This window comes from Oreochromis aureus, linkage group 2, assembly GCF_013358895.1.
Source record: "Oreochromis aureus strain Israel breed Guangdong linkage group 2, ZZ_aureus, whole genome shotgun sequence".
NCBI lineage: Eukaryota > Metazoa > Chordata > Actinopteri > Cichliformes > Cichlidae > Oreochromis > Oreochromis aureus.
Genome location: NC_052943.1, coordinates 2043600 through 2104547, shown reverse-complemented (window position 1 = coordinate 2104547; position 60948 = coordinate 2043600). Strand labels below are relative to the sequence as shown.

The window sequence follows — 60948 nt, the reverse complement described above, 5'->3', positions numbered from 1 at the left end:
AACCAAACTGAGCGTTTGAGCCGCTTAGGCGCCCTGCCAGGTAAATGACGCTCCGCAACGTGGTGACGTCATTCGGGGCGACTGGAATCGATGAGGGAATCGTTTGCAAAAATGGCAAACAATTCCAAGGAATTGAAACAGTGGGAACCGGTTCTCAACAAGGACCGGGTTTCGATACCCATCCCTACCTGCAATACTAGAAACACTTTCCTTAAACTTTTCATTGATAGAGTAATCTGGGTTTTTATCCAATAACACAATAATATAAGATTTGTTTTGGATCTGTTGGATTACTCATACCTAATTCCAGAGAATGGCTATATTTTGTTTTTACTTTTTTAAGGCCTTTGACACAGTTGAACATCAGTTTTTACACCATTAACTTAAAAGCTTGGCTTTGGAGACTTTGCAACACTATCAGAACGCTGTAACGTTAAACATGGGTCATCAGCCAGATTTAATATCCACACCCACCCACACAAGTAGGGCCTTGGGGTGCGGGTGTGTCACCAGGGTGCAGGTGTGTCACCAGGGTGCAGGGGAGGCATTCCCCCCCTTCTGGCCACCTGTGCCTCAATTTTATTCCACAACTTAGACATCCACATTACTCACACTCTCATAACACATACATAGAGGGCCTTGAGGGTGGGCACATTAACGGCGTCCAGAGGACAGTCTGTGTATTCAACCCTACCTCTGGCGCCGGTGCCCACCTCTCAATTTTAAATCCATGTAGACATTGAGGGTTCTCGGGAGGGGCCGTGCTAACACCTGCTGCTCTCTGGCAGCAGCACCATGCTCTCCCGTGTTTTAAATGCACTTTAGAACAACACACAGCAACACTACACATGAGTGAGAGGAGGGAGGTTTGGGGTCTTCACACCCCCCCGTTCTCTGCTGGCCATCGGGGCGGGGGGGCTGGGAGGTGGTGTTGGCCGTCCGATTGGGATCTGGGATGCGGGGCCTCCCTGCTGCTGCGGGGCCTGGGGCGGTCTGCTTGCCTCCACCCCGGGGGAAAGGGTCACATCTCTTGGGTCTGGGTGCCGTTTCCCCCTCTGGGGGCGAGGGTACCTGGACCCGGGGTATAGAATATGTTTGGGGAGTGTGATTGTGTGTACATGTCCATTTATGTCTATCCCTACGTTGGGTGAGTGCTGAGTATTTGTATATGTGTGCATGAGGGTGGGAATGCATGTTTGTGTCTGTGTGCGCCTGTTTGTCTGTGTCTATATGTCAGGTCGGGTCTTACACTCCACCTCTCTGGGAACTCCCAGGCCCTCCAAAGTGTGGAGGCCTATCTCCCCTCACCACACTTCCTGCCGGTGACTGATGCCCTCAGGGGTCGGTGCGTTGATGGTTCCTGGTGTCCAGGGCTGGGTGCTCAGGTATGTACCAGCTCACTCCCGGTGGCTACTTGGCGGGGCCTGGCGCCTGTTGCTCGGTCAGGCCTCTTCCGGAGCAAAGGAGGCCCTCGGGGCCTGCAGCTCGGTTCACACTGGCACAGCTGGCTGCTGGCAGAGCCGGCGGGCACGCCAGTGCAGCCCCCTCTGGCTTCTGCTCCGTGGCTACTGGGTGACCCTTCGTCTGGGGATCTCCTCAGCTCTTCCCAGGAGGGTGGCACGGATGCCCCTCCGGTGGTCCTCCTTGGGCTCTCGCACTCTGGGGCCTCTGGATGTCTGGAGCCTGGATCTCCTCCATGCCTGCTTCATGCCCTGGGGGACGGGGCTATGACTCTCTACACCCTCTAGCAGACCGTTACATGGGGAAACCTTTTGAATACAAGCGTGCTGATCCACACAGGTGTGCACACGGGTGTTCACTGTCCATAGACATAAACTACACCTTTATTGGCTGCTACTTCAAATCACATTGTGCGCTGTCTGTCCTGCGTGCTGCACAACAACATTCAATATTTAGTATTTACTGCTGTTCACACTTAGCTAGATTAATGCGATGGTGTTGTGTTTAGTATGTTGCTTTGTTTTTTTGCTTGTTTTCTCTTCTTTTTCTCTCAACAGGTGATCCAGGAGATTTTTTTTTCTTTCTCTTTTTAAGTGTCCTTTCTCACTGTCCCTTTTCTCTTCTGTTTTTCTTTTCCTTCATCTTTCTTTCTCCCTGTCCTATCCCCCAGCCATGTCTGTCCCGTCTGTAACAACTGAAAATAAAATAAAATAAATAACAACAACAAAGGTCGATCAAATGGACCAATACGGCAAGGCTGTGATGATCCATTTGTAGGGATGCAACGATACCAATTTTTTCAAACCGATCCGATACCGATACTTGGATCTGAGTACTTGCCGATACCGAGTACAAAAACCGATACTTCTACCACACACAAGTTAAACTTAACCAGTAGTAAAGAAACGACCCCAGACAACTCTTTAACCCAAACGAAACGTTTACTGAACGTAAGGGCAGAGACAAATACTGTACAACACATCCCTTTTTTAAACTCAAATGATATTCCAATTCCTTAACCAAATGAAATACACTGTATAAATGAAATAATTCCCTTTCAAATTATATTAAACAACCCAACTTATGTTATCATCTTTTGGTAAGTGACTCACTAATATACACTCCAAAACACGTTATATAAATCCACTAAACACACAATATTCACACATGGGGCCCACACACACTCACACTTGTTGCAGGCCTGTTTGCTGCTCACGCCCGGACGATGGAGAAAAATCCTCTTCTCCCAGTAAGAGCACAAAGTCTGACTTACAGTTCCGTTGCCGGTAGATCGCCGTTCACCAGTCCCACACTAAATCCACTCCCTGCGGACCCGATGCTGTCTCTGCTACAGCGCGTTAGCGAGTCACTGTCCAGCTCTCCGACAGTTCATAGCGGCTGCCTCCTTGGCGAAGCCAAGCAGTCCGGGCTAGCCTTTAGCCTCGGCGGTCGTAGCTGGAAACACAGCACGGTGGTGCGACCATTGAAACAAAAAGTCACTTCACCCACACTCTGTTGTGAAGCTCTCACACGGTCAGTTTTCTAGTCACACACTCTTTTGTGCTGGTTAACCTCAGTAAAACTAGCCGGGTCTCTCACTTTGGTTCAGCTAACCTCGTTCATCTCTCCATGCCGTTCTCTTCTCCTCCTCCATTGCAACAGATACACAGGTCCCGTTTTATGCTACCTTCACGGGCCTCCAGAAAATGAGAACTCTGAAAATATTTTAACTCCTTCAGAGTTACATACCATAAAATAATACTTTTATGATTAACATAACAGTTTGATTGCTCTAATTACCTGTATTTACCTTGCGACATATTACAGGGCAAATTACATTCAGGGTAGAGTTACATCACATAACATCAACTGTGAACACCTTATGTTACTGTGGCGTTTAAGTCCATGGGAATTATGAGTATCCACTCCCAAATTCCCATCCGGGCTACATTAGTATCGGTTCATGGTATCGGTTAACTTTTACGAGTACGCACACATTTTACAGTATCGGCCCCGATACCCGATACCAGTATCGGTATCGGTGCATCCCTATCCATTTGGCAAAGTAAATCCATTTGGTATCCTTGTTGGTCTTCAGACAACAATTCTGACGGCTAAAGAACCAAATGGGACAGACAAAAAAAAAAAAAAAAAAAGAACATCAGTTTTTACACCATTAACTTAAAAGCTTGGCTTTGGAGACTTTGATTGATTGATTGATTGATTGATCATACTTTATTCATCCCGAGGGAAATTGGGTTAAGGCTGCCAGCCGTGCCAGCGACATCTTACCCTCCGACCATACATACATGACACAAACATCACATGGGGAAGACAGGTCAGAGGGGTATAACATGGAAAAGCACAACATGAGGAAAGATAAGGAGAAAAAAATAACTCCCCCCAGACTGAGCTCCAACAGGGAGATCAGTTTGAGAACAGAAAAAAACACCTCTGCACATAGCACATGAAAAAAAGCGTGAGAGACAGCCGATTTAGACAGTACATCCGGGCCTGGAGCCTATGCGCTGGTCTCCTTGATCCACCGTCTGCATCGGAGGGGAATAAGCGTCGAAGGCGTTTGGAGGGGGAGGGGGGATATGTGTCTGTGTGTGTGTCCAGAGTTCAGCTGAGACAGTGTCCTTCGCCCTGCCAGGCTAAGTAAACAGTCTTCCAGCCAACCCAGGTGGACTTGCATAGAATGGGAAGAACAGTCTAAACACAGTCGTTATCAGGGTGTTGTTGTTCAGCTCCAGCCTTGAGACCGCAGCAGGCGCCAAAGGGGTCTCCGAATGAAGTCATGGTGGTTTTTACTTTAGTGCGAACAACTCATATGAATTTCAAAGCTGTTCTAACAGTAACACTATCAGAACGCTGTAACGTTAAACATGGGTCATCAGCCAGATTTAATGTGCAACGAGACGTCAGACAAGGCCGTCCAATGTGACAGTATCTTTTGCTTCTTGGTGCTCAGCTGCTTTGCTCCCATATAAAATTATGCAAACTTACAGCACATTTCTATCACTGACAGGACAATTATTAGTGAACCTGCTGATGACACAACATTGTTTTTAAAAGGTAGCTCACAGATTTCTTATGCAAGTCTTCTGTAAAGCTTCAGTCTTTGCCTTAATCTTAAAAAGTGCGAATTATTAACAGTTAAGGAGTGTAATACTGATTTGGTCTCAAATATCCCTGTGAAAAACTCAGTTATCCTGGCATTAATATTGAATGTAATGAATCACAGCAATGTTTCAACATTTTCAATCCCATAAAAAAGATTAAACTTGTGGCTCCAACGAGATTTGTCATTAAAAGGGAGAATTCTGCTTTCAAAGGCTGAAGGAATCTCAAGACTCGCATCATGGTGCAATCTCTGGATGCTGACCTGCATGTAAAACTATAGAGCTCTGTTAGATTTTACATGGAATAATGTGAGGTAGTGTAGAGCGAGTGGTGAGGAAAGTGATAAGTAGAGAGCATCAGCAGGCTGGTGTTCTTCATTTCTTGGCATCTCCATTCTACCATCTTAAAACAACCTCAGTTGTCAAAATCTCACTTGTTTTATTCTGAATTTTACACACAGGAATAAGATTATTCATCCAACTGACAAAATCATTTACACAGCTGGTTTGAAACGTTTGAAGAAAATTCAAATCACCTGATGGTTCAGTAGTATTTGCTTTAAAGGCATATGAGTGGATGTAAACTGTAACATAATGCTACCATAACAAACCCGGGATCGTAGAGCAAAGTTACACCAGCAAAGTCTAAACTAAAGCATTATGGAAAATAACATGGGATAATTTATCAATATGTTCAAGGGACAAGTAAATAAGTTCAAGCCTCAAAAAGAACTGAACTCATTTTCTGAAAAAAGCAGTCTTGATAAACGATTACTGAATTTTCTTGAATTTGTCACAATAAAAGACACTTTCACATTTGATTGAATGAAGAATTTCTTAAAGATCCCAAACTCCTTATGGAATTTTATTCCACATCCCTTTTTTTTCACTGGCCCTGATTTTCTTTTGCTCTGCAAAAAATTTAAAAATTAACAAAATTCCCCTAAAATGATCATATTTTCCAAAAGAGATGGCTCGGGCCTTTATCTATGCACAGAACTTTAGTAACGTTGTTACGTCGCGCCTCTGAACAGGAAACAGAACCCATTCTGCGTCCTCGGGTATCTGGAACTGAAATTTGCAAGTCTTGTTTTCTTCCAACCTCTAAAAAGAAGAACGGGACAAAGGAACCTGTTTCTTCCAGATTGCACATTTCTACCCTCTTTTCGACCAAACTGGTCCGGCTCTGTGGAAAATATCTGCTGGCACAAAGTCTAGTTTTTACCACAAGAATTCTTTGTGCCCAACAAAGTAAAGGAAGTTATTTTAGCCTCGTTTCTCCTTATGTTGGAAGAATAGTTTGGTAACACTGATACTGACAGTAAACTCAGTTCTCACCTTTATGTTACGAACCTGCTACTTATACTGTCCAAATTCTACCTTCATAAATCCAGGTTCTCCTGTAGTAAGCCAAATTTCATTGAATTACTTTTGTATATAAAGCATTATATTTTCTCAATAATGGGCAGCAGAATAAGAACGTGTGGCCTTTTTAAACATTTGAACTTCTATGATGTTGTGCTGGAACGAGTAGAAACCGCGGGCGCTTTGTGCCTATGGTACACTAACTTGTATCTTCTGTACTCCTTCCTGTGTTCTTGCCAGCCTGATGTGCGCCATGTTTAGTCTCGTTGTCCTCAATAAAGTTAGGTTTAAAAAAAAGTGACGTTCGGTCAGCTTTCTCCCGCCCACACTGGGACGGCGTTCCCACTGGCTGCCAAGTTTTAAGTGAGAGGTTTTCTGTTTGACGTTATTTATGTCACAGATGTCATAAAAGCGCATTCTACTGTTTTCTACTGTCTCATTACGGGGTTCGTTTATTTAGGTATGTTCTACTTTATTCGTTTTTACTCCTGTGAGCCGTTTTGTTTCACTTATATCTTTTCTGACGGAGCTGTAACTAAAATGATAATGTTTTAAAAAAAAAAACAGCGTGGGGATATTATTTTTAGGACTTTGTTGACTCGTCTTTATTACTGTGTAACATTAGCTGTAGTAGCAATTTAATGTACAGCTGTCGTATGTTAGGCTTGTAGTTTTTGTCTGCAGTTACGTTACATTTACGCACCTCATCCCAGTGTTGGGGTAATTTATCAAACTCATATCCAGATATTGTCCGGGAACAGCATGAGAGTTTAACATGTGACTTTAGATTCTGTTTGTAATTAAACAGAGAGATTCATTTTGTCCTTTGTACTGATAAAAATGGGTGTATATGGTTTTTGTTTCATCAGTGGAGTTTCGCTATGAGCTACATCTTAAGTGTGGTTTAGCTTCCGCTTTTTTTCTTCTTCTTTTTTTGGATATATCAGAATCTGCTTTATGTCAGTTGGGTGCCTCCATACACCCAACAATATAAACTGCATTGAACCAAACTATTAATATTCATATGAGCAACTTCCTAGTTTGACCTTGCACAGTTTGGCATGCTCTGTTAGACTGTTAGGAGTCACAGGGTGTTTTCCTCTTTCTGTCGTGACTTTTTTCTCTGTTCTGTGTGCAGGAACATGGCTGATGGTGACACGCAGAGAGAGGGGGATGTGGTGGATGCCAGCCTCTTCAAATTGTGGTAACCATTGTGCATTACTGCTCACTGTCTGACTCCCCGTGCAGTCATATGAAACAGAAAGTTTCTGCAGGATGCTGTACAGTCTGTGAAAAACATGTACACCCAATGATTCAGCAGCTGGCAGAACCACGTTTAGCCACACAAGCTTGAATTAATTGTTTCCTGAATGACTTTGTCAGTGTGGCACATCACTGTAGAGGAATATTGGCTCGCTCTTCTTTACTACATTGCCTCAGTTCATTGAGACTTTGCAGGTATTTAGTTATGCTCAGCTCTCTTCAGGTCTCGTTACAGGACTTCGGGTGATTGCAGCACGCTGATTCTTTGCTTTTTCAGCCTTTCTATTGTAGATTTGCTGGTGTCATCAGGATCATATGAGCCTTAGCTTTAGCTATTAGGCAGATGGCCTCACAGTTCACTTTAGAATAATTTGCTATGGAGAGGAGTTCATGATTGACTCAGTGCCTGTCTGCTTGGTGCCCAGGTCCTGTAGCTGCAGACCAAGCCCAAATCATCCCCCCTCAGTCAGCATGACGTGCTCTTTCTGGTTTTCTCCAGATATGTGAAGCCCTGCTACCATGTTCTTTTTAGAGAGAAGAGGCTTCCTCCTTTCAAACAAGCTGCACTTTTTCTAATTTTCCTGTCATTAACCTTATCATTTAACTTACTAAGTGTTGTTTTTCTAATTTCTCTGAGCATTGCCTGACTCCTGGAAACAGTTTTGGCATTGTAGTAACACCTGACCTAAACAAAGACGTTTATCTACAAAATGTATCTGCACAGTTGTTAAAATGTTCTTTTAAGTATGATGCCCGCTAAACAAGTGTTCTTCAGGTTTTCAGTGAAGGGTGATCACGTTGTGTACACTTTCAGGAAACAAGCAAATGCAGGAAAGGGTAAGACCAAGGAAACGAACAGCAGCAGACCAGAAGCCTCTGTCTCTTACCGCTACAAGATGGACTACCCATGCATCGGCACCTGTTTGGTTATCAACAACAAGAACTTCCAGCCAACAACAGGTAACAGTGGGTCCATCCTGCCCCTCAGGCCACACTGACTCTTATTGCACACACAAATAGGTTTGGCCACTGCCATAGTCACCACTGCGATTTGACTACTGCTGTTTTTCATGGAGTTACAGCACAGAGGAATCGTGCTGTGACAGTTAACAGAAACACTTGATTAAAAAGACCATAAGAAGCTGGAGTTTGTGTCATTGCTACAAAGATCAGGCTCTAGTATCATCAGTGCTAGGTGTCACAGTCAGGGTGAAGTCAGGATACACTCTTTGAAACTATACTGAAGATGCTGATGTTTACAGTGCGCTGCCTTTTCGCTGGTGTGTCTCTGCAGGGATGAACACTCGTGATGGCACAGATGTTGATGCTAAAAATGTTGAGAACACCTTCGGTAAGCTGGGCTACAAGGTCAAAGTGCACCATGACCAGACTGTGGCGCAGATGAAGAAACTAATGCTAGATGGTAAGAAGAGTTTTGGTCATTCATGTTTACGTCTGTGTGGAGAACAATCCTGCCCGTGCTGTTACACTGAAGTCAGTTTGTCAGCTGATACTGTCTGCAGCTGGATCACGCTGGTGATTCAGTTTAATGCTCTTTTACTCTTTTTGCACTGTGAAAGAGACACTCCAAATGCAACAGCAGGTATATGTGCAGTCATTATTTATATAGATAGATAGATGTGGAAAAACGTAATTTTTCCAACCTGGTCTCAGTGAGCAACTATACAAACAGCACTCTCAGCCCCCAAAGACTGCGTTTTTTTTTAAACTATGCAGTTTAGGTTATTCAGGACTTGTAGCTGTTTAATTTCTTTCCTAAATGGTTTCTTGTGATTGTTCAGTCAAAGCTTCATTATCATCATACGACCCCTAAACCTGAATGTAGGGAATAAACTATGCAGAATTTATGGGAAACTGCAGGAACTGTCCAAATCCTGACGATGAATGAATAAATAAACACTTTAAAAGTATTACGTAGATGTCTTAACAGTAGTTTTAATAATAATGTGTGGATTGCATCATTTTAAAATGCTGTAAATTGCCCGCTGCGTTAACCGCCTGTGCTCTGCACATCTCTGACAAATCGCTGCAGTAATTTTAAGGCCAGCGTTTACAGACAGGTCAGAGAGGCAGAGCATCAAATCAATCACACATTAGCTGATCGTTCAAACAGAAAGCCAACGACTTCCAAATATCCGCTCTATGCCGGCTGTGATTCGAACACATGTAAATGCTCTTCCAGGAATCAGAGACAGAAACTCTTTACAGAACTCTGTTACAAAAACAATCATTTTCTTTTTTCCCCCAAACTTTATGACAAAGTTCAAATGAGGGATTTTTGCTTTTCTCCTTTTAGCGCTCATAATTCAGCGGCCGCGCTTCGTTTGCATATCGTCGCCTCTGAATGATCGAAGAGATAAGCAGCAAACCCCATCTCTGCCTGTCTGTGAAACCTTCTTAGTGCCATCGATGTGTTTTGTCCTTTAATAAAATTAATCACAAAAGATTTTTCGATTTTTATTTTACTGTTAAAATCAATTTTTAAAAGTACGCAGTCCAGAGTACGTTACTAAAACTGTAACGTAACGTTACATCTGCAAACTTTAAGACATCATGTTGAATTTATCACAGAGTGTAACTTAAAAATAAGAAGTAGTTTATATTTGGTGCAACGATCTGACAGAACACACCTGTTTACTTTATTTCTGTCACTCAGACAGAGAAACAGCACAGAGCTGCGTTCATGAAAACTCTGACATCAGAGTATCAGTGTTTTTAATCTGTGAGAGCATGAACTCTCCTCCTTGAAATAAATAGTTGGTAAAAACTGAATTTCAAGCAGGAAAATCTTAAATGTGTGGAATTCGCATAGCAGGATAGACTGCTTCTTTTCTGTGGTCCTCTGATGTCCCGTTTTTGGGAAAACACCATGAGGTTGCTTCTGTTTGCTCAGTCCTGCCTCAAAAAGTCTGAATGGTCAAACTATACATTTCAAAACTTAACTTTAAGTTTTTATATTTTAATATTTTAATGGGCGAAGAGGTTTACAACCAAAACTTTCAAAAGAATGTGAAATTCAACTCTGTTTTATTTATATAGTGCCAAATCTAAACAGTGCTTTATATTATAAGGTAAAGACCGTACAATAATACTGAGAAAGTCATCTATAGCTAACTATCCAAGTCAAAGTTTTTTGGAAGAAAGCGCCATCTCCTGGTGACACTCTGGAATTGAGTGAAAAGTGTTGGAGTGTAAAAATAGATCCACTCCGAGGCTGACCCCTGGATGACCCCTGGATGACCTCTGGCTGAAAGTGGCAGCTTGGAGTGGCCATATCTGTAATTAAAAAACAAAACAAGAACCCCAAACACCTGGTCTTTAACATCTTTTACGATTATTTAGATACAATCCCACATATGACACTGCATCATTAGTATCACTTTGAGTCTGATTTCAGATCACTTGTCTGACTCACCTTGTCATCATTTTGTATTTAGAAACACCTAATTTTGTACTTTCGGTGAAACTACACATCTGCTTCTGCAACCTTCCATCTGTGTCACTGAGACTACAGTTTCCAACGAGTCTCAGACTAACTAGGTTTTATTTGTGCAAGAACACAAACTGAAGCTAATCCTCAGGAACAGAGAGATGTACTTTCAGCTGCTCTTTATTTCTAAGGGGATCAGTCCAGAGGATGGATCCACATGATGGCTGAGCACAGCTTTATGCTGGATGGCCTTCCTGACACGACCCTCACATATACTGGGACCAGCACAGGGAGTACACAACCCTGTGTGTGTGTCTCTTCTTGAATCAGGGATGTTTTATGTGTACAAGGAAAGTGTTAACCACAACACCATGATGCAAGATCTCAGAACCAATTATGAGTTAATCAGAGGCCGTTTGTGTGCTGCCACTGCCCAAGCAACACACCTGAGTTCATTACACTCAGCTGCCCCTCGGTTCAGTCAGCTGCTACACCACCCAGAGACATGTGGCCCGTCCTCAGGAATAAATCAATCCCAAGTCTGTGCTGCTCAACCAGCTTCCTGTTAAACGCCATAACTGACTTTAACCTGCTGTGTTTAGTTTTCCTCCCATTCCATGATTTTTTTGTTTTTGTTTGCAAGAACAGTTTTAACAGATCAGATTTCCAGCCTGGATCTTATCACCCTGTCCAAGTTTCTTATCTTATCTTAAATCATTTTAACTTGATATGTAAAATGTTAGAAATGACACATGGCTGTAAAGTGTGCACTTTTAATTAACAAATAAAGTAATCGGCATAACATGTGCTACTAAGCCACCGACAGCTCTCCCAAAGCTTCATGTTAGCTGCTAGCATTTGTTAGAGGGCTATGCTAGCTAACAAAGCAGACTGGACTGTTTGGGAGTGTGAGCTTTAATAGGCAGGAGCTCAAACAGCGTACATGTACTGCAAAATTATGAAGTACCTAAAAACCTAAACCTATTGTAGTAGCACTCTTTAAAACAACTGGACTAATAACTCATATTGTTTCCCATCTATTCTGCTGTGTTTGCAGCATCCAAGGAGGACCACAAGAACAATGCATCATTCGTGTGTGTGCTGCTTAGTCATGGAGATGAGGGCGTGATATACGGCACCGATGGCCCTGAAAGGTTCGATACCCTGGCGAAGTACTTCAGAGGAGACTGCTGTGCGGGTCTGGTGGGGAAGCCAAAGCTCTTCTTCATTCAGGTTAGTTAATAATGCCAATTTGATACACTTCTGTGAATACAGTCATGTTTTCATTTGTATTTGATCAAATTGTAAAATATTTCCTTTGATCGTAATTTGCTTTGGAACTTTGATAAGAAGTCTAAACTCACTTTCAATGAGAAAAAGCTAATTACTACATGTTCCCAGACTATGTTCCCTTTCTACAGTTAATGCCACCTTAAAACGGGTGTAGCTAATACCAAATATTAGAGAGCAGTTATCCCCATTTCCTCAGGAGGCGTTGCCTTTTCGAGGCTTCCCTTCTGAATTACAAATTCCTCTTAACAATGTTACACTGTGTCACTGCACCATCTTGTGGTACGCATTGGTATTACACCCAGCTCTACTTCAACATACCCTCCTGAGACCCAGCCGATTCATTATGTCCTCTGTAGTGGACAAAATGAGTTCAACTGAAAGATGCTAGTTTTCCTCAGTATTCAGGAGGATGACAGACACAAAAGTTTTTTCCTGAAATTCTGTTTTTGGTTTAGTCCATTCTGGAAAGTTATAACAACTTTTAAACACAAGGATGTACACACCTGCTTGACTGTGACAACATGAATGCTTTTGGTGCTAAGATTAAAAATACATGCAAAAAACTGGATGTCTAGCTGTACATTACATCCTCCATCCACCAGAAACATTAGGGTAGTCACGCTTAGCTTATTCCCAGCCACCTCACCTGGAGCAGGCGGCTGGGTGGGGGAGGTCTGGCCATCTCTACTTGGATTAGTGTACCTGCGACGCAGAGATGGATAAGTGACCAAAAATGAATGAATGGATGGAGCTTATGAAAAAGTACATACAAGCAGTTTTTAGCAGATTTGACTGGTGACTTTATACAGATGTTTATACAGATGTTTCAAGATTTCTGCCAACTGGAGCTTGAAGAAGGACTTTGATCATATCTGCTTCTCCTTCCTTTTCAGGCATGCCGTGGTACAAACCTGGATGATGGAGTCATTGAGACCGACAGTGGAGGAGACGAGCAGACGTCTGAGAAGATTCCTGTGGAGGCCGACTTCTTATACGCCTATTCCACCGCTCCAGGTACAGACAGTGTTTTCTGTTATCTTAATAGACTACATCACATTTTGGCTAAACGGTGGACTCACATGGAGGCCAGTGGGAAAAGGTGAGCTTTATTTGAACTGATGGCAAAGTCCATAAAAAAGACCAAAAAAAGTGCAAATAATACTTAATCTCCAAAAAATTAAAAGACAAGAAATGGCAGGTAAAAAATAGACACTTTGATAAAGAACACAGGAGAGACAGGGATTTACACGCTTACTGCGATAAGATCAATGCTTTAAGCTCAGTATGGCGCCCACATACAGAAATGGGACATTAAAATATATGCCTCAAACATGTCGGAGAAAAAAAAGGGGGAAACTATTAGGATAATGACGCAGGAGATGTCAAACTAAATGCAAAACACAGGAGACAATGACTACCAAAATAAAACAGGAAATGAAAGATAGCCACGGAAACAGGGAGACACTTAGATACAAGAACTTTACGGGATGAATAACAATAAAAGAACAAACTCTAACTGAGAAGGAAAGAGGAACAGGATACTAATGGAAAAAAACCCAATGAAACCAGACTTACAGAAACAATACCAAGAACCAGACGGCCTGAAGGAAGAATGGAAATAAAAACCAAAAAATTAAACACAACTCTGAAAACCGTGAGTTCAGAAACCGACCTACGTGCCAAATATAGAGACTTTTAACTTGAAAAGGCAACTGATGTAGGAAAGCAGAGTGTTGTGATCGATGGCATAAATCATCATCACTTCAAAAATTCTGGACACACTTTAATGACCACTAAACCTCTGTGATTTTTTACAATAACTAGTTTATCTTTTCATGGATTTTGACTCTGGAATATCTGTTTTTAATTTGTTGTATGAATAAAATACAACACTTCATTATATTCAGACGTCTTTCATGGTTCATTTTTGAGGTATATTTTTTTCTGCTCCAGTACAACCATTTATCTAACTGATTTTAAGTGGGCTGGATGTATAATATAATTAAATGTCTTAATACGGCCTTTAGGTGATCAGTCTGCTAAAGTAACAGCTGAGATGACTGTGGCAAGGACCACATACACACACACAGCGTTGTCAGTTTGCTCAGTTTATTGTCTATGGCAGTAGATTCTGTTGTTTTGGTGCTCTGCACGCTGGAAACAGTCACTCCATGTTTTTCTGCTCTGCTGTCACTGAAAAAGCCAAGAAGATGTCATCTAACCTGACCCAGCACACCTGTGTTTCAACCACGCCTCCCTGTGAGCTCACTGTGTCGCCCCTCCTCTGCAGCAGGCCAGAGGCCACACCTCCATCACAATGACTCTAAACAATGCATTGCTTTCTCACTCACTGCAACCTACATGGCTCTGCTTGATGCTGCTGAGTCACATGACCACAGGAGATCGGAATGCAGCAGAGCAGGGAGGAGGGGGCGGAGCAAAGCGTGCCTGCATGAGAGGAGCATTGCTTCCACACACGTCTCCTTTCTGATGAATGAGAGCAACTTACAGGGGACAGACAAACTAAAGCATTGAGCGTATCGGGCTAGTATCGATCCAATACCAGCCCCAGTATCAGTTCTATTGATATTTTACTGCATAAAATGATATTAAATTAAATAGAGTACCATCGTAGTAATAATAAACACACAACTGAACTAAACAGATGCCCTCCCATAGATCATTGTTTTGTCACAGTCACCAGTCCAGCTACTTTATTAGTGTCAGGATTGTGTATTATAGTGAACGATCACCTCCTCACTGTTGTGTTTTCTAAGAGCACTAACACTGTCACCCTCCTGCAGGATACTACTCATGGAGAAACACAACCTACGGCTCCTGGTTCATACTGACGTTGTGTGAGATGTTGGAGTGCTACAGTCGGAAGCTGGATCTGATGCAGATCATGACACGAGTCAACTACGGTGTTTCACGCTACTTCGAGTCCTCCAGCAACCTGCCTGGATTTGCTCGCAATAAGCAGATCCCCTGTATCGTCTCTATGTTGACCAAAGACTTTTACTTCCCCGTCTAGATTTACATGGTTGAACCTCAATGATCTTTGTTCTCCTTGACCAAATGCAAAGTCTGATGCTGTGCTGCAGCTGATGCAGAGCAGGATGACAGTGATTTAAATGTGACTAAACCCATTTGCACAATCTGCACTTAGATTCGTGATACTTTTATTGATTTTAGTGTTGGATCAGTTTACCTTTTATATTTTGTGTGTTTATGTATGTTTGTATTAAAGTGAAAAAAACCATTAACAGTGTTGCGACAGTTTTGGGCGCTCCACATGTTTTCGCCATCTGTCGTATTTTTATGTTTTGTTGGCCTAACAAGGGCATGTTTTTGGACCTCATATTGAGAGTTCTAGTGAACATCTACCAAACTCAGGTTCAACACTTTGAATCATCAGTTCTTTCTGAGCTTTTGAAAATGGGAGGTTATGTGTAAAACATTTAATTCAATACATGTGTTAAAATCCTTGAATTGAAGCTGAAGGTCCGCACTTCAGTCACATCTTCTTTGTTTGATTTAAAGTCCGCTCTGGTGGAGTGCAGAAGCAGGAGTCCACACACTCACGGAGCTGACCATGTGACAGGCCAGATGTTTTGTATTTTGAACCAACTGTGTGAACATGCAGCCACTAGAGGAGGCCAGAGAAACAACTAACGTGATTCTCAGAGGCCTTTAATGACTCAGCAGTTTTGCAGAGGTTCCAGGAACTGAAACTGTGGCCCGGTTTAACCCTTGATGCATCGACCATGTGGAAGTGCTAATTTGAAAACGAGAAAAGAAATAAGACTTTCTGTTTAGACAGTTGTCAGCTTCTTCTTCTTCTTTTTCTAATTCTTCCGTTTTTCTTTTTAACCATCTGTAGTCTGTGTATAAGGCAGCTTCTGTCTGGGGCCCACTGCTGTGAAATACAAACTCCTTGGATAGGTTTGTCAGACCCCTCCCTGGGCTCAGCTGTGTGTGTCAAAGAGATAACCCTGACCCTGTGGAGAGCTGGCACACACTTTCCATTTGTTGAGGATCAATTGTGGAGGTTGGAGCTTCTCAGACATCGCGTTTTCCATTCCCAGATTTTGACAAAGCTGTTTTCTCTTTGCTGTAAACAGAAACAGTGTGCTGAGTGAGTCACCGGCAGCACAAATGACACCAAATGTAACAATCATTAATGAATGGGGAATTTCAGTATGTGTGAGTGTGCCAGTGGAAGCCTTATCTTCAGAGTTTCCATTAAAAACAGACACATGTCATGCATACATGCATGCTGCTGTGTTGGGAATCTGTTGATCTGCTGCTAGCTTGCAGACATTTTCATGTGAAACTGCACAGCTCAGTTTCGATTCTCCTTTTTAAAGAATGAACGGAATCACTGCGTGCACTACTCTAAACTGCAGCTTGACTCTGGGACCCCACCGCCACAGCTACACACTTAGAGGAGAGACATTACAAACGTGTCCTTTCCACACAACGGCAGGTGTGCTGCTGCCAACCCCTTAAACACACACACGGTTGTGAGAAGTTTCTAGTTTCGTTTCCAGTTGCAGCGGCGGAGAAAGAAGAGGAGATGTGGGGGCGACGGGGGGGAGAGAGACACAGAGGAAGTGAAAATGAAATTCAGCTCAAAGATCGTCTATGTCCTAAGAATAAACGTTCCGGGGGGGCGGTCATTTCCGCCGTGTGTCAACCTGCTTATACATTTAAACACGTTTTTGCTACAGTTGGCTAGGATATTGATGTATTCAGGTACTAGTCACTGAGCTATGTATATATATCCCAGACGTACAGACGTTTGATGTTGGTGTTTTGCAATGGCGTGGCAAGGTGAACGGTAAATACTAGAATTTAGACCAATTTTATTTTTAGGTGATTCTATCCTACGCTGTTCTGTATCAGAGCACGTGACTCGTGTGCAATCTGACGGATAATTATCCCAGAAAGTAAAGCTAAGCTACGAGCATTAGGCTAATCTTAAATGTCATGGTTGCCGCCAAAAAAAACAAACAGATAACCCGCCCCCCCAAAAAAGATAATAATAATAAAAAAAAAAAAACAAAACACAACAGAGTGAGCCATCTTCGCTTCGACGTGTGCGAACGCACGCGAGACTTCACGACGCTCGAGACCGACCCAAAGCGAGAGCACGAGAGCAGGAGGGGGATTTCCAGCTCTGGCCCCCACTTCCCGAAGCGACCGTTGTTTTGCTTTCGGTCTGAATGCAGAAACAGAAATAAACGACGACCACACTTTCCCTTTTCCACTTAAAACCTCGAACACGTTAACCTGTCCGGCTTTGGCTGCTCTTCTTATTCCGACAGCGGGACTGTGGAGCCCGAGGCCGTCCAAACCTAACAGGTAACATCTTATTTCCGCATATTAACGTCGCTGCCTTGCGCTCCCCTGGCCACACTGACTTCCTACAGGGCGACATGACGGATCCCTAGCTCAAGTGAAAGTAGTTCTGCAGTTTGTCTCCGCGTTTCATGACTCGGTATGGGATTTATTTTCACTTTTGACTTCGTTGTTTTGGGTCAGCTCGGTGGCAGGCGGTAGACACACAGAGCGCGATAAACTTCTGACTTGACCCCCGCTGCTAAAGCAGACTCGACTCCAGAACAAACATGTTACTAACATTGGAAAGTCAGCGGTGATGTGGCTGTTTACCTGGAATTAGTTAATATTTGCTAGCATCCTCCCGCTATAATGTAGACTCTTTGAAGTGTGCAGTGTTTATCTGTTTGTAACTGTGTGTATTTACCGTGTTATAATCTGAGTAGCAGCGGGACTGAGCCGTGAACAGTATTCAGGTCTTCGTGCGTGTCATTTACACTGAAAACACTACAAGTGTTATATTGTCTGAACTCCGTGACGGGTAACTTACCATGTTTAGCAGTATAAAAATAAATGTGCTATAGACTGAAGAAATAATAATAGTAATACTATTAATAATTTAAAAAGTACTATTGATGTTATAATATTGAATGTTATATTCTTAAATGTACAGTTGGACTATATTTGAGTGTAGACACCGTTATGTACACAGTGTAAATACATATTTAAATTCTTCTTGATCCAATTTTTCCGCCATATCAGCAGCAAATGTTCCTCATTGTGCAATTAGTAAAAAGAACAGAAGAAAGCACACATATTGCCACGCACTGTGATGACATGTTGGTCAGAAATCAGTATAGTTTGCGTCAACGGTTTAACCGCATTCATTTAACCCTAAAGTCCCGCTGTGATGATTCCCCCTTCCACCAATTAAACATCTGCTTGTTGAAATGTATTCACACCATGTGCTGTTCTCTCAGAGGACTTAGATGTAGTCTGTCTCACTGAAAAACTGAGCGGAAACATTAAATAGTGCTGAGTTAAGTGAACTTGGCGAATGTGTTAAAATAGATCTGGGTCTTTTTTTTTCTTCAATTGTCTTTCTGTTAGAAAATGTCTTCTGTCAGTGTCAGATACTCTGACATAAAACTGTAAGTTTTTACAGGTATATTTGTAGTTAAACTGCATGTATGTGAATGACCAAAATATTAATATCCACAGATGTAATTTAAGAACAAAGAGATGCTCATATTTGTGAATGTGAGCGTGCTGCTTTTAACGTGTGAGGCAAGCTGCGGTCAGAACTTGGGTGATAAATGAGGATGAAGAGATGCCTGTGTCGTTTTTACTATTTATGAAATAATGAGCAGTCTTATCTGTGAATAAATAAATCATTTTCCTGTCTTGAGTCACTCGTGTGACTGTAAGTAACCTGTGTGAATGATTTCTAACTGATGCCGTGTGTCATGTAGTCTGTTGGGAACACCTGAGACTGTCGTCTCTCTTTGCAAGATCACCAAAAGTCTGCTTTTGAAGCACACAGCACAGTTTGTTTGCACAGTGATCAGTGCAGCGCCCCCTGTTGCAACTGAGTTAAACAGCAGTGGCACATTTCATCATATGTAAACTTAATGTGCTTCATATATGAGATAAAAAACATTAAAAAAAACTGTAGGATTACAGTGCCTTGAAGTAAACAAGTGTAAGCTTGCACGAACAAAAAGGTTTTGAGTCTGTTTTTGAATGCATGCATAGGTGTAACTGATCTCAGGTCAGCAGTACCTGAAAGCACCCGCAGCATACTTGGATCTGCTTGTAGGAGCGTTTGCCCTGCACCTGATGGCAGTCTGACTGGGTTGTAAACAGTGAGCAAGTCAAAGATGCTTCAGGTGTGCAAACCACCGAGAGCTTTGTGCTGATCGGACTTTAAAGGTGAAATATCAGTTTGTGTTTGCTGAAGTCATTTGTGTTGAGATTTGGTGACACAAAGCTGCCTCTTATTGATATTTGCGGGGGTTGTTTAGTTTTCCTTTTTGAGCACCAGGGGCTGGGTTGAAGTGGGACGTGGGCCCTGTGTTTTGGCCATGTGTGCCATTTGTACTGCACTCCTTGTGTCTTTTTCAGCTTGTGTTTTCTGTAGTGATATTGTGAGCTTTCACTGAACAGACGCAGCTGAAAGGCTCAGCCTTGTTTGATATTTTGGATTTGATGCTGCGCTGTTTCACCTTGTTTAACCTGTTGGGGAAGCACTGCGCTGGCAGGGAGTGTCAGCCTGACTGGACTTTGATCACGTTTGTGTGCAGAGATCATCACCCTGCCCTTAAATCAAATGTAGCGACATGGGTGGGCTAAAGTTTTCTGGGACGGTTATGAGCTCTGTTTGTTTTTTCCTGTTGTCCTCTTGTTCCATTGTTGTTTTATTTAAGGTGTCGTTCCCTGGAACAAACAGCGCGAGGCTGAGTGTAGAGCTACAAACATGAGCTGACATTTTTATTTATGAACTGTGTTTTATGGCTGCTGTTCTTTGCGCACACATTAAAGAGCCTGGCCAAGAGTCTTATCTTTACAAGCACACACAGACCTGATTCAACTGTGTTCCACACCTTACTCTGAAATGATGACTATGAATGGGGAAAAAACATCAGTGGGGGGCCTGCTATGCTCATTTCCAGCTCTACTTGAGTAGCTCTGGATGATTCATGGTTCAGAATCGTTCTTGTTTGTCGTTGGCTTGGTGCAGCCGCTCAGTTCATCCTGTGTGAAACAAGATGTTTTGGCTCTTGTTGGCACAGTGAGCACCACAGCAGATCATGTATTACAGCATTTCTATTTTTTTTTAAAGTTGCTACAATTTGCTATAATGTTTACAAAAAAACAAACAAACAAACAAAACCATCTTTGAATCCCAGTATCCGTACCAGTGCTCACACATTCATAATAACTGTACGTATCTGTGTGTGTGACTTCACAGACCGCAATGCCAGTAGAACGAATGAGGATGAGACCCTGGTTACAGGAACAAATCGAATCCTGTCAGATTCCAGGACTGAAATGGCTTAACAAAGTGAGTGTTGTTACACACACACACACACACACACTGTAACTTTAAGATGATGTAAACAATGTAAATTGTTTGCAGGAGAAGAGGATCTTCCAGATTCCTTGGATGCACGCTGCCCGTCATGGCTGGGACCTGGAGAAAGATGCTCCGCTCTTCATGAGATGGGCCATACACACGGGTATTGCACAGATTTAACTGCAGCCTCCGCTGCTGCTTCTCCTTTTTAGCGGTTCTCATTTTCATGCCTGCTACACACTGAAACACTTCTGTGATTAAGTTCAGAGAGTTTTGATTTATAAAATGCCTCCTTTTCATATCACTGGGAGTAGTGTTCCTCTTCGTTACTAACCTGAGTCAGTAACATTAAAAAAGGATCCAAGTTGAGCTTCACTTAAACAGAGAACAGTAGCATCAGGAAATTCTTGTTTGTTTACCGTCCCTAAAGTAATGAAATCCTTTTGCATTTGTTTGACTCCATATTTTTTACCTGATGCAAACACCATGTGTGCTGGCTCTGTGCTGAACAGGTTGAGTACCTGCTCTCAGGTAACTTTGTTAGGAAGCACATAGTGTCTGTGTAAGGGTAATTCCCACTGCTTTGCTACAGCAGTAAATGAGAAAATGTAATCTGTGCAATCTTTGCTAGAAAGATGTTCACACGTTCAGTCTGAGGGTTGAGGATTGATTCATTTTCTCCTTGAAGACTGTAAGATGATGTCTCCCAGTCCCTTTTTACATTTCAGTTTGGTTGGTTTGTGAGAACATATGATGTAAAATGTCCAGCTTTTGCCCCTCGGTGGTAAACGACCCCTTTAAAATTCCCAGATCCAGATCAAACATTAATCACTGCTAAGCTGCGTAAACCCTCACCTCGGAGTAATCCTGCTAACAAACAAAGCAAACCAGTCACATGACCTCCTTGGTGGATAATATTGGGGAAATTGTTACATTGTTTAAATATATCAGGTAAACTTTTCCATAGAGAGAAATGCTACTTTATTACAGATTGAGCTAAAAGCAGCTGCAGTCTTGTTGGTGGTGCCTGTACTTGATTGCAATACTTAATTTGACCAATAAATGGTCTAATTGTATCATATTATATAAGTTTATGTAACAATACAAAGAAATATATGTTCCTTTTTTTTAAACTTTCATTTGATTTGAAGTGAACATGTCAGATAATACAAGCTGCTGTAAAATTAAACAGCAAAAACTAACCAAGTAACTAACCAATAATGTAGAGTCAACAAGAATCTGTATGCATACTGGTAACACTGGTTAGCTCATAAATAATTGCCTCCATAGTGATGAAGCTCTTCTCTGAAATCCACCACAAAAAGACAAATTAGTGATTTTTTCCTTCTTCTTGCATCTGAATCAGGTAAATACCAGCCAGGTGTAGACCGTCCTGATCCAAAGACATGGAAGGCTAATTTTCGCTGTGCCATGAACAGCCTGCCAGATATCGAGGAGGTAAAGGATAAAAGCATCAAAAAGGGAACGAATGCCTTCAGAGTTTATAAGATGCTCTCCTCCTCAGAGAGAAATGCCAAGAAAGGTGAGCGCTGCTGCTGTCGTCATAAATTCTTTCAGTTTTATCATTCTGTCGAAACTCAAATGTTTCCTCATTTTTGTTTGAGGTTACTGGAAACTCAGTTGAATGTTTTGTTTTGTTTTGTTTTTTTTTCCAGGAAAGAAGAAGGCAGACAAGGAGAGGAAGTCCAAAGGAAATAAAGAGGTAGATAAACGTACAGGATGGCGATCACACCACTGCTAGAGTAGCATGTAGACGAATGAAAGAGCAAAGATAGAGATCCTGAAGCGGTGGTGGCGACCAGCAGCGTGTTGGAACAAACGTCATGTTTCTTTGAAATAACTAAGTGAATCCTAAACTTTAACCTGCAGCTGATAAGCAGCTTTTCCTCCTGGCTGGTTTGGTAACACATTTGGCATGACCGAAATGGTTTACTAAGAAGTGTTGTGAGCACTTTTTCCTGCCAAGGCAAAGAAAAACACTTCTGGAAATGACATGCAGCCTTTGAGCTGGCGACCTGCCATTTTATCTTACTTTGAACAATCAACTGTTGCTCAGTTCCACACATGACAGAGAAATTTACCAGGAAAAAAAGGTGTGGTTACCACACGCTCCACCGGAATTCTGTTCTGCCTGTCAGAAGTTGGACCGGTAACTGCTGCTTGTATCACACTGATGAACCGGCGGATCTTGAAGCTTTACTTGCAGAAAAACATTTTTAAAACTACGTTCAGGCATTTTTATCCTCACTTTCTGCAAGAACGAGCTTAGAAATAGGAGTCGAAAAAATCAGAAATAGCAGAACATCACAGAGTCAAGCTGTTTGCTTTGGAAAACAGGACATTTGAATAGGAATAAAAAGGAAGCTGCGTACGTGTTTAATGTGCTGGTGTTGGTTAGCTTAGTATATTTTGGCAAAATGTGTGCTTCTATGGCAGAAATGATGCAGATCAGGCTGTATCAGAGTATGCTCTCTGTCAGGAAAGCTAGTTTCTAACAAAGCTGTTTCTGAATCCCTTCATTTTTTTAAAAGTACACATCACTTTGCTGGTCCTGGCAGTTACAGTTTAATAAAGTTATCATATTTCAGGTAAAACCTTTGGGATTTCTTATGCGTATGAACAGATCGCCTGTGATGTAGATGCCTCCTTTATGAAGTCAAACTCTGCAGACTAACTGCACTCAGCGTTGTGTTGCTTGTCTTTTTTCCCACCACAAATTATGTGCGTATAGGGTGTGAACTAGCATAAACAACCCTCTCCTGCACCCCATACTGGACTATCAGCATAATGACAACAAAGCCAACTTGTGCATGACAGAGCAGCCAGTACCACATACTCAGTGTGATGCAAGTTTGTATTTTGGATCAAGTTAGCTGATCAGATAAGCTTCTCCATTCAGTGTAATTTTGCCAGTGGCAATGCTGGGAAACCAAATGCTGCAACATGATGACATGATATGATTTTCCTGACTAGTTTCAGTAGATACAACTGGCTTTCTTTGGGATAACATTAGCATAACCACTAATGTGGACAAATTGTTTGCTAACTGTTGTGTGGAGCTTGTATTGACGTCTGTGGTCCTGTGTGAGGAGCTTGTCTGTTTAACTTGACTCCATTTCTAATCTCACTGTTAATGCTGGGAGCAGAGGCAAGGCACTCTGGGACTGTAGTGGAAAACCCATCAAGCATCTTTCAAACAGCAGTCGCTGTGAGATAGCTGAAAGTCAGGGAAGGACTTATTTTTCTGTTTAGACACGAGCAAAAAAAGCATTTAATGCTTAAAAATGTGCCTAGCATTAACTTTATATATAGTTTTTTTTAATCAGTTGTATTTCTTGGCGTGTTGTTTTTTCTTCTCTCCTGTATGGTGAGGTGTTTGGCATGTTGTCTTACCACTTATTTTGATATCTTTACTTTCGTCAGCTCTTTGTTATGGAAATAAAGTGCCTTTCTTTTTTTTCTTCCTCGCCTGTCCCGTTTGGTTCTTTTGCCATCAGAATTATTGTCTAAAGGCAAAGAAAGATGCCCAACGGATTTACTTTACCAAATAGACCATCCCGGCCTTGCCGTAATGGTCTATTTGATTCACCTTTACTTTTATTGTTTATGTTTATGGTTTAGGGAAAAAAAAAAAAAAAGGAAATAAAGTGCCTTTTGACTTTGATCGTCCATCATTTAAAAATCGTTTCTTTTCCTTCTTGAAACAGAAGGTCACCTCTCCATCTCCAGACAACAGTCTTCTTGAAGCTGATGCCGGACCTATTGACTACACCAAACATGAAACAATCAAGAAGGAGTCAGTGGAGCTGACAGTGACAGACAGTGTCTCAGGTATCACACCACCATTTTTCTTTTTTCCATTACCTTTATCCCAGTTGTGTGTGTATGTGCTACCTGTTTGCTTTTGGCCTGTGCTTACAGCAGATGAGTCAGGGTGATTTTGTTTGCATGGCAGGTTTGTAACACAGTGGCAGTCCTGAGGGTGTTGCATCAGAAGAAGAAATACAAGAAGCGCGAACAGGCACATTATGCAATAACGAAACCCTCCCTTTCTCCACTCAGTATCATTTAACTTTTGAAAGTTTGACTGTCACACCAACCACAACTTTTCACTAAGACAGGTGCTTGGAGAGGAGACATAGGTGTACTTTACTCACATATAAGGTCATTACAGATACAAATGATCATGAACCCACACATCCTGACTCTTTTCTGTCCATCCTCAGTGATCCACAGTCAAGCTGAAGATCATGTGATCACCAGTGAGCAGCTGCCGTTTGTCTGTCAAACAATTGAGGTGACCACTGAGAACGAGGAGCAGACTGTTAGCTCCTCCCACCCGTACCCGCTGCAGATCTCACCTGTGTCTATGTGCGGCGGTAAGACAACACAATTGCACCTCGCCACATTTTGTTACGAGGAGAACCATAAATAGGTTAGTTAGAGAGGAGCAGGCTCGTAGGAGTGCCCGCTGTGTAGTTATTCAAAGGAGCTTTGACCACATAGTAACCTTTTTTAGAGCAGCGCTGACGAACGCAGACACAGAGCATGCTCCGTAGAGTGAAGAGTGGTGGGATTATCTTGCTGTCAAGATCAGATCAGTTGTTTGTTGTTGTTTTTTTTGCTCTCTTTAAATGACACTACAGCCATCAACTTGTGAAATATCGAAACTGTGACCTGATGAACTGCTGATACCAGTCGGAGCATTGTCTTAGGTTTAAACATCCACCAGCACCTTTTCTACGCCCTACCTGTAGAGAACTAACAACTCAGCCAGCTTTAGAGAGGAGGAAAACCTGCTCCTGTTAAACAGATCTCTAACTGTGATTATTATTTGTGAGGCTGTGAGGTTATTGGTACTTGAACCTCACTGATTTGCCATTACTCATTTCATCACCACCCTGACATCTGAATCTTTTCTGCGTATGTGTAGCTATCGGTTTTTCTTCCCCCAGTCAGTCGTTCAGTCAGAGCTGCCTCTTTCAGTTTGTAGTGCACTAGCAGAGTCTTCATCTTCCTTTTTCTGCTTCTTATTTCTTTTCTCGTGTTTCTTAAATTGCACCATTGCTTTATGAGTCAGGTTGCAAATGGACGTCATTCATGTATCCCTTGTTTTCTTTAGAACAGTACTAACGGATGTAGTCAGTTTGGTTTTCTGCTGTAAATCATGGTTTTAACTGAACGTAATTTTTCTGCATGTTTTTCCCCCCTTTGTGTGTGACCTAAGAAGGAGTAATAGTTCTGTGCATGTGTCTCTTTTTGAACAGGCAGCGACACAGAAAGCGATACAGAAAACATCAAAGAGGTTAGTATCTGATTATACGCACAGGGGAGAGAGTAATAACTGAATCATTAACCGGTCTGATTTTCAGATAAACAGGTTTTTACCTGTTTCAACCGTACGGCTTGAACAAGGCGTGTGATTGTGTGTGTGCACGTGTGGCTACTTCTCTGAGCACCGCTTTGAGTTTAAAGCTCCAGGTGAAGTTTGCCTACCAGACCACAAGAGTCCTGTTATGTGTGTGTGTGTGTGTGTGTGTGTGTGTGTGTGTGTTTGTGTGTAATGTTCCTGTAATGTTAAGTGAGAGTGAGAAAAGGGAGGGTCTTGTCAGGAACTGCTGCTTTCAAATATTAACAGTTTGATATGAAGCTGTCCTTTGTAGTCTAATCCACACACACACACACACACACACACACACACACACACACTGCAAACCACACAAATACCTACATGTGTGTTTTGGCTCACAATATTTGGATAATAATTTGGAACCTTTTTTATATAAAGTCAGACAGTTAAAGAATAAAACAGAACAAAAAGCAATAAAGAATGATAAAAAAATAACAGTAAAAGATTAATAACATAAACAAAACCAGCAGATTTCTGTCACAAGACTTTAGATTTATTTTCTAATCTTGGGAAACAAATTTATGCTCCTGTGAGAACCAAACACATGATTCATAACAGCCATTTATCATAAACTCACCTGTCTGCAGGCATGTACGTGACAGCCACACACAGTCTATATGTCTTACTTGTCATGTGCATGCGTAATCATACACACACACTCCCAGACAGGTCACATTTTCAGTGGTTCCATGTTTAACCTTTGTAGCAATAAATACAGCAGGAAGTGTCGGTGGTTAGCACTGTCACCTCACAACAATGAGGCTCGTGGTTCAAATCCCAACTCGGGCCTTTCTGTGGGGTTCCAGCAGGTATTCCGGCTTGTTCCCACAGCCCAAAAACATGCATGTCAGGTTAACTGCTGATTGTAATTTATGGGAGGCACAGCAAATGCATTCAATAGAGTGCTGTATGATAAATGGTACTCTACTTGAGCCCGCTTTCTATGTCTAAGTGCTTTCTGTCAAACATTCACACTCATAAGAACGCATCAGAGAGCAACTTGGGTCCAGTATCTCACCCAAGGATACTCTGGCATGCAGGCTGGAGGGACCAAACCACCAACCTCCCAGCTGTTAGATCACCTGCTCTACCTCCTGAGCTACAGCAGCCCCAATATTATATGAAAACGGGTGTAGGTCACGATCAGCCAGGGTTTCAGGTGAACCCGCTGTGAAACCTAGCCACACCCTATCATGTGATTTCCTTTTTGGCTTGTGTGATTAGGGTAGAGGATCATTAAGGGGTCCATGTCCCTCTTGGGGGGACACTCCCACAGGACTTAAATCTGGGACTCTCCACCATTTGACCTTTCAACTGAAGAAGCTTCTTGGATGAGAGGTGAAAAGTCTTCAAGCAACTTAAAGAAGTCCAGACGCTTTTCTTTCCAAGCTCCTTCGACTACGATGACCTGGGTGACTGAGAACCTTCACAGATAAACTTGTAATATGGAGCGTTGTAGGTGTTTGCCTTTTACATTATTTCTTAAATCTCCAAACTGCGATTAGTGGCCTTCTGGAAACAACAAAACTGTAAAAAGAAACCCACTTCTCAGTGATCACTTTGTGCTCATTTTTGCATAATATCGTTGTATTGCTATGTCACCTTCTTCTTTTGTCTTCCAGGGTATCGGTGCTGCCTGGAGGCGGGACTACAGCACATCAGTTCTCAGGATTCCCCCGTGTTCTCTTCCTGGCATGGCCACGTTCGTCAGTACAACCAAACCCAACTTCAAGGTGACGAGCACACGAGACCCTTCCCCGCTCATCAGCTACCACACCGATGGTTGGACGCCGACCTACAACCAGAACTCTCTCGTGTCCACGCCAGGCACTCACACACATGAAGTGCGCGCAAGTGTCATTATGAAAACCTCTGACATCACTTCCTCTTGACCGAACACGTGGGAGTAGCATCACTGCCTCCAGTCCATATGAAAGACAGAAAATGTTTGTTTTCTCCATCAGAGCCATGTGGGGCCTAAAAAGGGACAAACCTCCAAAAATTAGATTTTTCCTAATATCTGTCTGGGCCAACATTTTCTCTGTTTTCCTTTCCTTTCATTTGAGGAAATCATTGACTTGTGCACAAAGTGATGAGCACTTAAGGTCACTTTCTACTTCCTGCACGTCTTCCTGATGTAAAAGGTTAACTTCCATGTGTGGAGGACTTGCAGACCTATGTGCAGTATCAAATTTAGGAGCAAGTGCACCGTAGCATACCACTGCAAAACACCATGTGCTCAGCCATGGACACTATGTGTCGCTGGTTGATCGTTTTCCCTGCTGCTTTGTGGTAACACTTGAGTAAACGCCAGTGAAGGAATTTCACTACTTTTACCTTTGAAAGCAAAATTAGCTTCTACTTCTCAGAAGTTCTTCAAGATTTTATTGTGTATATGAATAGGTTTGTTCTTTGTTTAAAGTCCGTTAACTCCAAGAGAGTGGAGCTCCTGTTTGAGGGCAGGATGGCTGCCAAGCACCAAGCAAAAAGCAAAAGTAAATAAATAAATAAAAATTAAAAAAAGCTAAAATATGTAGCCAAATGGGCGCCATGCCCAAGTAAAGTCTTTATGTTTGCATCATCTTACTCATGCACTGTGTTGTGATTTTAAGATGTGCACAGCTTCCAGTCAGCAGTCATTTCCTTATCTTACACAGTGTGAGCTCAAGTGTTGCCATGAAAAGCTCTGCCGGGGACACATGGTTAAACCACTTGTGTTCATAAGCAGTGACTCGAAAATTCTTCTGTTTTTGGTGAAGCAGGCGTCAAAGGAATCACAGGCCTGTTTTATCTGTGTAGAGGACGACAATCATGGTGAGGCCCTACAGGCGTGTGTCTGTCTGTCTGTCTGTCTGTCTGGAGACCTCAGGACAAAGTACTCACCAACACACACACACACACACACACACACAGAGACCTTTCCCTACTGGTATTAATAATGTAAATAGCTGATTCTTGTGTATGCCTGCACGTTGCTTCAGCACCTTACAGACAGCACTGGTGTGTATGTGTATGTTGGGGTGTGGGTGTGAGTGTGAGGGTGTGGGGGTGGGATAGCTGTTATTGATTGCGTGTGCCTTTTGATAGCGTAGCTGGATTCAAACTATGTGTGCTTTAGCCTGCTGCTGACACATGCAGGGAGGCAGGTAGCACTGCCGTAGGAAGCATGGAGGGATGAGGAAGTGGTCGGCACTGCAAAGGTTTAAATTCCTTGTGTTGGAGGAGTTTCTTAAAGCAGACCTGTTAAGTACAAATCATAGGAAGATTGCCCTGATGTGGTCATCTTAGAGCACCCACCCACCAACAATCCAGGCTTTTGCTTACATGCAGCCGATCAGAAGAAAAGAGCATAAACTGAGGGGCTGCACCAAGAGAAAAGAGTATTTTAATCTATGAATTAAACTATGAAACATGCCAAGTTACTCATAGAGTCCAAGAATAAAAACATGGAGCTGAACATGAGCCTAATAAGCCGAGTGAATTACCTCCTCAGCATTCCAGTGCACAGCGCCGTCCTGTTTTCCTGTGATGTCCAACACTAGCCTGAGTGCGTTAACAGTAGTCTGCGCATCCTACTCCCCACATCTGTAACACAATGACTCCAAGCTGCTGGAATGCAAAAAGCTGACAGAAGGATGAACTGCAATCCCAGCTGTTTATATCAAGTCCCGTGGAGAATCACCGGCCCCTGACTCACAGGCTGCAGGGAGTTTGTTTTCAGTGTGCAAGATGTGTTGGCAGCTAGCAGGCTAAAGCACAGCTCAGCAGAGCTCAAGTAGGAAAACAGTAGGGAAAGTAGGATTCTTGTAATGCTTTTTTTATTTTCTAAACCAAACTCCTGGAGAATTTTAACACTGGACGCACGTTAACGATCGTGGTGAATTTATTTATGGTTCTCGCTGAATCACAGAGCTCTGGGCTTCCTCGATAGCAAATCTTTGATGTGCCTTTATTGCCGGAGCGCCACAAACTCACAGTGACAGATTGCTTCAGATTTCTGTTGTTATGCTTCCTGATAGTTCTCTGTGTAACAGTCTTCAGTTCAAGGGTGACATTTAAAGCCTTTTATTACTACTTATCACACACTTTTTTTCCTACAGCCATAACAAACACGTCTTTTTGTTTTGAACCTTGTGGGTTTTTTAAATTTTAATTTTCAGCCATTTGGTTACACCCTTCAAAGGCGGAATAAAGATGCATAGCAGTCACGATGAATTGTTTGAGACATGTGAATGTGCCATATTAACTGGACTGCTGTTTTTATAGTGATCTTTCCATTCTCTAGCTCCAGTTTGTCTTCTGGTCTGACATCACTTCCCTTTTCTGTATTGCCTTAACAAAAAACAAAAAACAACAACCTGACCAGGTTTAAGTACCCAAAGTGCACTTTTCTGTCACGTTTATTTCTGCTCTCGCAATGTCATTACAACCAAAAAGTCAGCTGTGAGTGTTGGCATGGTATTGTGCGTTTTGCTCATCTTTTCGTTTGTTTATTTTTATGCTTTCATGTGATTCAGAGCCACTGATAACTCGGAGCAGAGGTGTGTCTTATTCTTTTGCACTTAGCTTATTACCATAAAGGGCAACAGTCAGTTCAAACGAGACAAAGAAAGGAAAAAAAAAAAAAAAAAACAACCCCAGATCATTGTTCTGCTTCTTGCAATGCAGCCAAGAGGCTTTTACCACAACCTGTCACCACTGTTTCTTCTCTGTACATTACGACTTCATGTGAATCACCATGTAAATCTGAATAAAGACTTTTTTTGTATTTATATAGGCTGTTTGGCCTCATTCATGACTTGTGAAAGAAATTTAAACTGGTGAAAGTTTATCACAGAGCTCAGAGTCCAGTTTTTACAGCTTCCCAGACACAGGCCCTGTAAATATTTATTGCTGTTAAGATAAGAGCGTCCAGTAAAAACAAAGTCCTCTGAAAGTGAGGACTTTCCTCAGTGACTGAAAAAAATGGCAAAGCCAAAGTTGGCTCCGAGCGCAGCTTCTGAGATAAGAATTAAAGCTTTGCTGCTGACTTGTGCAAGTAAGGACATGCAATGACTGCATGCGAGTAACAGGCAGAGTGTGTGTTCTGAGTGGAAAATACTCTGTGTGTTTGTGGTTTAGGCTTTTTTGTCAGAGCAGCAGATGTTTGCTTTGTTTTACACACAGCTCATTCAGTTGAACCAGAGCACTAACTGCCCTTTCAGTTTCAGTTGCAGTTCTCAGTTCTCTTTTTACTTCCTGTTTGTTTCCGAGACCTCGCTTCATGGCCGGCCAGTCACCCTGACAACTGCTAACCGCATTCCTTTATAGTAAACAGGCCTTTAGTATTGTGTGTCCACAGGCCTTCTTTCACCAGCTGCTCCTATCTGCACAGCTCCTCTGACGCTCTTGCTTTTCTTCAGAAGCAGCAACAGAAGGACTTCACTTCAGCTGTGCAGTAGTTCACTCTTCACACGTATCCTTTGCTCTCAGCAAAACCAGATTAGATTCCCTTTAAGGAAGAGAAGCAAAATATTAACCGAAAACAAATAAAATCAAAAGTCATGAAAACTGTAAACTAAACTGTTTGTGCCGCGCCATGATAGGAAGGAAAACACAGCACTGTGATTACACACTGATGCCATCTGCTGTTCAAAGGCAGAACTGCAGCCTTATTTCTCTTCCACAAAGGCTTTAACCAACATGTTTTTACACAGGGACCACAGCATTCAGTAAAAACCTCTACAGTACTGTGCAAAAATCTTGAACCTACCTCAACATTTGCAAAGTTTTTCTGAAAAGCGACATTTAAATAGGCTTATGGGCCTTTATCTGCTGAAATACTTTCACATGAACTGGATCAAACCAGGCTCAAAATTCTCTCATTTCCTTTTGTTTCTTTATTGGGACATTAGATCAAAGGTTTCTACTGATGGGCTTTTTTTAAAATCACACAGCCACAGATTTACATAAATACTGTGAACAGTCTGAAAAGTCAGTTTTCTTCCATCCTGTAGATAACATATAAACACACCCTCAGTAAAACCCTCCACAATATAGACAGGAAACAAACTGGGGCCTTTATTCACACAGCTCTCACAGAGAGCTCGTGGAACAGCCTAAAAATATTAGCATGGAGTTTTAGGAAAACTCCCCCAGCAGCTCAAAGCAAGAAAAACTATAACTGTTAACTCAGTGCAGAGGTGTAGTGGACTCTGCTGCTATATGACACATTCTTTAAAAATGTGAGTGGTTGGTGTTCAAGTTTTGATTTGTCTGTACCAGGATTTAGCTGAAACATTCAGGAGACATTCTCAGAAACCACGAAAATTCATGGAATTTTCTCAGTACTGGGAAGTTTTGTGAATACAGGCCAAAACAAAAAATGTCTTCTGTTTCTAAGAACCAGTGAGGTGGAGACTCTAACAGGAGTATGATGGGGAAAAACGCCTTAAGAAAACGGCCTTTAAAGATACAGAAAGAATGAGAATTTAGAACAAATATAAAAGTAAAAAATCTCCAAACATGACATTTACAGTAAGAATAGTAAGAGAAGCTGTTTCACAATCGCAACAAAATTCATCAAAATTATGAAATGCTTTTTGTCGTAATATAGTTGTATACATTATATTTAACGTATGCTAATTAATGATAAGAGCATGTTTTTGATGTTGCAGCTGGTAAACTGGTTCACTTTAAGTACGAGGCATCATAATATGTTAAGATTAGCTGTTAAGAACTTGATGTTTGTTATGTTAATCAATCAGAAGCTACAGAAGCAGACTAAAGGATGGAAAGGACAGACCTGATTAAATATTCAAATATAGACTTTGAACAGGCTCCAGCTTAGAGAAGCAGCAGCCACAGCAGCCGTTTGGACTTTTTTTCCCCTTTTTTAAAAGTTTGAATGTACTTTACTGTGGAAAACACGGGCTGTTTCTACTGTTGCTCTGAATCTAACAACACTGAAAACCGAGACCTGTTTGGGATGCTGTGACAAAATTTAGAGGCTAATTTTTCTCCCTGATGACACCTTCCAGTGAGTTTCTCGTTTGCTGTTACCTGCTCTTTCAGCCTCCTCTCACAGTCTGCTAAGCTCTTCCTGAGTTGCTTCCTTGCTCTCTCACAGCTTTCGAGCTCAGATGTGAGTACTTCCACCCTGACTTCGGAGGACTGCGACCCCAGTTTTCGTTCCTGAAGTTTGGCCCGAAGATCAGAAACAGGGAGGTCCTGCTTGTCGGCTTTTTCTTTCATTGGTGGATGATTTTTCACTTTGCAATGCTTCCACCACAGCTGCCCTGGCTGCCGTTTCCATTTCCAAGGCCTCCTCCAGTGCAGAGTTTGACGATTTCGCCTTCTTGAACGCTTCCTGGAGTAAAGCCGTCTCTCGTCTTCTTCTCCATCAACCATTCCAGGTGTGGAGGTGAGAATAGAGATGGGCTTTGCACTTTCTCTCTGCAGATATTAAATAAATCAAGTTCATGTAAATATCAACAACATTTTATGTTTCAAATGTAAATAGCTGGTGAAAAATATGACAAACATTTGTAACATGATTGGAAATCCTAACATCCATTTCCATGTCTGCAGGAAAATTCTTTAAAGAAATCTCTTACATTCTCCTCCGCTTACATTTGGGATTTTCCTCTCCTCTAATGTGACAGAATCCAGTCAGTGAGATGATGTAAGAGAAAAAAGGTCTCCAAAAACAGTGGTCTCTTTTCCTCTGCATCTCAGTTTCTTTGTTTTTGTTTTTCACACTTTACACATCGACCTAATACCAAGTTGCGTGTGGCGGGTGTGGTTTGTGGCTCAGCAGCAGGGCAGAGGTGGTGTCCTGTTTGAAGCCAGGACCTGACAGCAGAGACGGGTGTACTGAACTGCAGAGAGGAAGCTGTAAAGCCGCCTAACCAGAGTCGCTAAAAACAGTATAAACAAACATTCAAGTGTGTGCAAAGCCGTGTGCCGTTGGTCCTTTACGTCACATTCTGAATTGGCCAATAACTTAAAAAAACCAAAACGGTCATAAAACTGCCGCAAAACTGTTTTTTATTAATCTGAATCTTTTTAACCTTTGAACATATTTCAAATCATTCAGACATCAGGTTTAGATCAGCTCAACCTTCCCATCTCATTTCTTTCTGTACTAGCTGACGTACCAGCATTGTTGCTATGGTGACAGTGCTAAATCGCTCAGCTGCTGTTGGACAGATTATAACATCACCCTTTTGAACTTATAAAGTGTCCTATTAGGTTATTTAACAAAGCTCGTTTTCCTTTCATCACAGTGAACCCACATACGTCCCATACAGTCCACGAAAAGAATCTAAATCTGTGGGAAACACTGAGAAACTTGCTGAAGTCTACTTCATCTCATGTTTGTCATCTCTGGATATAAATCACAGCTTCATCAGAATCAGCTTTGTTTATGCGAAACAGCAGTGCGATCGTCTACTTGGACAGAGACGGTAGCACAGCCTGTTGAACGTCCTCTACCTGCTGCAGGTTGAAGGCTTTAGGATGTCATCTGTGCTAAAACTGGCTAACAGTTTCAGCTGTTTCAGAGTTCTTCCTATCCAGCACCGTTCCCAAGAGGTTTCGGCTTCCAATCAAAGGAAAATTGTAATTAAAAAATAGTTTTGCACAAAGTTTTTAAAGTGAGGTTTAATTTACTCAAGTGTAAACTACATTCTTGTATGTCAGATGGCCAGAAAAAACAGGAAAATACACAAGTAAGGTATCACGGACTCAATGCCCTAACTATAGGCAGACCAATCATGCTTCATCTCCAAAGGCCTGTCCTGAGCAGGAAAATCCCCCTATGTTGTTGAGGCTGACTTTATATGAGGACTGGCAACCTTTGCTTAAGATTAGTGTCAAACTGGCAACAACACCAATAAACAAAAGAAGAAGACGACGAACCCTGTGGCTCACAGCTAACCTGATATCAACTCCCATCCTCCATCTGCACGTGCACATGGCATCACAGAAGAGACACCACAACACAGAGCGTTCACACTGCATAGTTAACTCCTAATTTATATTTAACAAAAAATGGACCCAGTGCTGAAGAAAGAAAAACCTGAGTGACTGTTGCAGTGGATCCACTGTTGAGATCGGCCCATGATTCCAGATGAAACATTAGAAAAACAAAGCTGACTGAAGCAAAGTTAAATTTGTACTTACCTTATTTTACTGAGGCCTTGTGCAAAGAACAGACAGGCCCTGAATAAGATCAACCCCAGTGATCTGCAGGCTGCAACACAACACAGATGTATCATATTAATAAAGATGATTTGTCTGAAAGAGAGCGAATTAAAAAAAGAAAACTTTATAAGATTTCCAGAGCAAACCTCTACTTTTTATCCCACATTCACCTAAACACGGCTCATCAGCATGTTTACGCTACTGTTTGTGTATAAAAACATTCTACAGTCAATGATCCACACCCACCACCGCGCGATGAATTGTGGGATATAAGGGACCACGAAGCGTGCACCGGACCACGCTTGATATTTGGGGAAATCGACGGCACATTTGGAGTACACTTCGAATTGGGACAGCCGTCGTCGCGTGGCGGTGACGTAATCGCACTCAAAATGCGTACTTCAAGCGTGCAGACCCTGAATTGGGACACAGCCATTATGTCCCAGCCAATGAGCTGCTACTGACGCGTTGTGTCTGTGAAGGTTCTCAGTCATCCAGGTCATCGTAGTCAAAGGAGTTTGCAAAGAAAAGTGTCTGGACTTCTTTAAGTTGCTTGAAGACGTTTCACCTCTCATCCGAGAAGCTTCTTCAGTTCTAAGGTCAAATGGCCGAGAGTCCCAGATTTAAACTCAGTGGGAGTATCCCCCCAAAGAGGGACAAAGGACCCCCTGGTGATCCTCTAATCACATGAGCCAAGGTGTGAAAGCGGGTGTGGGACCTAATCAGCCAGGGTTTCGGGTGAGCTCATTGTGAAACCTGGCCCCACCTTGTCATGTGAATTCCTGAGGTCAGATGGCCCAGGATGTGAGTGGGCGTTAAGGCATCTGGGGAGGGAACTCAAAACTGGATTATAGATGGCAGACAGTTGGTGTCGTAAACCACCGCCTCTGTTCAAAGAACTGAAGAAGCTTCTCGGATGAGAGGTGAAACGTCTTCAAGCAACTTAAAGAAGTCCAGACGCTTTTCTTTGCAAACTCCTTTGACTACTGACACGTTGTCAGTCCGTCGCATCCTGCGCGGCCTTGGTGTAACGTCAGCTGCGTCTGCCTCTGGTGTGACCTTGTGGTATCTGTGGTCAGCTGTGTTTTTGTTTGTTAGTTTGTTTTCACCAGCTAGTTGATTGAATTGAATTTATTTATTTAAAAGGGACAGTGCAGTTTAACATAGTTCAAGTGCAAGACATGAGACTGATGTACCGCACATAGGTTTATAGCTACTGCTAATTTTCAACAATTGTCCCTTGTTGGGCTTACAGTCTAAATAAATACATATTACAATAAAACATACATTTTCATAAAACCAAATTACATCATAAATACAATTACAATTAATAGACAATAATTTAAAATAAAATTAAAATCATCAGATAAAATGACTACAACTTTGGTTTCCCTTTAACCACACTTTAACCTTCAATGTAAAGGATCTAATGTCTGTAATCAGTTTGATATCGGTTGGAAGTGTGTTCCACAGATGGCAGGCCTTTATAGAAAAAGCTGACTGACCGAATGTAGATCTGCGATATAATATCTTGCAGTTGCCGTTCACCTTACTCCTAGGAACACGATTACTGTCTTGTCTCTGGATGTATCTATTGAGACACTCTGGGGCCATCCTATTTATACATTTAAAAACTAATTTAAGATAACACCAATGATTAAAACTCTTAAAACTAAATAAGTTATATTTCTGTAAAATGTGACAATGATGCCACTGAACCGATTTTTTTATCCATTATTTTTAAGGTTTGATTATATAAGGATACCACAGGCAACTTTCGCAAGTTGTGTCTCTGTAAACCAATGACAGGCGCTGTTAACTTTCGCAAACATGGATAGCTTTACACTATTTCTAATGTGACTTGTGCTGCATTTATGTTTCCTAATTTTGTCAAATAAACGCTTCAAATCCAGAATTCCTTGTTGAGTCCAAGCTGTCTCTTCCAAAAAACAGCCATGGGAAACAATGATGTGAATTCCTACTTACACTTGCCGTTAGCTAGTCCTTTCGCTGAAACCACGTAACACAAAATTTACGATTCTGCCGTTTGTCCCGTTATTTGAACATCGTTTGGATGATATGGTCCCAGCCTATTAACTTCCACTCTTTTCCTCCAAAGACATAGGAGTCATGAAATAATCCACTTTGTTCATGCTAATGCCCGCTGCTGCCGCCATATTGGTTTCGCCTTCGACGCTCCCTCCCTTCTCTCGTTCACCAAAATTCCCGCCTCTGGGCTGAACTAATTTACCCCAAAACGTTCAGCAAATCAAAGGGGGCGTGGCCTGACGCCTGTCACTCATTGCTCTATGAAGATGAATGGTAGATGATACTATATGCTAGTCTCATTTGGTTGTATGAGGTCTACATTGACTTTCTGTGTTGTAGTTATAATGGTTGCACAGTCGTTAAGGATCAAATCAGCTTCTAAATAATTTCTCTGTTTTTCTCCCTCTACCTGCTTCTTACTGTCTTTGAGACCAGCACTCCCCACATTACATCGAACTCTTACAAGTCTAGAAAAGGAGCTGTTGGACAGAAAGACTTCAACTGAGTAGTAATTATTTTAGGTTTCCAGTTTATTAGTAATAATCAGTGTCATTCAAATTAATCATGCTGAACTAATCATACTTTGGATCAACCTGTTTTACTGAAAGTTTCATTTGTGCTTTGGTTTGAGGAAATTGTTTCTTTACTGATCTTTTCCTGTCTTCTGTTATTAGAGATATGACTGCTCTGTGCTGTTGCTGTTTACTCCAGTAAATTCTACAAGACATGCTGCTAGGTAAATGCAAACAACAGCAGTTTGGTCTGCATTTCGTGGATGATGAGATCCCACAAACTTAGTTTAGAGAGTCCTGCAGATCATCAGAATGAAAAGTTTTTAAAAATATGCTTTCATGACATCATTGTGTTTCAGGTGTGCTCAGGGCTATCAAGACTGACAAGCAGGACATTGAATGTCACCTCTCTGGTTGGTAGGGAGCCTGATCTAGTGTGTGAGGTCGAGAGATATTCAATTGATAGCTGAGTTTTCTACTAATCTCCACCTGGGGGTGAGTTGGACCAGGTGGCGGGGGAGCGTGATGGGCAGACCTAGCACACCCAACAGCATTCTAAGGGAGGCTGGAGACATTGAGTCTGAATGGACAATGTTGAGGCTGCTGCAAGATGGTTGGTGGCTGTCTTGGTGGTAATCACCATCAAGCTGAAGAGCGGTCCTGTCGGGCTTTGTTAGCCATGAGGTGGTGGCCTCCAGCACTCACTGAGTGTGGAGTGGCAGGAATGAGAATCACCAAAACTGTGGCTACGGTCCTCAGCTGGAAGAGGGCAGAGTGCCCACTCTGCATCAGGGATAAGTTGCTGCTCCACGAGGAGGCGGCTGCAGTGACGATATCAGTCCTTTGTGGTGAAGAGTTATTCAAGAGGGGCTCAGAGTAGGGCTGCTATTTGTCCTCATCGAAAGGAGCCAGTTGAGGTGATTCGGGCATCTGAGAAGGATGCCTCCTGGGTGAGGTGTTCTGGCCATGCCCCAGGACCGGGACATGCTGGAATTCCCCTGGTTAAGCTGGAGGAGGTGGCAGGGCAGAGGGAGGTCTGGGATTCTCTGTGGATAAGTTTATATCAAATTTAAAGTAGTTTTTGTTAATAGTGTAATAATGCAGCTAGATTGTCTAATATAAGATATATTTTATAGCAAATGTAGAAAAATTGTTTAGGAAAGCAAAGAAGTTGATGTTCTAAAGAATATGTTTGTTTCCTTGCAGGACACCAGGAGCCCTGACTAACCCGTCACCAAACCGGTCAGGCCAAAGTTACAGGCAGCATAATGTTCTTCACTGCTTCTGCAGACCCTTTAACGTCTGTAACATGTGCTCAGGGTGAACCTGCTCTTATCTGTAAAAAGCTCCATTAGCAGACCTGCCAATTCTGCTATCCTATGGGGATTGTTTGATGACAGTCATTCACACCAGTGTCCTGCTGGAGGTCATTTGCAGCTCTGACAGTGCTCAACATTCAACACAGTCTCATGACAGTTTGAGAAACAGTGATGAGACATGTAATAAATATACTGATGCATTTCTAAATGCAGATTTTCCACAAATTTAAATTTGAAAAGGGATATTTCTCTTAATGTCTTTGTACTATTTTTTAATTAAATTGCCGGTTACTGCGTTCCGCATGTAAGCATGGTAGATTTGTTTAGATTCCTAAATCCAGAATAAAAGTCCCTTGGCATATATGCTACAAGCTCATCTGCCAAAGTTGTTTTAAGTTCACTAAAAAACAAACAAACACTGGTGCATTAACATTTTAAGATGAGCTGCAGGGGTTTACCTCTTTTCACTTCAATGATCAACAAAATATGTAATTTGCCCGGAAGGTGTTGGATGTTATACACAGATGCAAGAAGGGATTGTATTATGCATTCAGGAGTCACGTAGGCTTTTTTTTTTTAGTGCTGTTTCCTTAAGGCTGATTTTATCCACAGGGATATATGATTCACCTTTCAGGTACTAAATAACACCTTGTGGAATAACAGGTGTGTTGTGTTCTGCTCTGCGACTGAGAAAACCTCTAATCATTTAGAGTGTTAGAAAAAATGGTTTTATGTGAGTTTGAGAACTAAACAGTGCAAAATTCTTTAGTTTTATGTTCATTAGAAAATAGTTCTGGTTTCATAGAAACTCTGGAACTTTCAGTGTACTTGCTGCTGAAGGTCAAAAACATTTCAGCCTTAATGGAAAGTGTTTCTCTTTCCAGGCTGATCCAAGTATCCCAGCCAAGGCACTAGGTGTCCAGAGTGTGCACATCTTCTGATCGATGCTTACATCACTACTACTATCATTTAGTGATAATAATAATAACAACAATAATAATAATGACGAGAAGAGGAGGGAAACAAACAAAAGCGGTGGGAGGGTGAGACCTAGAAAGGTAAGACTGGGCCATGAGGATGGCTCAGCATGATCCTCATCAGGAATACCAAGTTGGGAGGGGTAATTTATGGCCAGGTCAGCGGTGACTCTGTTCTTGTTCATTCTTTGAAACCATTCTTTGATCTTTGTCATGTTATTTGTCATGTATCATGCTTATCGAGATCACTTACAGCTGCTTTGGATTGCCCCCAGACCCCAAGGAAGAGGCTAACAAAATCCAAGTCGTTACCTCTAAGAGAAAATAGCCCCCAGACCCTAAGCAGGGAGCCTGTTTATTACTGAGCTAGTCGATTGTTGTTGACTCTATATCAGTGAGCTGACCTACTTTGCCATAACACCTGCTCCTGGATGTTGCTACAGCGGTGTAGGTCTAACCCACCCAGCAATAACCCTCCACATCTTCTCAAGCTCTTCTCTGAGCCCTTGGTACTTCTCCAGCTTCTCATGTTCCTTCTTCCTGATGCTGTCATTCAGTATCACCACATCTATCACTGCAGCCGTCTTCCTCTGCTTGTCCACCACCACTGTGTCTGGTTGATTAGCCATGACCAGTTTGTCCTTCTGTATCTGGAAGTCCCACAGGATCGAAGCTTCCAGACCTTACAGATGTTTCTGTATGCTATGTCAGCCACTTGGTTATGGCGTTCTATATATATATAATAATTATATATAGTATTCCATGCATATAAATTATGCAATTATATGTTGAGGTGTAAATTTAGATACAGGTACTAATGCAAATATTGATTCTGATAATAGTAGTGATAACAATAATAATAATGCTTAGGGCTAGGATAGTGACAACAAGAATCTTATTAATAAAAAAGAATATTAATAAGAATCTCTGATAAGATAAGACCTCAAACCGCTTTCTTGAACATGACAGTTTACTGAACTCAGATGGCCTCCACAGTCACTAGATGTCAATCTCTGAGAGCTCTGTTGGTCTATGGTGGAACAACAGATTGGTATCATGGATGTGCAGCTGACAAATCTGCAGCAACTGTGTGATGCTATCATATCAATGTGGACCAAAGTTTCACACCTTGGTTAATTTTGTGCCACGAAGAGTTACGGCAGTTCTGAAGGCAAAGGTTTCCAACCTTATACTAACAAGCGGTACCTAATAAAGTGTCTGATGAGTGCATATTACAGAAAGAATGACCTCACAAAGATGAATAGTCTGTAAAAAAGAAGTAGAAATAGTAACAGTAGACACTATATATTTTTGGCTTACTCATGTATAGTTTGGGGCTATTTCAAAATAAAAGCCTCCAACCCCCACCGTTACAGAGCCTCAGAGTTTCTGTATGGCGTCTGGTACAAATAACTTGAACCCAGCCTCCTCAAAGCTGTGACAGAGAATGATTACACGGGAGGCCTTGCTGTCTTTGTGTCCACAAGATGGCAGTGTTACTCCTTCTATTAACTCCACCCCTGTGTTCCTGTGGCTCTGTCTTTGATTTCTTTCCCATCACAGAAACTTTTCTGGTATTCTTTAGAAAAATATTCCACCCCTGATTTAACTGATACACTTTATGTGGAATCAGTGAATTAAAATCATGCATTTAACAATATGGTGCTTGGGCTCGTGGTTTGTCCCTGTAATGGATCCCAAATTCACAGGAAGTCCATCACAGTGTGTATGACCAAGCGCATCTTGGGCCGCGGTCTCTTCTCACCCATGAATGAAATATGACAACAGAGAAGTTAAGACGGTTGTGCAGAAGCAGATGCTATCGGCTGCATCATATTTTTGAATGCACAGTTTGTGCGCCTCTCGATGGCTGGAACCTCATTCATTTCTAATGCGAGCATCCTCCGCCGGCATGCCCGCATATTTCCAGCACTAATGTGACGCAGGGAAGGTGTAGCACCGGATATAATCTTTGCTATTGGGGCAAGGAGTCAAAACAAATGTAGAACGGTCAGGTTAACCCTCACAGTGGCTCCAGTGCAGCTGTGCATTGCAGCTGGGCTGTAATGAGGCACACACACACACACACATTCCATTTGGGAAGTAACCAGGTATTGTGAGTCATCAGCAAAGCCCCACATAAAAACCTGACTCAGAGAGAGTGAGACAGAGAGAGCTGAGGGAGAAGTGAAGCTGGGGAGGAGGAGGAGGTTTGGGGGAAGAAACAGGGAGGAAAGGGGAAGAAAGCAGGAGAGATGGGGAGCAAAAGAAGGAAACAGACGGGGAGAGGAGCGCGTGTCACCGAGGGGCGAGTTAAATGACATTAATGATGCGTTGGTGTGAAGTGGCTGTGAATCTCAACAGTCTCCCTCTCTCTCTACTTGTTACCATGGTTGCTGCTGCTGCTGCTGACATCCTGATAGCAGAGCGCAGATAATGAAGTCAGGTGTGTTTCTGTGTGTGTGCGAGGAGTGAGGCGCACAGAAGTGTCCAAGTGTGTGTGTGTTGTGACACATCACCTCACATGTATATCATGCTGTGAAGTGACCCGTTAAGGCCACGAGGTGTGTGCGTTTTGTCTTACTCTATTCTTCTTTACCCCCCAGTTTCTTCATTTTCTTGCACAAACAATGCAACTGTAGCCCTAAAATGTAGCAGAGTTCAGCAGTTTGCATGCGATATCTGTAAGTTAGCTGTGGAAAAGGGGAAATAAAGGCAGGCATGAATATGAAGTTGGACACTAATAAAAGTTGACAAAAGTTAAAAGCACACCCAGACATTGCAGTCTCTCCCAGCTTTAGACATGCAAGCACACAGAGGCTTGCAGAGGTAAATAGTAATAAGTGGAGTGCTGAATCGATGGTCGTATGAATTAATGTCAGTTACCTTGGCAACCGGAGCTTGTGAAATGGGACACAAACAAAGCAAGGGATGAGAGAAAAGAGAAAGAGAAGGAATGACAGATATAATGAGCACAAGATTATATATATATATATAAAAAAAGGTAAAATAAACTGTTTTCTCTCTTGCGCTGGCTGGCTCATCAAACCATCTTTGGTCTTAAACAGTGTTTGTTTCTGTGCTTTCAGCAACAGTGTGTCCAGCAGTGCCTTCCCCTCCTTCTGCAGGTGCTGCTCTGGCTCATCTTTGTCTTCTCTGAGCTGAGCTGTAAAGAAAAAACCCCCAAAAAACAAACCTCATGCTTTTTCCTTCCTTCCCTGCACAAGACACCCAGTAAAATAAGATTTCTCAGAGTGGATGAGTCTGAAAATATCAACCTGCTCAAGTGCAGTCAGAGGAGGGCGTCTTACAAAGGCAGTGAAAGAAGTGCAAGAAATTTGAGGCTTAGGAATCGTTCATCATTCATAATGATCTCTGAGCCTTAAAGCCTTAAATTTTATCACCATTGAACAAAGTGCGGTGGATCTGGCTCTCCCTCCTTGTGGTGACAGTAAAGTCTGATTACTCAGGGCTGTCTGTTTCCTGGAGCATATGCATCTCTGTGGGATAAACTCACAGACTGCATACTCTGAATGTAAAAGATGGGCACAGTAGTCGAAGTGCAAGGGGCTTTCAAGGCAGTATTCTTTGAATAGCCAGCAGGGGGTGACTCACGTACGCAAAAAAAGGTCAGATTTGATAGAAATCAATAAGAAAATGACCCTACTTCTCTCTTGTTCTGACCTCTTCCTTGTCACATCTGGTTAAAAAAAAAGAACAACAAGATCAGGATGACAACCGTTAAAAACTCACCACTGAACTGCACAAACCAGCGCTGGCATCATGGTGGCTACCTTTTATGTTTTACATTTGCCAACTCAACTGTGTTTGCATGCCTGGATATATTTGTAACCCAGTCAGTTTTTACTGCAGTGCTGCTAATGTAGCCAACAGGCTGCTGGAGAAAAACTAAAGGAAAAACCAACAAACAGTGTCTTGTTAAGTGTGGTCCCCCATGTCCTGCCACAAAAAACCTTGGAATAGGCTGTTTGTGGAACTTTTCCATGAGGTATTCCCTGACAGATGGTAGTGATTTGGAGTGGTATACAACAATTCCTCGAAAATCTCCCATACTGACGTTGAACATGGCAGCGATCTAGTTTCCATAGTCATCAAATAATTTAGTGACCCTCATGCCCCATGGATGGGGGTGTAAAGCTGGAAGAGACCACCGCTCTTGGGATAAAAATGTTCTATCAGAGGATATAGGTGATAACTGAGAACTAATAACTTTGTATTGATTTGCAGTAAGCCGTACCTCTCAGAGGACAAATGGAGTCAAACCATTCCATCAAAGTCTTCCAGCTGACGTAGAAACATGTATTAGTAGGGGACAAAGAATCGGTGGCCCTGAGAGCTCAAAAGCACTGCAACGTAAAAAAGCACCAGCAAATAGAAAAATGCTGCAAAAGCACACAAAAAACAATAGAAGTTGGATAAAGGACAACGCAAGAAGATAAAACAAAATCACACAAAACACAACTGATGTGTTTTTCGGGAGATGACTTGATGGAACAGCTGCTGAAGTGAACATGTGAAGGACTGCAGTGAACTCGATGGATTCATTTGAGTTATGAGGGAGAAATAGCTCCCTCATAACTCATTTCATTTATTGAAATAGCTCACAAAAAAGTTTTCATTTGTGGAGACTTCAATATAGATAAACATATAACCACTGAGGAATTTATAAACACAATGTGCTGTATGAACCTATTCCCTAAAATTACTAGACCTACCAGGATCACATCACATTGTGCAACTCTCATAGACAACATTTTTACAAATGACATTGAAAATAAGACTGTAAGTGGACTCCTGATTAACGACATAAGTGACCATCTTCCACTTTTTACAATCTATGATAGGAATTACAAGATCAATAAAATGGACAGTAAAAAAGAGGACAGAGGAGTAAGAACAGAAGAAAAAATGAATGCATTTAAAAAAGATTTATTGAAAGAGAACTGGGGTGAAGTATATCAGGAACAGGACGTTAATAGTGTGTATAACGAATTCCTTAGAATATTTACATTACTGTATAATACTAACTGTCCAATAAAGCAATATAGTAGGAAACATAAACATATGGACTGTCCATGGATAACAAAAGGTCTGCAAAATGCATGTATAAAGAAAAATGCTCTATACAGAGAGTTCTTAAGAACGAGATCCAAAGATGCTGAAATCAGATACAAAAGATATAAAAATAGGTTAACTAATATACTTAGATTTAGTAAAAAGGAATACTATATGAAGCAATTAGATATAAATAGAAATAATAATAAGAGATTATGGGAAATACTGAACAGTGTTATAAAGCGTGGGACTGGACAAAAGAACTATCCCAAGTATTTCATTTGTAATGACCATGAAGAATACAATATGGATGTTGTGGCAAATAGTCTCAATGAATTCTTTGTAACTGCTGGACCAAATTTAGCAAGAACAATCACTGATCCTGGGAAAGCACAGGAAAAACCGGATACACTGACTGACAGAAATCCATATTCTATGTTTCTCACAGCCGTTGATGAAAATGAAGTTTTTGAAATTGTCAAAAAATGTAAAAATCAGAAATCTTTGGATTGTAATGATATTGACATGATAGTGGTTAAAAGAGTCATTGAGGCTGTTATAAAACCGTTTACATACATCTGTAATTTATCACTTCAAACTGGTCGATTTCCAGACAGAATGAAAATAGCAAAAGTTATACCTCTATACAAATCTGGCAACAAACATCATTTCACAAACTACAGGCCTGTCTCTTTACTACCTCAATTCTCAAAAATTCTTGAAAAACTGTTTAAAAACCGATTGGGAAATTTATAGATAAACAAACTACTCACCGAGGGTCAGTATGGATTCAGATCAAGCAGATCAACATCATTGGCACTCTTAGATTCAATAGAATACATCACAAATTCCATAGACAAAAAGCAATATGTGGCTGGGTTATTCATAGACTTGACAAAGGCATTTGACACTATAGATCACGATATATTAATGAGAAAACTGGAACGTTATGGTGTCAGAGGGGTAGCTTTAGATTGGGTCCGGAGTTATTTAGGTGACAGGAAGCAGTTTTTAAATTAAATGGTTGCTCCTTATGTATGGACATTGCTTGTGGTGTACCCCAAGGGTCAGTTTTGGGTCCAAAATTCTTCAACTTGTACATTAACGAGATCTGTAAAGTGTCCAAAGTATTAAAAATGGTTCTCTTTGCTGACGATACAAACATTTTTTGCTCTGGTGATGATCTGCAGAATTTATTGGAGGATATGACTAATGAAATAAGTAAAGTGAAGTTCTAGCTTGATAAAAACAAATTATCATTAAATTTGAATAAATCTAAACTTATGTTATTTGGAAATAGTAGTTTAAATACAAATGCAAAGATTCAAATAAATGGTGTTGATATTGAAAGAGTCAGTGAAAATAAATTTCTGGGGGTAATAATAGATGAAAAACTTAACTGAGAGCTCACGTAAGATATATTCATTCCAAAGTATCACGTAGCATTGCAATACTAAACAAGGCAAAACAGGTATTCGACAGAACATCACTTCATATTCTCTACTGTTCACTGGTTTCACCATACTTAAGCTATTGTGCAGAGGTCTGGGGCAATAACCATAAAACCACATTACATTCACTTTTTACTCTTCAAAAAAAAGCAATTAGAATCATCCACAATGCAGGTTATAGGGAACATACAAACTCACTATTTTTGCAGTCTGAAATATTGAAAATGGATGAGCTAGTGAAATTCCAAACAGCACAAATTCTATTCAAAGCAAAAAATAAAGAACTGCCAGCTAATATTCTGGATATGTTTTTTTTGAAAAAAGGAAGTTATAATTTAAGGGGTTTTTGTAACTTCAAAACAGGGAAGGTGTGAACTACAAGAAAAGGCTTTTGTGTTTCTGTTCATGGGGTGAAACTATGGAACAGTCTGAATATGGAATTAAAGCAATGTCCAAACATAAAACTGTTCAAAAAGAGTTATAAAAATATGATCTTCTCGAACTATAAAGAAAAGGAAAATATTGAAATTAAGTGAATGTCTCTATTAAAAAAAAAAATAAAATAAAAAAAAAATTCATGATGTAATATTATAGTATAAAGTATATCAGAAATCTGTTCACTATTTCTATTACAAATTATATCAGTAAGGAAGCTGACTAAATATTAACTGATAATTTATGGCAACGGGGTGGGATTAAATAAGTGTGCACTTCTTCCCACTTCCTTTCAACATGTAAATTAATCAGAATGGGGTTTTTTTGTATGTATTTTGTATAGTATTTTTTTCCTCTCTCTCTCTTATTTTCTTTTCTAAATGTACCTGTATATTGTTCACATGTTGAAATAAAAAAATTACCAACCAACCAAAAAGATGGAAGTAATTACTGTTTTAATGGCATAATTCATAAAATACTGTAGATACATGTTGGCCATTAGCCGTTTATTGTTAGCTTGTCACTTTGCATTATTCTCTGCACTGGCGGAAGCTCATTTATTGTTCTTTGCAGTATGTTGCAGTGTTGTGCAGTTGTTCTCTCGTCTATAGCTTTTTCCTTAGTGCTGTTTGCGTATTTGCGTGCACAGATTTAAGCTAACCTTTTAAAATCTCATGGTGTACACTATACCTGCTAACATAATGACTTAAATTATTTGTGCAATAGATTGTGCAGATTAAAATAACTACCATATGTACAAGAAAGGGTGAGAAGAGTGAAATAGAAATGGTCTGTCAGAATCATATAATAGGTCTGAATCCATAAAAATGGTGTCTAGGTTCAGGATCTGAAATGCAATCTGAATATTGGTGACCAAGGCTCCAGAAACTTGCTGGTATTTAGTTTTTTATGTTCTTTAGTTTTCAGCCATGCTGTACGTTTTTAAGGATTATCTGAGTATATATCACGTTTAAGTGCTAACTTGCTAGCTAGCCTGTGGCGTGTCTACCAGACTGGCCACTCCAGGCGCCACCCTGAAGCTAAAATAATAAAATTCAATCAAATATCAAATGTATGATTATGTTTTCACAGTGAAGCTCAGACATCCGAGTGTAAGGCTACGTTCACACTGCAGGTCTTAATGCTCAATTCCGATTTTTTTGTCTGCTTGTTCACACTACAAATAAAATGCGACAGCAAACGCGCTCTAGTGTGAACGCTCAAAGCGGCCCGCATGCGCAAAAGATGATGTCACACACAACGCGCTCTGTTTAGACCCAGACCAAACACTATTGTTTGACTGATGGCCCTTAATATAAAGACTTCGGACTTTACGTTTCCCAATTTTTGCTTTAAGTTATTTTGTTATTTACATAATAATGTAAATAACCTAAAACTTATCCTTATTGCTGTTTTAGAGGAACAGTGCTTCAAAGGATAGTTGCAGATTTCTGTCAGAATCTGCAGAAAATACAGTACAAATAAAATGTTCACGTTGTCTTCCCAACAGTTTCACTAACATCTACACTGGATTGCCAGGAAGCCTTCGCGATGTCTTCTCGGGCGCTTCTCCGGCGCTGATAGTTGGCGTCTGTCTTGTGTCAGTGACGTAAAAGACGGATTTAATGCGACATGACTGTTCAAACAGCAGTCGCTTTCTAAAACATCGGATATGTATCGGATTCAGTACCACATACGAAAGTGACCCAGGTCGGATTTGTGCCGTTCACACTGTCATACCATGATCGGATATGGGTCGCATAGGGTCAAAAAAATCGGATTTGATGCGCTTTCGCCTGCAGTGTGAACGTAACCTAAGTGATTGCAGCATCGGCTTCTGCACTATGAGCATCACGTTAGCAAAGGAAGGAGAGCCAAGCACGAAAGATGGCACCAGAAAACAATTTTTCGGCGAAAGAAAATGAGGAGAGAATAAATGTCCCGGTAAGTAATATTAAGTTTGTTGAGTTTAGTAAACTTCGGTGAAATTAGAATACCAAGGAAAAAGTAACACTTAAAGAATTATTGCAACCGTCGAATATTTCAGACAGTAGGCTACTGGGGGAGCTAGCATAACAGTTATGAGTTATAAGCTATAATCCAAGTCGTAACATTGCTGTATGGAGCTGCAGATTTGGTTGCAGGTTAATACTGGCAGTGTCACCATGCCAGCTGACTGTATTTCATCATCAGCCAGTGTTGTTCTTTATACATCAATATTACCAAAGTTTACCATAAGGCAGCACTTACACTACACTGTGCGGTCTAGCTAATTTCTCTCATTACTTATCCTATCTGCCAGCTCCATTTTCATTTGTTTCCCCACTTTTTTACTGTTTCAAAATCAAACACCAGATTCTTTTTTTAATAGGCAGATAAAGTTTTGCATTGGCATTGGCTAATTTTCCAATTGTATGTTAAAAATTTTAGTATTTTAATATTCAAAAATGTTTTTGCCCAAAACATATGTGCACCATATGTCAGTAAAAATACTATGCAAATATTGCTGTCCTTGAATGCTGAATAAACACTGACAAAGCACTGATTGTATCTCTTGTGCTTTATCAACGCAGTATCTAAAACCTTTGCACTGTAGTGGTTAAAATCTCATTCTAATAAGAGTCAAAAGCGCATTCGGTTATTAGGTTTATAGTGTTATTGAATTATGGTTAATGGTTGGTAGAATTTTTTTTTAACATTATCTGCCAATTACATCTGCCACCCTTCTCCAAATCTGTGCCCCTACCTGCCCCCCCAACAAAAATTTTCTCGACACGCCGCTGTAGCTAGCATACCTCGCTTGCTAGCTTCTAATTCTGCTAATTCTCTCTCTTTTTTTCCACTGATGCCTGAGTACTGTAGTTGATTCACTGATTCAACTGATACACATATCTTGGCTCTGAGTATCTAATTATACCGAGTACCAATCCTGTACCAGAGTTAAATGAATAAGATGTATTTCTCCTTGTGAAGAAGAGACTGGGAAACATTCCTCAGTGTTGAAGTCAACCCTGTGCTCGCCTTAAATACTGCATTACTAAATTTGTAAAATAAAAAGGGACACATAAATAAATCCAGGAACATAAATGTACTGAATTGTTTTTTATTAGTAAAATAATAAATGACAACAGGCACACACAGGAATTATTCATCTAATTTCTTTGCACTTGTCTCATGTTGGCTCAGTAAGAGAGTCATCAGGCATATCCCTGCTATTTACTGTTGCACTGCTTTTTCCTCTTCACACGCATGCCTCATTTGACTGAAGACAGCTGAAGTGAAATAATATCAAAGTGAGTTGACAACAATACTTTATGTTACCATAAAATCAACAAAAGCTTCCCAGCTAGTGTTAAAATAACCTAACCTCAGTCTAGGTTCTGCTGTTGGGGATTCTCGTTGCCTCTCTTTGAAAGTCAGCCACGTCAGCTCATTTGACCATTATACCTCTTGCCCACTGTCTGCCTGCGTCCACAACTATTTACCCCAGAGGAGGCTGTCACAGAGTCTTATATGGGTCGATGAGTCAGTGAACGTCTCACTGATGACGACATACAGAGGTGAGTTGTTGAGGACTTCCAGAACTTTTCCATCAGTGACTACTATTATTTTGGCAAGTGCTGGTATTCAGTAACGCTGCTTTTAGCTCGTGTTGACTGAAACTTTCTTTGTAGCGGCTCTAACATTGTTGGACTTGGACACTTAGCAAATAAATTCTGTTACAATGCGAGAATGTAATCAAACTGTTTATCTGAGGGAAACTGTCATTGTTAGGACACCTAACATTAGCCTAACATGTTAGCTTATAACCAGATCAATCCGATATCAATACCAGCATTGGTATGGATAATGTTGATATTTGGATCAATTCGCCCACCTCTACAAGGATGGAAAGATAAAATAAATTGAAGATAATGCATTTTTCTACTGGTGTGAAAATGAACAGGAGGATTTGAGATTTGCAGCTGGGATGGAAAACACTTCCATTATTAACGATGGAGAGGTGTGTGTTCGTGTGTGGTAATGGCAGGTCAGGAGGACAGGTCCTACAGCTGTATCATGTCATTATGACCTCAGAGTGTTGTTTACAGCCATCCATCTGTCTATTCACTGAACCACCCTCTCACTTTTCCCATTAAACATCTCCTCCAATCACTCGATCTTTTTCCTTACAGAATATCTGCTTTCTTGAAACATTCTTGTCTTTTCCTAATTCTTGTATTTTTTTCCTCCTTTTTTCCTCTCATCTCTTTTTTGTTACTGCTTTGCGCTGACATTTTAGAAGCTCTTGGTTTTTATCCAACAGCTTACAAAAAAGAGGCTTCCACCCCCTCTGATTGCGATCTGCTTTTAAGCTCCTCTCACTTTTCAAGCCCGTGGAAAGGTAATTTCAACAACAACTGAAAGCGCTGAAACACTTTTAACAGAATGTCATATTCACATAGTTTGATTGGCATCGAGTGCATGCTTACAGTACAAATAACTAAACCTTTCAGAAAGCTTTCACTGGCCTTGTTTGCATGTCTCAGTAGTCAGTGTAAGGGCGATACTTTAAGAACTACTTCCTCAGACTCCACGTCAGCCATCACCTCAGTATAACTCCTGAACTTTGTCGCCCTTTAGAAGGCTGCTAATCTTTTTTTTTTTTTTTTTTTAGATGTGAGAAACATGGGATGAAATTTGGTCCAAGTATTTGAGGGATTCAGATGATCTGTCTTAATGACTGATGCTCTCCTGACTTATCAGAAGTAAATAGTCCCATAAAATCTTAACTTCACTGTTACCAACAGTAGGAGTTCCACTGTGGGAACCTTTCCCATGGTGCAAAGTTCTTGTTATGAGGACTGCGGTGGTGTAAATAAAAATGAAACATGTTGATTCTAGACTTCTGTGCTGTTCTTTTCCACAGTCCTGAGCTCTGCACTGTGACCATTTCCATCCATAGCCCAACCTGTCCCCTGTATATTATTCTGTTCATAGACGGGCACTGCTCATCTGTCCCCAGCTGCTTTTTCAAGAATGAAATATACACTCAGTGGCCACTTTGTATGTGTATAAGGTAAACCTGTTCAACTGTTTGTTATTGCAAATATCTAATCAGACGATCGCCTGACAGCACAGAGCACTTGAAAGAATTGAACATGATTTATCGGGATAGCCATATTAATATATTTGATGATCAGACTCTGATGACCCATCATGGCAGAACAGAATCCCAGTGGTGACAGGTTTTAAGAAAGCTAGTCTAGTGGCTGGTGGTGAAGATGAAGACTACAGGTTGGATGGAGCTCTGAGTGACTCTGAGTGAGGTGGAGATGGGGAGGAGGTGGGTTGCACGAATGAGAGTCTGAAAGGGAAAGTGATGGAGAGTACAGATATAAACCACACAGAGTGGAGGCTGATTGGCTCAAAAAAGGCAGGAAAGAAAATGGATGGACTATAGTAATGATGTCAGTGTGGAGATGGACAGAATGGATGGTAGTCATGTAAAGAAGAAGCAAGCAGCCACAGAAGCAAAGCAGGCAGATGAAGGATTACAGATGTTCTGTACTGAACTTACATTTAAGCTTTGTTTAGGGATGCAGGCATGGTCAAGGTGACTTAAAAACTGAGCATTAGAATGGGGAAGAATGGTGAGCAGCAGTGCATACTGTAATTGTTAATATGCTTGGCTAATCAGCAAGGCACCAAACCAACATCCTGTAATGCCAATAAAGCAGACTACTGCCTCAGAAGACAATAATGAGCTAATGTAAGTTCCAGTTGTGAGAGAAAGGTGAGATGGCATTGCCCACAAAGCTCAGTTAAGGATCCTGGACTGTGGTAGATAAATTCTTTGCTCAAAATAAACCTTTAAAATGAGGAAGATATTTCTTTGGAATTTAAATCAAAGCTCTTATTTTTTTTTTAAGCAGCAATTCATCCACTTGTGTTCTGTTGTATACTGATACCGCTACTGAAGCCCTTATACAAATCCAGCTGGTGTCTCATCGAAATCCATAGGATGTGCTATTTAAGCTACTTTAGCCTGCATAAAGTTGCTTACACTTCTGCAAGCTCCTTTGCAACCCACCATCACCCATGGTCTTCCATTCATGTTTTATCAGGCTTCAGTGTGTTATCACTTATCCCTTCCTTCCTGCTTCTGGTTTTCCATATAAAAGAAGGTTTTAGAACAAAGCGACTTTATATTTATAAATTACTGCAAATAGAAGCATTCAATCTGACTCTGACTGAAGCGGCTCTGACTGAACTTGGGTTACCGACAGCCTTTAACACTAAAAAAGCGATTGATGTGATGAAGTGAAGCCGATGACAGATTTTAATTGCACTAATTCACAGCAAAAGGTAAAATGAGCTGAAATATCTTTTATATCCAGATATCCTGCAGCAAGATTTCAGCCTGCTCGCAGCATCCATCTTTAACAACCTGCCTGTCATTTCTTTCCTGTGTGATCTTTTGTATTGATTTGTCACATTCGGTGCAGAGTGAATTCCAGGGGCCGCGGTGTACCCACGCCTGCTGGGCCAGGAGAAAGCCCTGTGTTCAAATATAGTTTTGGACAGGATGGGTGCCATCAATTACACTAATGCTGCTGAGCTAAAGTTGGTTCCTTTCCTGTTCAGCCCACTGTGTGTTCAGCCAGTGGCATCTGGCACATTACACACCCAGCTGTGTGTGTGCTCAGACGTCTGTATGTTTAGGCAGTAAACCTAGTGGCCTCATTAACTCCCATAGCATCTTACTGGCACAGGACGTAATGACCAAGGTGTGTACGTGTGGGTGTGAATGCAGATCACGGCTTTTTTGTGGGGTGTCATAAAATGTTTGTTATGACTTTTACACACAAATGAATTTTATTTCATTGTCCTGCCCTACACCATAAACCAGCACTGAAACACCAGGAGGGTATTTTCATGTGTCCGGAGCTCAGTCCTCTGCCACCGGATGTGCTTTTGTCAAACCAGGCAGAGACTGTCATTTAAGTTTTTTTTTAAAAAAAACAACAAAAAAACAAACCTTGAAAAGTTCTTAATATTATTCTGCATGCCTACCATCTGCAGTCCTCTTTGTGTGTGTGTGTGTGTGTGTTTTAGCTTCCACTGTCCACATGTTTCTGCGGCATTATAACTCTCTGTTTATCACAATACTTTGTGCCAAGATGGGACCAGCTGCTGTGGGAAATAATGAAAGAATCCAAAAAAGCGTTGCGAATCTGAAATCTTCGCACTGATTTTCAGAGGAGCTCACAGAGAAACACGACAAGAAGTGGTGAGTCACAGCACCTCGGCGGAGAGCTGTCCACTCATGCGCTCATTAACAGCCCTGCTCTCAAAGGCTTTTTCTCAAAAGTAGACTTTCAAAGAGGAAGTCCCCAAAAACTGTCCTTAAAGCCCGCCGATTATGAATCATCTGCCCGGCTGGGATGGTGGGTAAACAGCTTAATGATTCGGAGGTGTCAGCCACAAAACACACAGGCAGTGAGAAGCACTCTGATTTAAGGAGGCGAGTGATGTTTGTTCCTCTCTCCCTTCTTCTTTCTCCTTCATCTCCCTCACTCTGCATGCATCACCCTGCACGCCCTTACATTAATAAGCTCTTATCACTATTATGGATAACACTATATCCCACTGTGAGCTGCTTAGCCAAGGTACCTGGCAGATTTGCTTGAAAGAACTCATTCAGGTGATTAGCACAACAAGGATGAAATTAAAAAAGAAAAAATCCCCTGCTCTTTCAACCTCAGCCAAGATTGTGCCACAAATTTAAATAGCTTTGATTTTCATTTAATTAATTTTTTATCTCACTCAATCTAACCTGATCCATGAAGCTTGGCTGCAACAAGAGGCAACAGAATGGTAAGGCGTCTGCACTTATTTAGGACCTTTTAACTATATCAGCTCTGCTTTACAATGGTTCTCATTCACCTATTCATCCATAAACACACAACAGGCCTGCCATCAGAGGCAATCAGGTTCAGTGTCTTGGCTAAACACAAATCAGCATGTAGAACTGAACCGCCAAATGGCTTAAACCAGCTGTATCACAGCCACCCCACACAAACTCAGGAAGTCCAACAACTAAATGTGTTTTTGTAGATTTGTGAGTCAAGTCTGACATACTAGTGATAGCAAAGATGGGTGACTGGATGGTTGAAAGAATAAACTTCATAAATAAACCTTTAAAAAAATGTTAAAGTTAGGTTTAAAAAAAAAGTTGATTTCAAATTTACCAGCATGATTTCTCGATCGACAAGAAAATCAGTCACCAGCAACTTTGATGATCAGTTTTTTCTGTAACTACAAAAGTAAATGTCAGACATTTTTTTTTTTATCCCGGCTTCATAAATTAAATATCCTTTCTTGATTAAAGTTATTTCTTGTCTGATGCTTAGCAGAGTAGGCATTAACTGCTTGGGCCACAGTTGCAGTAACACTAGGAAGAACATCTGCTGGAGAACACTGTATTGACCAGAAATACTACAGTTGTGTGCAAAGAACTTGTGATGCTGTTGCCTTTGAAACGGTTGGTTTGCAGCGATCAGGTCTGCGACTGCTCGCAATCATTTATTAGTTTGATGCCTCAAAGATGGCAATAAAATGGCAGAAAGATGGAGTCAATTTCCTGCCACCTATGACAGGTTACCTGGTTACCTGCCTGCGATCTGCAAATAAAAGTGGTCGACCGGAAGTTAAGGGTGTTGTATGCTCAGTATCTGGGTGACCAGTTGGTCACCGCAACTACATGAAAGTCTCAGTCTCTGACAGCAAAAAAGTATTTGCCTACCAGCAGCCACTGAGCTTTCCTAGTCCTGAGGAGGTTGCCATCCAATTTTAATTAAAGTGTGACAGAGCCATCATTGAGACACCTTTGAGCAATACAGTATGGAGGTTTATGGGGTGGCTGTGACTCAGGAGGTAGAGCAGGTTGGCTACAAATCAGGGTTCGTGGTTCGATCCAGTCTATATGTCAAAGTATCCATTGGCAAGATATCCGGAAAACTCAGAATTCCATATGTTAGATAGAAATCAACTTACGTATGGAATGAAACTTTAAAGTGCTTTGAATGCTAAAGTAGGGAAGTAGTGACATGATGGAGTCGACTCAAGAACCGAGAAGGAGTTTTATCAACAACCTGACAATGAATGAGGTACACCGTGCAGGAGAAGGGATAATATGGCTAAAGACAACTAAAGGGGAAGAAGGAGGAAAGGAAAAAGGACAAAAGTAGCCACAGAGGTGGAGCCACATGAGGAACGAACCTTCAAAAACAAAGAACAACTTGGATGACTCACACAGCAGTAACAGCACGAGCATGCATGTTAGAAAAACACTCAGAAACATGTGAGCAAAGTAAAAGAAACCCAAAACTCATCACAAACCATGGAGCAACACAAAATGTAAGCACGCTGTAGAGCGTTTTCGCAGTCCTCCTACAAGTTCATTAAACTAAAAACTGTCAGTGGAAGATTAATGAACAATGATATGAAGAAAGAAAACCCCCAGTTCACAGCGTTAATGAATTGCCTCTCAGTACACGTTGTTGTTCATAGCCACACGCTCTTTTCTTACAAAGTTTCATTCGCATCATTTTGAAGACACTCGCTGTCCTGTTCAAACACGCCACAGAGACGGAAGCACCGCCGAGTGATTGATGCAGGAGTCATAATTGATGGAGAGTTAACGAGAGGGAACGCGCTGCTCTTTCATCGGAAAAAAACGGAATACATATCCCATAGAACATGAAAAAAGGGCAGACTTCAAAACATCGCCAGTGTTGCTGGGCAAAAATAAAGCTAAAATGAACCTCTTTTAAAATGAGCTCCATGACTCATCAGCTTATCCATCAGTCTGTTTTCTGGTGACGATCCAGAGGAAGTTTCCAGTGGCAGAAGGCTAAGTAAGGCACTCCATAAATATCATTCCCAAGCAATTTTTTTCAGCTCCATCTGGGAAATAATATTCCAAGGCCAAATGAGCTCGATAATCTTTCCATCATGTTCACGTTCCCTGGGATCTTCTACCACTTGAACCTGCCCAGAAAACCTCCACTCCAAGGTGCCTTGGATCCTGATCACATCAAACCACCTCGCCTGGCTCCAGGCGAGGTGGTTGTGAGTTTGTCTCTAATCAGGGGCTCGGGTCCACGAATCATGCGGCTGCTACATTATTCTTTAAAAAAAAAGGGCAGATTTTGCCAAAAAGTGATGATTGTGCCACACTCCGCACTCTGTCTTGCTGGGCCAACCTTGTGGTCCTCTCTCTGAATGATTGGCTGCCTCATTCTGTAGCGAAACCCGCCATCGCTCATCTCAGTCAAGGCTCGTCGTATGTGCTGGCCTTCATCCATTCCATTAAGAAAAACACACTTTTCAGGCCTCACCTCACTCCGTTTTTCCTGATTTCAGAGTAACACTGAACACTCCTCCTATTATTTCTGACAAAACCTGAAACTTTGTTCACACAGAAGTTAAACGCAGTAAAAGTCTGCTGCATCCGAGCTGTGCATCTTCCAAATGATTGCAATATAAAGACTGCATTGTGTATGTGTATGTGATATCCTCCATCCGGCATGACTACTATTCCACTTGTAAACTACAAGGTAAGCACACACACACACACACACACACACACACACACACTTGGCACACTCATGTGCCACCAGCTGCTCCCTCAGTGGCACAAGTCACTGCAGCTCCAAAAAGCATTTTGGCTCCACATTTGTAAGTCATCTAATTCTTTTTCTCATTGTTGACAGAAGAAAAATCTTTTGTTGAAACACCAAACAAGGATTTCAAGTGTGTCAAATATTGACAGAGAAAAGAAGAGAAGGAGGAAATCATTCGTCTGACACAAAGCACAGAGAAGAAGGCCACCTGTGTGTTTCTGTGTGTGTGTTTGTCTCCTTATCGAGATGGTGATATGTCTCTTAAAAGACACTTTAACTCACAAAAGGATCCCTGACACACAGCATTATTTGACAAGTCTGCCACAGAGTTGTTTAGTAATTTGGCAAACGAGATTCAGCAGCAGGGAGACTGTGGAAAGTTGTGCAGTTGCAAAAAGATGAGGTACACAGACGGGCCTGAGTGGACCTTCAGTGAAGAGTGAAATATTTGATCCTTGTACACTCGTCTGTCAAATACAGTCTCCTTAATGATTAACTATGAGTTAGTGGAATTTTTAAAATACATGGGACATGTAGTTAAATAATTATGTCACGACTACATCTATATAACTCTAATGAAATAGCGATGTAATAGTGAAAGGATGTCAGAGTGCAGTATCCACTCGAGTGCAACTGAGACAAGGCCAGCCTATATTTTTAAAATAATTTATTTAGTGTATGAAAGTAATACAGTATACATTAACTAAATGCAGCCTAATGTAGCCTCATATAAATAACTAAAAAGGGCCATAAGCGGCTGAGCAGTGGAGAAAATGGAGCAACTACATCCCCATTATTTAAACGGTGGGAGTACAGCTTTTTTCTTTTCTTTTTTTTAAATAAACATAAAAATAATCACACAGACCTAAAAAACAGTTGATTATCTTCAAGCAGCCGATACAAGGGATGATTTTACTGATTGTTCACCACAACATGGCAACCAAACTTGCCAACCTTGAGACCTCAGAATTAGGGAGACATTCAAAGGGCCTGTTGGGGGAGTGTCAATGGAAAATTGTACTTAGTAGTCAGTATAATCTTTTAATGATACAAGTTTCCATATATGCTTAGAGGTGTATAATCGACTGTGTGTGATAGGATGTGTGATCTTTAGTGGGCTGCTGGGGCTTTGTGTGCATTCCAGAGTGTTCTGGCATTCATGGTGCGAGTCTCAGAGCCCTCACTTCTGTGCGAGTACTCTGTGGCTGCCCTTGCTTGCAAGTAACTAACTGCAGTGTGTGTTTCTCCTCTCTGATTCGAAGCTGAAGAAATGTCTTACAATACATCTCTTGACAGGAAGAAATTCGGGAGAGTGGTGGCTCCGGGAGATTTTCAGGAGGGGCACTGAAATTTGGGATTCTCCCGGAAAAATCAGGAGGGTTGGCATGTATGATGGCATCATGCTTTGTCAGTGGCTTACTTTGATCACCCTCTTAACGTAAGCTGCAACATTTTCCTGTAAAGATGTGGCTCTTTGTAGAAATCATATAGGGGTTGATTTCGGAGCCACAGACTGTATATAAAGATTGACATCGCCTCGATTACGTCATCTATTTGTTTTGGCCGCCTTCATGTCAGTTAGGAGGAAAATGCAGTAGTGTGAAAAAATGTTTGCCCCTTCCTGATTTCCTACTTTTTTGCATGTTCATCCAACATGTTCTCACTCTCAAAGCGTAACATTTTACACTAGGTGACAAATCGTCGGTATATTATGCTTCCGGGCACCCAACTAGTCCCTATATTACGAGACTGGAAAAATGATAAAACATGAGAACCGGTTGGAATGAATCTACACATGTACGCTCGTTTTACTTAAATCACTTTGGAAAACACTATCTAACGTCATTAAAGTGTGGGATAAGGTTAGGGATAAGGGTGGAATACATGACTGGAATGCGTATTACCGTGGCAGCTTCATTCTGCTGGATTTTATCCATAACCCAGCACGTAGCATAAGAACGCGGAAGGTCACCTTTCGCGTTCCTCAGGAACGCCTCGGGACAAATCGTCACTATATTATGTGTCAGGAGTGAGAATGGTCTGGTTCATCGCACTTAAACGTTTCAGATCATCAAACAAATTTAAATATTAGACAAAAGTAACACGAGTAGACACAAACTGCAGTTTCTAAATGAATGAACCTGCCCTGTGTGAAACAACTGCAATCAAGTGTTTGTGATAACTGCCAATGAGTCTTTTAGAGCAAAGAAATATTGTAATTCATTCACATTGGAGGGTTTTTGAACATGAACCGCCTTGTAAAGTCATGGCCACAGCATCTGAATCAGATTCAGGTCAGGACTTAGTCTTCGTTTTGTTTTTCTTAAGTATTATGGACATGCTGGTGAGTTTTGGGTCATTGTTAGTTCTGCAGTTCTTTTGTCACCTCTTGGATGCACTCTTGGGGGGATTTTAGTCAGCCGGCCACTCCTGGGAATGTAAACCACTGTTCCATGTTTTCATCATTTGTGAAAACATTAATAATAATGGCTCTCACTGTCATTCACTGGAGTCCCACAGCTTTAGAAATGGCTTTATAACCTTTTCCAGACTGAGATCTCAGTTACTTTGTTGCTCATTTGTTCCTAAATTTCCTTGGATTGCAGCATCAAGTCTGGCTTTTGAGGATCTTTTGGTCTACTTAGTCAAGTGATCTCTTGATTAAGAACAGGTGACACAGTAATCAGGCCTGGGTATAGTTAGAGAAATTGAACTCAGCTTTACAAAGATGTGATATTAATTTATGTTAATAAAATTTGTTTATATGGTAAATCTGTTTGATCCGACACATTACAGTGTGAAAAACACACACAGAAAAAAAGGAAATCAGGAAGGAGGCAAACCCTCTTTCACACAGCTGTAGTGCTTGGACAAAAGGTCCAAGTCCTGTCTCCCTCCCATTACAAACAACCAGTCTTGGCAGATGGCTGCAGCTCCCTGAGCCTGGTACTGCTAGAGGGTTCTTCCTGTTTAAAGGGAGTTTTTCTTTCCCACTGTCTCCAAGCGCTCGCTTACAGGGGGTCATTTCCATGTTGGGGTTGTCTCTGTATTCCTGTAGGGTCTTTGCTTTATAATATAAAGCGCCTTGAGGCAAGTGTGATTTGGTGCTATATAAACTGAACTGAATCTAGATTGACTTAAATTAAGTCGAGCTGACAGCTTGTTAAACAATCTCTATTCTAGGTTATTTTCCAAGCTGACTGTGGTGAGACTTAAAGTGTTCCAATTTAGGATCTAGTTTACAGTATAATACAAGAGAGTGCATATTTTAAGTGGAGTTATTAACAAAGCACTCCATTACAGAGAAATTAATGGCACCATTCAGCATCGTCATAAACCAAAGTTCTGTTTTGCTGAGTGCCAAACAAGGTGAAACTGGAAGTACAGTTTGTGCTGTGAGCAATAATTTCTCCATTACATTTAAAGGGCTGATTTATCATCAGTGGAACACTGCTTCTATTGCAA

At 41.3% G+C, this 60948-nt stretch overlaps 2 protein-coding genes and 1 long non-coding RNA gene across 4 annotated transcripts; 2 read left to right on the top strand and 1 right to left on the bottom strand.

The window, feature by feature from the left end:
• Positions 1-6265: 6265 nt before the first annotated feature.
• Positions 6266-15220, top strand: LOC116333961 (caspase-3-like). The gene is made up of 7 exons (XM_031757256.2): positions 6266-6411; positions 7090-7155; positions 8029-8174; positions 8509-8637; positions 11723-11898; positions 12852-12972; positions 14763-15220. The coding sequence occupies exons 2-7, from the start codon at positions 7094-7096 to the stop codon at positions 14990-14992; spliced, it is 864 nt and encodes a 287-aa protein (XP_031613116.1). The 5' UTR covers positions 6266-6411; positions 7090-7093; the 3' UTR covers positions 14993-15220.
• Positions 15221-17088: 1868 nt separating this feature from the next.
• irf2 (interferon regulatory factor 2) lies at positions 17089-30580 on the top strand. Of its 2 annotated transcripts, none has more exons than XM_031757259.2 (9): positions 17089-17325; positions 20273-20365; positions 20441-20540; positions 21744-21920; positions 22054-22100; positions 24106-24229; positions 24625-24777; positions 25666-25703; positions 27431-30580. In XM_031757259.2, the coding sequence occupies exons 2-9, from the start codon at positions 20279-20281 to the stop codon at positions 27698-27700; spliced, it is 996 nt and encodes a 331-aa protein (XP_031613119.1). In that variant the 5' UTR covers positions 17089-17325; positions 20273-20278; the 3' UTR covers positions 27701-30580. The 2 variants fall into 2 exon arrangements, with proteins under 2 accessions (XP_031613119.1, XP_031613120.1); XM_031757260.2 differs by lacking the exon at positions 17089-17325 and adding an exon at positions 17348-17461.
• On the bottom strand, positions 30363-37247 carry LOC116333964. The gene is made up of 4 exons (XR_004200493.2): positions 36981-37247; positions 34974-35043; positions 32850-33242; positions 30363-31299 (listed from the first exon to the last, which is right to left on the bottom strand). It is a non-coding gene; the product is annotated as an uncharacterized LOC116333964 (long non-coding RNA).
• Between the last annotated feature and the right edge of the window lie 23701 nt (positions 37248-60948).

Excerpts from the sequence above, each read along its gene's own strand:
- LOC116333961 (XM_031757256.2), top strand. The coding sequence starts at position 7,094 with ATGGCTGATGGTGACACGCAGAGAGAGGGGGATGTGGTGGATGCCAGC. Across the intron at positions 8,175-8,508 it reads GAACTTCCAGCCAACAACAG|GGATGAACACTCGTGATGGC; the intron begins GTAACAGTGGGT and ends GTGTCTCTGCAG. Across the intron at positions 8,638-11,722 it reads GAAGAAACTAATGCTAGATG|CATCCAAGGAGGACCACAAG; the intron begins GTAAGAAGAGTT and ends CTGTGTTTGCAG.
- irf2 (XM_031757259.2), top strand. The coding sequence starts at position 20,279 with ATGCCAGTAGAACGAATGAGGATGAGACCCTGGTTACAGGAACAAATC. Across the intron at positions 20,366-20,440 it reads GACTGAAATGGCTTAACAAA|GAGAAGAGGATCTTCCAGAT; the intron begins GTGAGTGTTGTT and ends AATTGTTTGCAG. Across the intron at positions 20,541-21,743 it reads GAGATGGGCCATACACACGG|GTAAATACCAGCCAGGTGTA; the intron begins GTATTGCACAGA and ends CATCTGAATCAG.